The 72,089-nt window shown below is 32.0% G+C and overlaps 3 protein-coding genes across 5 annotated transcripts; 2 read left to right on the forward strand and 1 right to left on the reverse strand.

Moving 5' to 3' along the window:
- Positions 1–4,388: 4,388 nt before the first annotated feature.
- Positions 4,389–6,423, forward strand: LOC139852897 (molybdate transporter 1). 2 transcript variants are annotated; one of them, XM_071842240.1, is made up of 3 exons: positions 4,389–5,820; positions 6,079–6,149; positions 6,309–6,351. In XM_071842240.1, exons 1-3 carry the CDS (start codon positions 4,455–4,457, stop codon positions 6,309–6,311), a joined length of 1,440 nt encoding a protein of 479 aa, XP_071698341.1. In that variant the 5' UTR covers positions 4,389–4,454; the 3' UTR covers positions 6,312–6,351. The 2 variants fall into 2 exon arrangements, with proteins under 2 accessions (XP_071698341.1, XP_071698342.1); XM_071842241.1 differs by lacking the exon at positions 6,079–6,149 and having other exon boundaries at positions 6,309–6,423.
- A 14,724-nt stretch (positions 6,424–21,147) lies between these two features.
- On the forward strand, positions 21,148–24,361 carry LOC139856200 (pentatricopeptide repeat-containing protein At2g20710, mitochondrial-like). Of its 2 annotated transcripts, XM_071845453.1 has the most exons (3): positions 21,216–21,484; positions 23,108–23,156; positions 23,255–24,361. In XM_071845453.1, the coding sequence occupies exons 1-3, from the start codon at positions 21,360–21,362 to the stop codon at positions 24,254–24,256; spliced, it is 1,176 nt and encodes a 391-aa protein (XP_071701554.1). In that variant the 5' UTR covers positions 21,216–21,359; the 3' UTR covers positions 24,257–24,361. The 2 variants fall into 2 exon arrangements, with proteins under 2 accessions (XP_071701553.1, XP_071701554.1); XM_071845452.1 differs by having other exon boundaries at positions 21,148–21,484; positions 23,108–24,361.
- Positions 24,270–39,650, reverse strand: LOC139856201 (transcription activator GLK1-like). The gene is made up of 6 exons (XM_071845454.1): positions 38,991–39,650; positions 37,592–37,732; positions 25,538–25,897; positions 25,300–25,332; positions 25,074–25,211; positions 24,270–24,744 (listed from the first exon to the last, which is right to left on the reverse strand). The coding sequence occupies exons 1-6, from the start codon at positions 39,447–39,449 to the stop codon at positions 24,595–24,597; spliced, it is 1,281 nt and encodes a 426-aa protein (XP_071701555.1). The 5' UTR covers positions 39,450–39,650; the 3' UTR covers positions 24,270–24,594.
- Between the last annotated feature and the right edge of the window lie 32,439 nt (positions 39,651–72,089).

The following is a 72,089-nucleotide window of genomic DNA, read 5'->3' on the forward strand; positions in this document are numbered from 1 at the left end:
TATGTTTAACTAATCATGAGAAATTAGTGTAATTGTTGGAGACCATGCGTGACAAATATGACACGCATAAAAACAAAGGATGAGTACTCATGCTACCAACTATTATTTTACAAAAATCCATATTAAGAGATATGGATAAGTGTGTATTATCTAAGTGGTTTATATTATGTAAGGTTATTAGGGTAAAGTGTGGTGAGGTTATATCATAATGAAATGTTAAAACTGTTTGAACATTTGATACAAATGAAATATGTATGAAATGCGGAATATCCACTTACTTGTTATCAAGATTTGGCTCGGAAAGAACCACAAGTAATTTTAGTAATTATGTTTATTGGTTAATTTGATAATTGATTAGTTTTTCGGGGCTGTTTCGAAGCATTTGTCCATCTATCATTATGCGTTGGGATTACTGTATTGCTGTTACCCTATACGTAACAGCAATATTTTATCGTTTTTCTGAGTTCCGTTAACTTAAAAAGTTTTCTAGGCGATTAACTTTAATCGTGTCATTTCTAGTTTAATGTGTCAACCGAATTAAATTCACTAATTAATATAACATATTAATTCAAGTAATCCACTAAGGATCAAGTATGCATTTAATTACTTTAAATACAAAAAAGTTTCACGTAGCCACGGTTAACTATTCTGAAAAAAAATTTGGCGTATGAAAATTGTATGATTTAACTAACGATCGTCAAGTATTTAACGGAAGTTTTAACGGAAAAATTCGGGTGGTTACAGCCGCCTAGCGCATAAGCCCTGGCCGGAGAGCGCCGCATTTAGCATAAATTTCGGAGCACATGTAACAGAACGTATCATCATTCGACACGTGTCCCCAAATAAATCTGGTAGATCTGACACTATAAATAGACCCCTTGGGTCGTCATTTTACATAAGTTCAGACATTCTGACAACTTTGAGAGCTGAGACTTCACTTCTCTCTTTCTCTCTCTAATTTCTCTCACTAGAAGTCATCGGGCTAGCACTTATACGCTCTGCGGACGACAGATTGATTAAGCCACCCCACAAGTTCTTACACTTGTGTACCGGGTCTGCAGGGATTATTTCCCGAGGGTAAAAATCAATCGGCAACACTCCGCCCTCCTAAAAACTAGATCACTTCTAGTCTCTTGTTGACATACTAAGCCTTACCTCATAAGAAAATAGGTGTTAACAAAGTTCATGTTTGTTTCATACTTAAGAAGATTCTAGCCAAAGCTTGGATCTTAAGACAATAAACCTTAAGTTTCCAAAACATGAACACAAGTAAGATCTTAAAGCTTATGAACTTTAGATCTTTATAATACTTCAAGTGTAGAACCATAAGCTAACAAGCTTAGATTCTTGTTCTTGACTTCTCATCAAACTAAGGATGGAAGAAACAAGATTCATGAAGATACAAACTATAAAGTTTGATCTTGAACAACAACAACAAACTAGCAAATTGATGATGAACTTGGTGATTTTTAAAGGAAAAAGAAGAAAGAAAAAATAAAGTTATTACTTACAATTTAGAGAGAAAAAGAAAGAGTGAAAGTAGTGTAAGAATGATGTGTGAAAAATGAAGTGTAAACTAGCAAATAAGTAGCAAAAAAAGAAAAGAAATGGAGCTCACTCCCCTAGCCCCTAATGCCGACGGTTTGGAGCTCTAAAAAGGGGTGGTCAACTTGCTCTTTCATGTGTGGGACGATGGTGCATGCTAGGAAGAGGTATAAAGCCAAATACATGGGAAAGTGATCATGTATGCTTGAAATATTTTTGTCTCCAACACTTAACTTAATTAACATTGTTTAAGCTTAATGTATCACTAGCATAATGTTAGGCTCATTAATAGTCCATTAAGCGGTGTAGGGCGGGCTTTGATAGTCCAAGTCCAATAACAAAAGCCCATGTATAAGTATGCAACAACTTAGTAACAAACCCAAGTAATTAACTACTTACATTAGTTAATTAGAAATAATTAATAACAATTAATTATGAACGTAAATAATATTCGAAATATTATTCATGAAAAGCACGTGTCGAAAAGACGAGTCGGGACATGGAAAGTCAAATACGGTAACAAGTAAAATGTATAAGAATACATTTATTAACACGCAAGTATTAATAATAAATATTAATAATATAAGTCGAAAAATCCAGGGTCGTTACAATATTTAATAAGAGGAATATGTTAACACATAAGACCTACTAGGGGTGTTCATCGATTCGATTTTTGGTTTTTCCGTTTATTGAGTTCGGTTTTTTCGATTTTGAAACTTATAAAATCAAAAATCGAAAACCAAACCGAAACCAAAAGTAAATATCAAAACCGAAACCAAAATCGAACCGAAAATGGAATTTGAGTTCGGTTTGGTTTCGGTTAAAACCGAAAATCATTAAAAATAAAAATCCTAACCAGCATAATTACTTACATTTAAATTAGGAATAACGGTTGTGGAATTAATTTAAGTATACAGGGTATATAACATGTTTATTGTAAAATAAAAATAAAATAATACATCAAATATAATATAAATATAAATATGTTTTAATATGTTATTAATTTGAATTCGGTTTTTAATTCGATTTTCGGTTACCCGAATTTAAAATTTTCAAAACCGAAAATCAAATCGAAAAACGAATTACGAATTTGGTTTCGGCTTCGATCGATCCGAAAACCGTTTAAAAAAACTCGATTTGATTTATTTTGGTTTGGATTTAATTCGATATTCGGGTTGAAACCAAATAGTGCACACCCCTAAAACCTACATCGCAATGAGATATATGCCTTACTTATATCATACGAGAGAGTTAATTACGTCTTTTTTCTTTACATGGCCTCTCGTTAAACAAAAAGTCATATTCTTATTCTTATAACCATGTTTTCCAGATAAAAATTTGGTTCACATTTGTTCAAAACTTGATAGAAATGCACCACGTATCGTTTTTTTCCACTTGTTAATCATCACAAATTTTATTCTTATCATAACTTAAATTTAACCAACTTAAATCTAACCAACTTAAATAAAGAGGTCAAATATAAGCAAATAGCTAATTTTTTTCTTAAATAAATGCCGTTAACTAGCATTTTCATTCTTTAAATTAGGTTAATATATATGTGACGTATTTTATTCATATTCTTATTTATATTCTTAAACACATTGAACAACGTATGCATTACACAGTCAAAATCAAGGTCATATCTGTTAACATCGTGCATCATATCATTTTTTCGCATTTTTTTCGTTCCTTAAATCTTAAACGATCGAATGCAATGACGATCGCTAACTCAAAGATCCCTTTTGTGCGATTTATTTTTTCTCTTTACATAATGATAATGACCTATCGTTATTCTAAAGGTATATTCCTAGATTTCCGTGTAGCTAGCCTTGTATTTAGTTTCTTATGTACGTAATCATTGGAAGGTTGTTACAAATCATCACATTTAAACCCACATGTGCAAAAGTTTGTACTCCGATCGTGTAAAATCTTCTATTTATTAGCTAAGAAAAACCCATAAGTTTAAAACATAGACAACTAGGATTTTGAATTATAAATAAGTGGTCACTTGCCTATTTTGTCAAATAACGATTAACTTCAAAATGTAACTTTTTATGATAAGTTAAACAAATATAATATGGATTTTCTAGACATAACTCTAAGAGTTGTACTTGAGAAAACATTTTATGTATGAAAAGGATAGTACATAATGGTAGATATGTATAAAAGATGAATGTTCTATATCCTCAACATAGACCTCAAGGGTTTTTTAGAAAATACTTATTTATTAAGACCACTTCCAACGATACGCCCTCAGGCTCGCCCTCAAGGGCACCATTGACCTTCATGGTGCATAGCCTCGTCCTCAAAAACACAATTTATGCTCGTGCTCAAACTTTTCCTCAGATAGCATAAATGAGGGCGGATGTCTTTGTGTATGTGTGTATGTACCCATGTGAAAAGAGATTGGAGAGCCAATTGATCTAACCCGGCGCGATGGAGACAAAATTTGGTGGCGCTAGGATGTTCATCACGCGAAAGAAAAATAGTGTTACGAAGCATTCGACAAATCAAATTTCAGGAAACAAAATATTGACCAATCAAATAAAAAAAAAAAATGTGACCTACATCCCATAACACTGTATCATCACTACAACATTTCTTCACATTCCACTGTCACGTTAACACTATACCAAAAAAAAAAACAAAAAAAAAAAAAATTCCCCAAGAGTATCACACCATTAAAAATGTTTTAATACTTTTGTTTTTTAAAGAGTTGACTAAAGATGCCTGACGTGACATTATACCCTACTACTAGTATTAAATTCGCGTAACACTGCAGCATTCTCTCTATAAAAAGGACATATTCTGATCTATCTATATATCTATCTATATATATTTAACAAAAAAACCATTATTCATCACTTATACTCCAACTTGAATACTATCGCATACCACCATTTGTTCCCATGGAGTCCAATGACCACCACCAATCCCCACCACAAACCACCCCAACAACATCACTAGCCAAAAACTTCAAAAACAATCTAGTTTTCCGGTCAAAATGGGCAGAGCTAAATGGTGCAATGGGCGACTTAGGCACATACATACCCATAGTCCTAGCATTAACACTTGCTAGCCACCTTAATCTGGGTACAACACTGATCTTCACCGGTGTCTACAACTTTGTAACCGGAGCGTTTTACGGTGTCCCCATGCCGGTCCAACCCATGAAATCGATTGCAGCCGCGGCTTTATCCGACCCGGATTTTGGGATTCCAGAGGTTATGGCTGCTGGTATTTGTACGGGTGCGATTTTATTTATATTGGGTGTGACTGGACTTATGCGGTTAGCTTATAGACTAATTCCGTTGCCAATTGTTAGGGGAATTCAGTTAGCACAGGGTTTGAATTTTGCTATGACTGCGGTTAAGTATATACGAAAAGTTCAAGACTTTTCGAAATCGAAGTCTAAAGGGAATCGAGATTGGTTAGGTCTTGATGGATTGGTTTTAGCAATTGTTTGTGTTTGTTTTATTGCAGTTGTTAATGGTGCAGGGGAAGAACACAAAGATGAAGATGAAGATGATGAAGAAAATCAGAATAAAAATAAAAATGGAAGTAAATGGAGATCAATTTTAGCAGTTTTGCCCTCTGCTTTTATTGTGTTCTTGATAGGGGTAATTTTGGCAATTGCAAGAGAACCTAAAGTGGTTAAAGGGTTTAAATTTGGGCCTTCTGAAATACAAATATATTTTTTTTTTGAAAAGCAAGGTAAATTTATACAAATTATAAAGATCACCAAAAGTGCTTGGAGAAAAGGATTTGTCAAGGGTACAATTCCGCAATTGCCCTTGTCGATTCTCAACTCGGTTATCGCGGTGTGCAAATTATCAACTGATCTTTTTCCAGAGAAAACAGTTACGGCTACGTCGCTTTCTATGACGGTCGGGTTAATGAACATAGTCGGGTGTTGGTTCGGTGCAATGCCGTGTTGTCATGGGGCGGGTGGGTTAGCTGGTCAATACAAGTTTGGCGGGCGAAGTGGTGCGTGTGTAGCCTTACTTGGTGTAACCAAGTTGGTTTTGGGCTTGTTGTTAGGTAGCTCTATTGTTAAGATTCTAACTGCGTTTCCGGTTGGGGTTTTAGGATGTTTGTTGTTGTATGCGGGTATTGAGTTAGCCATGTGTGCTAGGGACATGACGTCGAAAGAAGATTCTTTTGTCGTGCTTGTTTGCACTGCGGTTTCATTAGTTGGATCGAGTGCCGCGTTAGGATTTGTGGCGGGCGTTGTGATGCATCTAATACTCAGGCTTAGAAGATTGGTTAGTTATGGTAAACCTCAATCTTTTCAATCTTTTTGGATGAATAATCCATAGAATAGAAATTATCATCATTTTATATGACATAAAAGGTTGGCTAACATGTAAGTCAATTATCATTGGATTCATGTTAACTCTTCCTAAGTTTATCTTTTTAGTAGATATCTTCTACTCTTGTTTGTTTTTTATTTATTTCTTGAAGTTTTAAGTGGTCGAATTGTGTATTGAATAAAAAATTGTATGTATGACTGTTTGTATGTAATGCAAAAAGACTTTATTTTTTTATGGGTTCGAGTCCGAGGAGATAATATGCATATATTTCGTGGAAAAAGTTATGTCCAGGTTTGTGAGTTTGCCTTTTTAAAGAAAGAATTTGTTGTAAATATTCAATTGAATGTTGTACAGCTTCTGTTGTTGTCTACTGAATAAAAACTTGTTTGTATGAGTGTTTTTATGTACTCTATCAATTAAGAACTGTATTATGTTCAAATTTATGTGTAGTGACCTTGGAGAAGTCTGTTGGCTGCAAAGACTTAAATTTGACTCATAAATGATGAACTAGATAGTTTACATAGAATTTGTAAACTAGTAACATGAATAATATGGAATATCATGACATCAATAAAATTTATAAAGCTGGGATGAAAAGGTAAAAAGACTTGTATTGCGGCCGAGAAGCTTGGACCCGTTTGATCGCTTTTATTTGGTTTGTTTTGGGTCGTTGAATGTGTTGCTTTGTTTAGTTTCGTGTGGTTTGGCTTTTGTGGTTTTGGTTTTGTTGTTCAATTTGTAGGCTTTGTTTCTTGTGTGGTGGTTAGGCTACGCTCGCTTTTAGATAGTTGTTAGGTTCGTAGTGGTGCACTTCCTAGTTTCGATTTGCGAGGTTTGTCGGTCTGTAATTCCTGTTTAGGTCCGTTTTGATAAAAGTTCCTCGTGTTATATAGTGCCGTTTTTTTCCTTTTGAAAAAAAATAAAAAATTGAAAGTTATCTGATATGAGTCACTAGTAACTTTAGATAAATAAATCATAATAATTTATAAATAAAATTAATATGAAATATTATATTATGTCAACTAGTAACTTTGGATAATAAACCAATTATAGTACCAATAATTTCAGTATTCTTGCATATACAATAGAAAGTTGTCTGATATGGGTTTACTAGTTTGGTTGTTGATCAACCACTGTTTAACATGAAGTTCATCGATGACCCTAAGAAGAACTCTCCCAACTGATCCGCCCTGGAATCCGCGCTGCCTGCCGCCCTCGAGGGTGCCGATGGCACTGCCGCGCCCTTTCGGCCACCCTTGAGCCGTCCTGCATTTTCGCCCTGCACTTTGTGATGTTGAAGCATGTTGGAGGCCGGATGTCATGCAATGTATTTAATAAAAAAAAAAATGTGCAATTGCCTTTTTATACTTGTACTACACTGGGTCCAATTTTTATGCGGAAGTATATGTCATGGTTGATAGTGTTTAGTCATGTTCTGGTGAGACGCTAATATGGCAGCTAGTCCTGGTGAAGAAGTTTGTCATGGTTGGGAGCACTCGAAGTAACACCAAAAATTAACATACTCAAATCTGGTATTCACCTGAAAATCCTTGGATATATGCATTGGATCCTTGGTCTTATTTGAAACCGAAAACAGTAAGCAAATGTTGTAATACTCAAATCAAATCAGGTATTCAATCAACCCCAAGAGGTGGGGACTTCGGAATCAGACCTAAGTTTAATTCCCATAAGGTGTTCCATCAAATATCTTTGCATATATGCATTGGATCCTACTCGTTCATTTAAGACCGAAAACAGTTTAATGTAGTCGTGACATGTATATATTTCTATATCTACTAACAACTCAATAATATATTTTGATGCAAATAAAAAAACATTATTATGTTAAGAGAATAAAAGAAGAAAGGTCATGTAAAACATGGATTCAGCTAAAGACTTCAGAGGCAACAGAGTGAGCCCAAAACCGTAACAAACCCTTCACTTCAACGCCGTTTTTGCAACTCATTATCGTCAATGCAACATTCTCATCTTCACTGTGATTACTTCCTTTAAATTCTTCAGTATCGAAAACATGAACATGTGTAGGATTGCTTGTGAATATCTCATGCTGAAACCAATACGAATCGAAGAGTTTGGTGACTTGTTCTGCTTCTGTCTCCATTGTTGCTCTGTGTTCTTGAGGTTAAAACAAAGAGATTGACCGGAGAAATATGTAAAGTAGAAGAAGAATTATTGTGGTTTTTATCGGTGGAATATGGTGCGTGGTGTACGGTTTGACTTTCATGTGAATTATATAGTACTCCAGTTTTACGATGTATCGATTGGTGGTAACGTGTTGGAAGCTTCATAGATTATGTACGCGTATTTGTTTTTATTTATTTTAGTGTTATCTACCTTCTTATCTGTCAGTTTACTGTCTATAGAACTACTAGTACATTTTTATTTTGTCACGCAAATTATTATTATTATATTATTTTTGAAAGCTCAATTAGCGGTGCTTTGATTGGAATAAACTAAAGTTAATTTTATTACTCCGTATTAAGGTATGCCTAACTTATGCTTAAGGGCACAAGCTTGTGCCATAATCCCATATATTTACTATGCAATTCGTACAAGATGCGCTTAGAACACTGAGAGTGGCTTGTTGGCGCTTTTTGTGTAGAACGTCAAAATCACTACGTTTCACCACTCCCACTCGAAGTTATAGATGGCATTCAAGCTTTGGCGTCAGTGTTCGGATGTTGATTTTTTATTTTATTTTTTCTTCTCCTTTCTTTTACTCAATTTTATTTTTGTAAGTGTTTGTGGATATTTTGTATGTATTTGAGTGGGTTTATGTGTGTTTTTGGAGGTTTTGAAAGATGAAAAGGAAAATAGGTATGACTATTTGTAGTGGTGGCGACAATATAATGGAGTTTTTTTAGGAGAATGGTAGTGACGTGACAAAGATGATGGTAAAAATGGAAGTAGTGGGGAAATAGTGATTGGAAGATGTTGTTCTATACGTTAAATTATGATTGAAAGTCGTATGTAATAAAAGAAGTAAAGAGATATGAATAAATGTATAAAATTTCACAACATGGCAACATGCTCATGCTCTCTTCCGGGCTAGGCACAATACGCCTCGTTAATGGTGTGATGATTGCATTACTCCGACACATCATCTCCCACAAGGCATGTTGCAATCAGCCTAACGGGTTTGGAAGAGAGACAGACACCTCTGTTTTTTTCTTTTTCCTTTATTAGGGTATTTAAATTAAATTTAAATGGATGGATTTTAATTTGGGCTAAAAAATTTATAAAAGTTAGTACTCTAGTAGATAAACCCAAGGTTGTAAAAGTCGCGAGTCGGGGACGCATCGGTCGAGACCTAAAAAGGACGCGTCGGCCGAGTTGGGGACGCATCGGGGACGCATCGGTCGTTGACCAACGTTGACTTTATTAATAATTTCTTAAATATATATTTATATATGTATAAAATAGTTGATTATGTACCATAAATTTCTTAAATAAGAACTTGAATTTAAATACAATCAAACTTCAAACTCAATTAATGTTACCGAGTACATAATCAGTAAGAACACGGAGAAAATAGCTGAAAGGACCCGTTCATATACATTATAAACGATTCACAATAGTTGATTACATTGCGAGGTATTTGACCTCTATATGATACATTTTACAAACATTGCATTCGTTTTTAAAAGACAATCTTTCTTTACATCAAAAATTGACAGGCATGCATACCATTTCATAATATCCACTATCCAACTATAAATTGATTTAATAATAATCTTTGATGAACTCAATGACTCGAATGCAACGTTCTTCGAAATATGCTATGAAAGACTCCAAGTAATATCTTTAAAATGAGCAAATGCACAGCGGAAGATTTCTTTAACACCTGAGAATAAACATGCTTTAAAGTGTCAACCAAAAGGTTGGTGAGTTCATTAGTTTATCATAATCATTTATTTCCATCATTTTAATAGACCACAAGAATTTCATTTCCAGTTCTCATAAATATACGTCCCATGCATAGAGACAAAAAATAATCATTCATATGGTGAACACCTGGTAACTGACATTAACTAGATACATATAAGAATATCCCATATCATTCCGGGATCCTCCTTCGGACATGATATAAATTTCGAAGTACTAAAGCATCCGGTACTTTGGATGGGGTTTGTTAGGCCCAATAGATCTATCTTTAGGATTCGCGTCAATTAGGGTGTCTGTTCCCTAATTCTTAGATTACCAGACTTTAATAAAAAGGGGCATATTCGATTTCGATAATTCAACCATAGAATGTAGTTTCAATTACTTGTGTCTATTTCGTCAAACATTTATAAAAGCGCATGTATTCTCAGTCCCAAAAATATAAAGGGTAAAAAGGCAAATGAAACTCACCATACTGTATTTCGTAGTAAAAATACATATAACGTCATTGAACAAGTGCAAGGTTGGCCTCGGATTCACGAACCTAAATTAATTATATATATTTATGTGTTGGTCAATATTTGTCTAACAAATTAGGTCAAGTCATAGTGTACCACAATCCTAATGCTCGAGACTAATATGCAAAAGTCAATAAAAGTAAATTTGACTCAAAATAATTTCCAAAAAATCTATACATGATTAATATATAGTTTAAATATCGTCATTTTATATTTTTAAATATTTTTAAAAGATTTATTAGAGTAAATAATATAATTTATTTATTAATAAATAAAATTTTATATTATATTTATATAATAAAATATACTTTTATATATATTAAGTAATAAAATTTATAGGGTTTATTTAATATTATAAAGATAATATGATAGGTATTATTAAAGTAAGTTATTACACGTAGTAAAATATGTTTGTATCAAATATTTATTTGATAAAATAATATCTATAATGATAGTAAGTAAAAGTTGTATTATTTTGTAATAATAATAATTATTATAAAAATATCAATATTTATAATTACTAAGATGATATTATGATAAAACGATAATTCTAATTATGATAACTTTAATATTTACGATAATTTTTAATATTATCTTTAAAATAATAATTCTATTTAAAATAATAATAATAATAATAATAATATTTTATAGTAACAATGACATTTCTATTAAAATGATAATTTTTGTTAAAATGATAGTTTTAATACTAACGATAATTTTAATAATAATAGTAATGATAAAAATAATAAGAACGATAATTTTATCTAAATCAATATCTTATAATATTTTAATTTCATCATGATACTCTTACCCATTATTTCCTAATCGTTTCGTTTAATAGCTTTTAATCGTCTTTTATATCGTGTTTGTAATAATGATAATAATAGTAATCAAAATAATTAGGTGTTGCAAATATTTGTTTTAATTACACTAATATTAATAATGATAGTTACTATAACATTATTAACGATAATACTAATAATTATCTTAATGATAATATAGTAATAATAATAATAACAATAACAATAACCATTTTTAAATAATGATATATATATTAATAATGATAATAATAATAATAATACCAATAATAATAATAATAATAATAATAATAATAATTGGATAATAATAATAATACTAATTATAACTTTAACGATAATAACGATAGTAATAAAAAAAATAACAATTTTTAATGATAAATCCTTTTATTGATAAAGATAATAATAATAATAATAATAAGATAAAACTAGAACGACGATAATAACGACGATAATAATAATCATTTTTAATAATAATACAAAAATTCGATGGACTATAACTTCAAATCCGTTCATCGAAATCATTCGATATCTAAATGAAAAGTTCTTAATTTTTCGCTAGCTTTCCAACGACATGCATATCTTATACCTTATCTCAGTCGCATATATAACTAATTCAGGATTCAACATAACCTAACTAAAGGCAATATCAAAAGTACAAACATGCATAATCCTATATACTCGAGCACTAGTCAGGGATACACTATTAGTGTGTAAAAGTTAAATTATGAGTACTCACGTATCAATATTGAGATTCAATATTGCAGGAAAGGTACGTAGACGCAACGGAGATGATAAACACTATATTGACCTCACGAGCATACCCATGAACCATACCCAATCACCTCCATAGCTATAACCCATAATTTCCTTAATCCAACCGAAAAACAATTTCGAAATCACTCGGACAGCACTCTAACGTAATATTTTATGTATACTAATAATATCTTGAAATAATACGGAGTAAATATATATATATATATGTAAATCGATTGAGAGAGTTTAGAGAAAAATATTTTCAAGTTTCTATGAAATAATGAAACCTATGGAATTCTATTTATAATAGATTTTTGAATTATTAAAGTGAATTATTAAAGTATGAATTATTAAAGTGAATTATTAAAGTATGAATTATTAAAGTGAATTATTAAAGTATGAATTATTAAAGTGAATTATTAAAGTTATAAGTAAAGTAAAAATAAAGTAAAGGTAAAGTTTAAGTATAGTAAAAGTATAAAACTATGTACGTATAATATGCGTATAAATATATATAAAATTAATTTAAATCGTTATATATATTTAATAAAATAAAATATAAATATCGTTATCTTTATCATACTGGTTAAGTAATGAGTTGTCAAAAGTGGTTCTAGATATTTATAAAAGTTATATACGTTTTAATAATAAAGTTCTTTTTAAACTGAAAACGTTTTTGTACGTTTGAAACTAAATCAAATAAATATAATAATTTTGTTTTCCAAAACCAAATATATTTTTAAGAATCATTTTGTTTAAAGGTTAAAATAATGGAAATCGTTATATCATAAAATGTTTTAGAAAAGTAGAATCATATATATTCATAATAGGTTTCAAGTTTTTAAATTACAGTTTGTTGGTGAAGCATGGGATAAAGTTCAAAGGTTAAATAAACGTATGAAATCATCTTAATGAAAAATGTCGAGTTACATAACTTGTCGATATCCAACATCTAAGTTATTTACACTTCACGTTCTTACTTATAAATCACTTTACCATTTTCCGAATGTTGTCAAAAAGAATAGATTTCTTAAATTACAGTGGACCTCATAACATAGACCCGTAATCATATCATAATGTATCTGATAAATCAATCATTTGATATTATCTTCTAATTCCATCAACAAACATATTGAAACAAATACGTTCATGTAAAGTATTATACGTTTAATACTTTATTAATATTCTCAAGTTATAATATATATACATATATATACATATTTATTTATATATAACGGTTCGTGAATCGTCGGAATTTGGTCGAGGTTATAATGAATGTATGAACACAATTTAAAATTCTTGAGATTTAACTTAACAAACTTTGCTTATCGTGTCGGAATAATATAAAGATAAAGTTTAAATTTGGCTGGAAATTTCCGGGTTGTCACAGTACCTACCCGTTAAAGAAATTTCGTCCCGAAATTTGAGTGAAAAGGTCACGAATGATAATAAGTATGTTTTCATGATGCATACAGGCTGAAAATTAGAGTTTTATCATCAGCGAATAATTTGGATAAACAATCCATTTATATGAAGAGTACGAATGAAGCTAACATAGAAGAGTGAAATGAGTAAGTGTAGATTCATCTTTTCATTTGACGTAGATATGATTGATTTCCAGATTTCAAGGGATTTGAAGAAAATCTTTGTAATAAGATTTGATTCTCCGGTAACAAAAGGAATTAGGATCCGCTTTAAATGCGATCGTCCATTTTAATTCTTCTGTCAGAGATTTTCTTATAAATTCACCTCCTTCGTTTTCTTACAACTCACACCTTCTGTTGATGCATTTTACGCAAGTCCCTAGACATCTACCCACGTCCATTGCAGGTACAACAGTTTACAGGCTACCATGATCGTTCGTTATTATCCTATCCGTGTTTGTATGTGGTTACAGCAACTGCAGGAACGAGATTTAGATGTTTGACTATGTTAGACTTAGTCAGACGTCCGAGTGAAGCCTCACTCGTACGGCTGACAGGCTCATACGCACGGTTGATGCTGAGCTAAGTCACAATTACAACCTAAATGAGAAGACACGAGTGAGTGATCACCCGTATGGCTGATGAAGCCAACTCGTATGTGTGATGGCTGAATCGTACGGGTGAGTTAACAGCAGGGGTATATAAAGTCTTATGTTCTTCATTTTAGGTTAAGCCTCTCATTTGTTACACACACTCAGTTCTGGTGAGCTCCTCCGATTCTCTCTCAACCCAAATCACCCAGGTGGTGAATAATAGCTCTAGGTGTTGATCTAATCACACTTGATTTAGTTGTGGTATGACTAAATTAATCCCAAAAAGCTTAACCTATTCACTAGAGGGTTTGATTTACTTATTCCGTCATTGTGTGTGTTAAATATGTTGATTTCTAAGTTCCTAGTCATGTTTCATCACCTTCTATTCTTTCCCCCTCAACTCATATTTTAAAGTATTCATCAATATGCTCCATCCAGTTCTGATTCTCGATATACTTATAACTTTCATATCAGTCATTCTTCTTTTTCATCTACCGCCGGAAGAATCTATTTACTTCTACTATACTCTTGGGTTTATAGTGTTTCTAATTCTCCCGTGTCTTTATATTGCTATATGCATCGATATATATGGTTTATAATTTTTGGTTTGTCGTTGGGCTTTATATCTTCCCTTATATTTCAAAGTCTCTGTTTCTATCTTCTATAATCATTGTCATCCACAGTTAATGCTCTCTTTTATTTGCTGCAATTTATACCCCAATTTCTATTTCGGAGTTTTGTCCTTTCGTTTCTTCTTCTTGCGATTAAGCACCGCTTGTAATGGTCCAGAATTCACAGATATGAATTTCGGAATGAACATTGTTAATGTTCTAGGAAGGAAATTGTGATGGCACGATCTTGACTTGTCAAATTACTAGAATACCTTGGAAAAGGCCGAATCATCAAGAAATATTTTCTTAATATTTTAGAGGTTAAATAGAATACAAGAGTCGTATAACATGGCACATGATGATGTTATGATCTGTGAATCATCACGTTCCATTTAGAAACTCAGCATGAATTACTGTAATATAATCACGTTGATCAAGTGTCATTATATTATACTAACTCATGCTTCAGTTTCCAACACTACTTCAAAAACATTCATATTTTAAACTCAAAGGTTTACAGAGTATAGGAACTAAACAGTTTCCTTTTTGATGTAATACAGATAGCGCAAAGAGATAAATGATTCCAGATAAGAATAGTTATGGAAATATCTTCAGAAATATGGAGGATATTTATAATGAAAGATACGATGATATCTTAGAATTTCTAATATCAGAGGATGATGAAGAATATTGTCTGTAAGGGTTTAGTGTCAGGAGCAAGGTATTCGTTAATGACTTCAGCAAACACTGAATCATTTGGATTCTTTGAAGGCAGGTTCAGTCTTTGTGATTTGTCCACAGCCTCCTTCATACTTTGCTCAATCCGTTTTCCAGTTCCAAAACTTCTCTATTTCTGAGCTTTGTTAGTACACTAATCTTTATCATCAAACTTTTTACTACTAAGGTCGTTTACAGTTTTTGTTGCTTCATCAGCATTTCGAGAACTAGTTCGCGGTTCAGAGTGTTTTTCAGAAACTTCACATTCGAAGTATGTAAGCCTTGGAAATAGACGTTATGTATAACTGTTGGCGTCAACATGCTGTGAGATTTCAAAATACTGATTGCTAATTCCCAATGATTCGTATGACAATTCTCGTTACAAGAGGCAGATGAGTAAATGATGAGGTTTCGATAAATATAAAGATTCTTCGGAATGCCCAAGATCAGTGAAGTTGTTGGTAAGTTTATTGCTAATGTGGTGGAATATGAAAGGTTCTCCGGTAACAAAAGGGTAATCACATATATCAAAATTATGATAAGGCTACTCCGAATGAAAAAATCAAGTTGTCTTGCTGGAGCTGTGATATAATTTGCTACTTTGCAAAGGAATTGCAAGGTTATTTTGGCTAATAAATGCCAAAAGATCTGACACAGATATGTGTTGAATTATGACTTTGGTTTCGAGAGCTTTTTAAGTACATAACTGTGGGTAATATGTGGTTGGATCATCATCTCGATTGCTCATTATTTGAAGTGTCTTCAGAGATTTTCGAAGGGTTTGAACACAGATTGTAATCGTTTGTATACATTTGATGTTCTAACACACTTTTAAAGTCAAAGTATAGCTTTGAAAGACGTAGGAATCTAAAAGTGATGGTACCGGTTATATCTCGAATTGAATTCTGAGATTTTAAAATCAGAATATGTAATTGGGTTTGAATGAGTATGGTTGTTTTGATTTCTATGAAAGAATGTATATTATTGTGAAAGTAGGAAGTATAATTGATAATTTGCTTAATCTGATTCGAAGAATGTAACATATTAATTGTGAATTTATATATCTCTCTCGGGTATTACCTACCCGTTAAAAAATTTTCACAATTAATATTTTGTACATAAGAATTTTATTACAGTCTTTATGAAAATATATATGTATATATTCTCCTCAGATGTAACATAGATTTTAATGAGTTAATACTAAATTAAACTCATTCGATTTACGGTTGGAACTAGAATTGAATAATTCCTTGAAGGCTTTAGAGGTTACATAAGTATTTCTTCAATAATATTGAAATTATGAATCAATACTTCGTTATTTGTTGAGATGTGATGTTGGTTTTCGTTAAATTCTTGTGAACTTCGCAAAGTACGAATGATGTTATCTGAAAAGTTTCGGTTACATCAATGATGAAGTGTAAATCAAATATATACTTGATTTATTAGGAATTGAAACTTGTTGAATTGAGACAGAGATTGTAGTTAACGATGGTTAAGTTGCGGGCGAGGGACGTACATTATTGCATATTTGTAATATGAATTAACCGAGTAGTTAAGATTCACACACAATAGCTTAGCACGGAAAGATTTATTTTTTATTTCAATATATATATATATATATATATATATATATATATATATATATATATATATATATATATAATATATATATAATTTCTTCAGAGGGAATGAGTTAATTCTTCATAACTTGTTGATACAATATACACGTTATTGATTCGTAATGATGTCCACAGTGAATCTTGAACTGACGGAGTTTGTGATGTTATAGGTGTTGTTGATTCTGATGTTGAATTATTAAAGTGAATTATTAAAGTATGAATTATTAAAGTGAATTATTAAAGTATGAATTATTAAAGTGAATTATTAAAGTATGAATTATTAAAGTGAATTATTAAAGTTAAAGTAAAGTAAAAATAAAGTAAAGGTAAAGTTTAAGTATAGTAAAAGTATAAAACTATGTACGTATAATACGCGTATAAATATATATAATATTAATTTAAATCGTTATATATATTTAATAAAATAAAATATAAATATCGTTATCTTTATCATACTGGTTAAGTAATGAGTTGTCAAAAGTGGTTCTAGATATTTATAAAAGTTATATACGTTTTAATAATAAAGTTCTTTTTAAACTGAAAACGTTTTTGTACGTTTGAAACTAAATCAAATAAATATAATAATTTTGTTTTTCAAAACCAAATATATTTTTAAGAATCATTTTGTTTAAAGGTTAAAATAATAGAAATCGTTATATCATAAAATGTTTTAGAAAAGTAGAATCATATATATTCATAATAGGTTTCAAGTTTTTAAATTACAGTTTGTTGGTGAAGCATGGGATAAAGTTCAAAGGTTAAATAAACGTATGAAATCATCTTAATGAAAAATGTCGAGTTACATAACTTGTCGATATCCAACATCTAAGTTATTTACACTTCACGTTCTTACTTATAAATCACTTTACCATTTTCCGAATGTTGTCAAAAAGAATAGATTTCTTAAATCACAGTGGACCTCATAACATAGACCCGTAATCATATCATAATGTATCTGATAAATCAATCATTTGATATTATCTTCTAATTCCATCGATAAACATATTGAAACAAATACGTTCATGTAAAGTATTATACGTTTAATACTTTATTAATATTCTCAAGTTATAATATATATACATATTTATTTATATATAACGGTTCGCGAATCGTCGGAATTTGGTCGAGGTTATAATGAATGTATGAACACAATTTAAAATTCTTGAGATTTAACTTAACAAACTTTGCTTATCGTGTCGGAATAATATAAAGATAAAGTTTAAATTTGGCTGGAAATTTCCGGGTTGTCACAATAGCGGCCCAAAAAATGAAAACAAACACTAATTTTAAAACATATCACATCTTGACGAAAATTTGACAGATTTTGACCGTTTTTGACCAACTTTGACCGTTTTTGACAGACTTTGACCGAACTTTTAGCTTTGACCGTCTTTTGAGTCGTTTTCAGAAAAACGAGACGGAGAACTCAAAAAAACGACGCATCGGTCGACGCGTCGGCCAAGTCGGCCGACTTTTACAACACTGGATAAACCCAATAAGTCTAAATCTAAAACTAAATAAACCAACAAAGAAAATGAACCAGATACAGCTTTTAAATTTGATTTATGTATTATTTTATATTAATAATAATTAAATTTAATTAGATTTAAACTAAATTAAATATTAAATTCAAAATAATATTTACACTGAGGCACTCCTCAACTTTTTCTGCTTTTAGGGTCTGTTCCATAATTTTTCATTAAAAGAAATGAATAGAAATGAAATGAAAGTAAATGAAAGTAAATGAAAGGTCCAGCAAGTGTTCTTTTAGTTTACGGGATTTTTGTGACGATGATGAAGAGGGGGGCGCGATTCAAAATTCTTTTAAAAATGCTCAAGTGGACGGGTCTTGCAAGTGGTCTTACGTGGACTCGGGTTCGGGACGTTCGTTAGAAAAGGGGGGTTTTTTCGAGGAGTTTAGAATTCGCAGTTGTAGTCCTCCTCCGACGGGTACCAATATAGGTGAGGGGACCGGCAACGATGCGACTTTTTCGTTCAAGGCTAATACGGGCAATGGCGTCGACAACATCACCGGTGATAAGGTCCTCGGTTAGTGTGTTTTGGATTGTTTTGTTTGTCAGTTGTTAGCTTCGACGTTAGTCTGAATTCTATATTCGTGGTTTTTTTTTCTTTCTTCTAGTTAGTTTGTCGTAGCGGAGCTCGGGTTTATTTTTCTTTAGCTTGGTTAGTTTTTTGTTTTCGAGCTCTGTCCGCGTTCGTTTCTTGTGTCTTGGTTTTCTTTTTCTCATTCCAAGAAAAAGTTTGTTATAAATTCGTCTTAAGTATCGAAAACATGAACATGTGTAGGATTGCTTGTGAATATCTCATGCTGAAACCAATACGAATCGAAGAGTTTGGTGACTTGTTCTGCTTCTGTCTCCATTGTTGCTCTGTGTTCTTGAGGTTAAAACAAAGAGATTGATCGGAGAAATATGTAAAGTAGAAGAAGAATTATTGTGGTTTTTATCGGTGGAATATGGTGCGTGGTGTACGGTTTGACTTTCATGTGAATTATATAGTACTCCAGTATTACGATGTATCGATTGGTGGTAACGTGTTGGAAGCTTCATAGATTATGTACGCGTATTTGTTTTTATTTATTTTAGTGTTATCTAACTACCTTCTTATCTGTCAGTTTACTGTCTATAGAACTACTAGTACATTTTTATTTTGTCACGCAAATTATTATTATTTTTGAAAGCTCAATTCGCGGTGCTTTAATTGGAATAAGCTAAAGTTAATTTTATTACTCCGTATTAAGGTATGCCTAACTTATGCTTAAGGGCACAAGCTTGTGCCATAATCCCATATATTTACTATGCAATTCGTACAAGATGCGCTTAGAACACTGAGAGTGGCTTGTTGGCGCTTTTTGTGTAGAACGTCAGAATCACTACGTTTCACCACTCCCACTCGAAGTTATAGATGGCATTCAAGCTTTGACGTCAGTATTTGGATGTTGATTTTTTATTTTTTCTTCTCCTTTCTTTTACTCGATTTTATTTTTGTAAGTGTTTGTGGATATTTTGTATGTATGTGAGTGGGTTTATGTGTGTTTTTGGAGGTTTTGAAAGATGAAAAGGAAAGTAGGTATGACTATTTGTAGTGGTGGCGACAATGTAATGGAGTTTTTTTAGGAGAATGGTAGTGACGTGACAAAGATGATGGTAAAAATGGAAATAGTGGGGAAAGAGTGATGGGAAGATGTTGTTCTATGCGTTAAATTATGATTGAAAGTCGTATGTAATAAAAGAAGTAAAAAGATATGAATAAATATATAAAATTTCACAACATGGCAACATGCTCATGCTCTCTTTCGGGCTAGGCACAATACGCCTCGCTAATGGTGTGATGATTGCATTACTCCGACACATCATCTCCCACAAGGAAGGTTGCAATCAGCCTAACAGGTTTGGAAGAGAGACAGACACCTCTGTTTTTCCTTTTACCTTTATTAGGGTATTTAAATTAAATTTAAATGGATGGATTTTAATTTGGGCTAAAAAATTTATAAAAGGTAGTACTCTAGTAGATAAACCCAATAAGTCTAAATCTAAAACTAAATAAACCACCAAAGAAAATGAACCAAATACAACTTTTTATTTGATTTATGTATTATTTTATATTAATAATAATTAAATTTAATTAGATTTAAACTAAATTAAATATTAAATTCAAAATAATATTTACACTGAGGCACTCCTCAACTTTTTTTGCTTTTAAGGTCTGTTCCATAATTTTTCATTAAAAGAAATGAATTGAAATGAAAGTAAATGAAAGGTCCAGCAAGTGTTCTTTTAGTTTACGGGATTTTTGTGACGATGATGAAGAGATGGGTGCGATTCAAAATTCTTTTAAAAATGCTCAAGTGGACGGGTCTTGCATGTGGTCTTACGTGGGCTCGGGTTCGGGACGTTCGTTAGAAAAGGGGTTTTTTCGAGGAGTTTAAAATTCGCGGTTTTAGTCCTCCTCCGACGGGTACCAATATAGGTGAGGGGACCGGCAACGATGCGACTTTTTCGTTCAAGGCTAATACGGGCAATGGCGTCGACAACATCACCGGTGATAAGGTCCTCGGTTAGTGTGTTTTGGATTGTTCTGTTTGTCAGTTGTTAGATTCGATGTTAGTCTGAATTCTATATTCGTGGTTTTTTTTTTTTCCTAGTTAGTTTGTCGTAGTGGAGCTCGGGTTTATTTTTCTTTAGCTTGGTTAGTTTTTTGGGAAAAAAAAAAGGGTCCAGTAATTAAAAAAATTTCAGCTTCTCTCTCTTTCTCTCCAAAATAAAATTCTGGAACATTGCTTAAAGGTCCAGCAAAACTTTTACAAACAATTTCTAGTAGTACTAAGGGTAAATCAACCTCAACTATCAACTACACAAACAACAACACAGTCCAGCATTCATTCAATGATGATGAAATCATCAATTTTATCTAGGGTTTTTAGGGTTTTACGTTACTCAACGGAAACTCAAACCCCTAAAAACAACGTCGCCGCTACTACTGATAAAACCAAAACCACTCTGTTTCACAGACTAGTTGCTTTTCATGAACCCTCAGTTGTTCCAGTTCTTGACCAGTGGGTTGATCAAGGAAGACCAATTGATCAACAAGATCTTTACAGAATCATCAAACAGTTTCGTAAATTTGGTCGTTATAAACACGCCCTTCAGGTTCCATTCTCTCCTCAAATTACTCAAAATAATAATGCTTAGAACTTAGTTGCTAGTAGCTGCTTTTGTATGATCATATTTATGTAGTTAAACATTACCAATACATTGTGAAATGACCATTTAAGTACAGAACGTAGCACAATTAATGAAAAGTTGTGAACTTTATGGGGAATTTAAACCTATTCCACTAGTTCAATCAATTAGAAGGACTAAGGGGAGTATTTGGCTTAGCATTTTTAGGGGCTTAATAGCTTGTTGCATTATCTTGTAGCAATTAAGCTTCTTGAAGGTATATGGATGAGCTTTGGTGAGAGGGCTTATCAAAATTGGGGGGGTAATATGCTAAAAATCCTAAGCCTTGGATGACACAAAAGCTAAAAACTTTAAGATTAGCCAAACACCTCTTATATCACTTAGATTCAAACTGACTCCAAAAAAATATATTAAAGAATAAAGATGAGTTATGGAAACCAATTGTGGTAGTCCACGTATGCATCCATGTCATCGCCACAGTGTACATGGCTGTCCACGTTATTACTTGACCTATGCTTTTGATAGGTTGTTTCCTAAAATCTGACCTTCTAGTTAGTCATCTGTGTTTGTGCAAAGTTGGATTTTGTAATCCTTTTCAGGTGCCAGAAACTATAAGGTGCTCTAAGTTACAAAAAAGTTTCTTGAATTTATTAAGAATCTGATGGGTGTTTTTACCTCTAGAGCATCAGTAAAAGTTTTGGAAACGTGTTGATAGGTTTTTACTTCTCAGTGAGTCAGTGTGAAAAACAACGTAGTACATTGGAGTTTTTATTAGTGTAGTTATTAACTAAAGTGACATTTAATATGGTAAGTTTGTTACTAGAAAAGTCACGTTTAGATATGTTCTTTTTCAGGCTAATACGCCTAAACTTTTTGCATGTAAACACATTCTATTTCCCCTTATAGTCAAATATGGTATTCTATGTTACATTTTTGTTGCTATTTTCTCTGTACTGTTTCAGGATTGCTCTGTTTGTTCACATCTTATGTGCTCTTGGTATATAGTTCGTGTTATTATGATATAACCAACTTATTAATCGGTCCGAGATCATCGGTCTTGTCTATTGATATGACATTGGGGCATTGCATTCAATTTTCTTAGGAAATGGTATCAGTTTGTCTACTTTGAATTACTTATGGTGTCTGTATTAAGTTTACTTAATGTGATATAGACCGAGTTCTTCAAGTTTGAGCTGACTTGGTATATAGAATGAAGGTGTGCTGTTAGCCTTTTAGTACAGTAATGATATATTGTTTGGTAATTGTATTAACTTACAACATAATATTGCTGGTTCTATTTGGAATATACGATGCTAATATAAGATACATATTGCTAACTGTATATGATTTATTTGTATTCTAGACCAGTACAGTAAATTAACACAGTTTACTATAAAATCCATGTAATATTAACATAAAGGTTATATTGTCGTATTTATATTCAAAAGCTACACCATACATTTGCGCAGGTGGCATGTTATCTCAATTTAGATTGTCGATTTGCTCTAATTTCTCATGCATACTTGCAAACACCTATCAGATTAGTATTTGTTTTGGTTAGCTGACCCTTATTTCTCACTTACATTACAGATATCTGAATGGATGGATGAAAAACCGTATCTTGACGTTTCACCTAAAGGTGCGTCTATTAAGCTGGATTTGATAAATAAAGTTTACGGTCTAACGCAAGCAGAGGATTACTTCAACAATATCCCGGATACTTCACGGGTTTGGCAGGTTTATGGGGCCCTTTTAAACTGCTACGCCGGTGCAAAACTAGTCGATAAAGCCGAAGCCACCATGCAAAAAATGAGGGAGTTAGGTTATTCTCACTCTCTAACTTACAACGTTATGATGGGTTTGTATTCCGCTACCGAAAACTTCGATAAACTCGATTGTTTAATGGAAGAAATGGAACAAAAGGGCATTCATATCGACAAATTCACGTATTGTATTAGATTAGCTGCGTATGCAAAAACTTCAGAAATACAAAAAATGGAGACACTATTATTGAAAATGGAAGCTGACCCAGAAGTACAAATGGAATGGCATGCGTACACAACTGTAGCCAACGGGTATTTAAAAGTATGTGAAAAGAAAAAGGCGTTGACTTGTTTGAAAAAATCCGAATACCTTATAAAACCGAGTCAAAGGAAGTCAGCTTACGAGAATCTACTCACGCTTTACGCTAGTGCAGGACGAAAAGATGACGTGCTTCGCGTATGGGATCTTTATAAGAATCTTGGAAGGTTATACAATCATGGGTATATCTGTTTAATGAGCTCACTTGCGAAATTAGATTGTATTGATGATGTTGAGAAAATATATAAAGAGTGGGAAGAGCAACATAAGTTTTTCGATCTTCAAGTTCCAAATATTCTTATTACAATCTACTGCAAAAAGGGACTTCTCGAAAAGGCGGAAACGGTAATAAAAAAGGTTACGGATAATGGAAACAAGCCTAATGCATCTATGTGGTCTCGTATGGCGTTAGGTTACGTTAAAATTAATGACATGGACAAAGCGGTGGAGACGTTGAAAAAATCTATTTCGAGTAGTTTTCAAGGGTGGATTGTGGATACATCCGTTTTGTCTTCTTGTTTAGATTATTTGAATTCGAAGGGGAGTTTAGATGAAGCCGAGGAAATAATCAAATCACTCAAGATAAATGGCCACTTATCTGAATCGGTTTATAAGAACGTAGTGAAAAAGTTGTCGAAGGAACCTGTTACTATCTGATATCACAAGGTATATTATCAGATAGTTTTATTTGATTGTAACATTTCATTATTGAATAGCGTCCCATACTACCATATTCACATAAGAACATATAAAACATTATTGGTTTATGTCGTTTGTTTCGCTTATGGATCAACAGTTTTGTACACTCAAAGAACAAGAACTAATCTTTAAAGTCAAAACTCATGATTTTTTGACACATGAACAAAAAACTAGAACTCGCACATTAGGTGTCGAACATCTAAGTGCATGAAACGTCGTCGAATTGGAGGGTTCCGTGTTGGATTGAAAATTTCCGAGCAGCAACCGCATAAGAAATTGATCGAATTAATAAGGTTTTAGATGCAAGTGGGTGGTATTTTTTGAATCCCCTGTTTTTGTAATTCCACCATTACACTATTAAGTGCAGGTGGTTTCAGTCCAAGTGGAAGAGGCTGCCATGGCTTTGATAATATATCCCCAATTGCTGCATCTATGCTCTCCTTGGACTGTTACACAAGTTAAATCGAAAAAATGATTAGTAAATTGTTTTTTCATAGATTTATAAAAAATCTAAGAAAAAGAAATATACGTGTGACCTATGTATCGGTGTGAAAGTGCAGGGTCAAACTTGGCTAAAACTCAGGATTACTCAGAAAATTGGTCAAAACTCGGAAACTAGGTCAAAGTCAAACTTGGTCAACATCATCTGAGTACTCCTTTAGTGGCCGATTCTCCATAAAAAGTCCCGACCGAGTACTCTCCGAGTTGCAATTTTTGCAGCCTTATGAAAGTATTTAGTGTACTATCGTGCTATTATGTTATATTTGGTACTTACTGGATGTAGGTCGATCAGTGGTTGTGGGCCCGATTGTTTGTTCGCAGAGGCGGTGGCACCTATGCCGGATTCTGTCTTATACATGGCATGTGGTGCTGGAGGAATACCTGGTACCGGTACATGCAGAGTTGGAAACCTCTGTTCATACATAAAACAGAAAACATTGTTAGACAATTTTCGGGATTTATTAACGTTTCAAGTTACGAATAATTAATCATAAGCTTACCGTTTGTGGCAAAATTTGTGGGAAGTATTGTGGCTGCACAAAAGCAAACACCTATTGTTAGATTAACAGACATAACGGCCTTTGACCTAGCAGTATCTAGGTAACTCGCATAACCTTAAAAGTTGTGAGTTCAAGTCCCGTGCTGGACTATTTGTAATTGAGTGTGTGTTTGCCGTTCTTAAAAATAAAAAATAAAAATAAATGTCATAAAAAGACGGATGTAGAAAGAAGAACGCACTCTTTGGTGATGAGGGTGCCATGTTGGTGAAGGAGATGGTGATGGGTGCCAAACATGTGGCGATTGTGGTGACGTTGGTGACGGTGAGTGGGCCATATGTTTGGGCCAAACGGGCATTAAAGGTCGCTCCATTGAGGGGTGACCCCATACATGTAACGGTCTATAATGTGGAACCTGTGTCTTTGGAGGGAAGCCCATGGTTGGTGGTGGTGCAACCCATTGTCCCATGTGCCTTTTGCCACTTCTGCCGTTACCTCCACCTCCTATTGCCGTGGTGCCACTGTACATTTGACGTCTTTGACTCCAACTTTCCTCTTCCGCTTCCCTTGCGAGCAGATGTTTTCGATGCGACCTGTATTTCTGAAACAAGTTACATGTCTCCAAATTAGTTGTGATGTTTCAAGATCTAAGTTTATATGTTATTCAGAAAGTACTACAGTACTACTTATTGATGCATATAAAATGTCATTCATGCACATAACTTGCTAGCTGCTTCAAACTATTTCTCAGAAGTTACAGAAACATTAAAGATCATCACCAGCATCAGATCAGATTTCAAAGAATATTAATGCATGAAATAGATACGCATGTATTAGATTTACAGTTTGATTGGCTCAAGGTGGTTTGGAATAAAAAAAGTGCCTTCAAAAATGGCCATTTTCATTGGTTAGCGCTTCAAGAGGGCGTCCCGGTAAAGGAAGTTTTACATTTTAGACATTGTCTTCGTGGTGGTATGGATGACAAGTGTGGTTGGTGTATTATTCATGTTGAATCAATTGACCATCTTATACTTCATTGTACATGGTCTCGTAACGTTTGGGCGGGTCTTTTATTTGGTGGAGTGTGGCGTGGGTTATGCATTTGTCTATCGTTAAACTCTCTCTTGTTCGCTTTCACGGTTTGGGTCTAAAAGATAAAAATCTTGGAGACTTATTGGCCCGGCAGCATATTAGTTTTTTTTTTTTTTTTTGGCTCGCTAGAAACAACTTGTTATTTAATGGTGTTAATAAAAATGAAGCGAGTGTGGTTGAAGTTGTTTAATTTAAGGTATTTCAATTGTTGGTTAATGCAATCAAAGTCAAGAGTTTTCAATTTATATTTGGAAGGTTCAACCCCATGGGCTTTAGTATGATGTAGTTAATTCAAAGGTGCTCAAAGGTGATCAAGATGCTAGATGTGAAGTCTCCTGAATATGGCTTCTTTTTGTCTTTTTGTTTTAATTTAGCATTATAAATTATAATGTTTTTAGTGTTCTGTACATGAGCCCAATTATGGGTGTCTTTATGAGTGGGTTTTAAGCCCATAACAATGTTGTACTTCTATAATATGTTCCAAGTTTTTTGCCAAAAAAAAAATAAAAAATAAAAAATTATCACGTGTTTAATTTCAAAGTGTTGGTATATTACCGTGATTTAAAGGTAAAAAATTAATGATACTAAGACTAGTACCAATGGTTACTTCTTTCATGTCGTCATTTTTTATAAGATAAAGACACTATAGGCATTTGATAGTCTTTTTCATCCTTTTCTAGATAAAATTAAATCTCAGTCATTTTACAAACCAAAGAAGACGGTAACTTATGAGTTTAGTGAGCCCTTAATGTTTTAGAATCTGTCCATATCCACTCATTTACTATTATTTAATATTTTTATTCTTTTTTTAAGTGTGATCTTTTATTTAAATAATGATAAGTGGATCCAATTCTTTTAGAGAAGTGTATTATTGTTGGTAGTAGTCAGTTCAATTTTTTTAAGAAAGTGTTGAAGTGATGTTGATGTGTCACTTAATGTTTTTAAAGAAACATGTCATGGTTGAGAGTGGTATAAGAGATCTAACAATTTGATGTGCAATGGTTGAGAGTGGTATAAGAGGCAAACAAACAAAACAATGAATGCTGCATCACTGTCGTTGTTTCTTTGTGATCAACAGAGTTTGTCTTTTTAGGGTACAAACTACTTAGATATTACTCCCTCCGTCCCACTTAAAGTGTTCATATTTTCATTTTGAGACGTCCCATTGTAATTGTCCACTTTGTATTTCAACCAATTAAAAGAGGTTATTCTGGAGAGAAAATTTCTGATTGGTGGAGTATAAAGTTGGTGGAATTTTTTAAAATTGTGTGCAAAAAGTAAGTAGACACTTATGGGACGGATGGAGTAAAACCTTGCAAAATTATATTATTCATATGTATTTATTTTTATTATTTTGGTGGAGAAGATAAGAATATGCATGTGAAGATATTTGACCTTATTCGTTTTTTGGAATAGTGTGCTGTTTGATTTTTGAACTCAGATTATGAAGTTTTTGACCAATTAAGCATTTATTTGTCGATGACGAAATAATACATTTTAAAAGGGAATATGCTCGAATCGTATTTATCCATCAGTCTTGAATCTTACATATGTATCATTGGTAGCACGCATAGAACTTAAATATAATATAAAACAGGGTTTATGACATTAAGTTTGAATTAAAATCATCACTAACACTCGAAAGTGGTTTGGGCTAGAGATGTATAGGAATTGAGCTACTCGCAAGCTATTCGAGCTCGATTTGTTCTCAAACCAGCTTGAGTCCGAGCTTAAGCATATTTTGAACCTCCCTTGGCGAACGAGCTCAAGCTTGAGCTTTTTACATTGAACTTGAACAAACTCGGGAGTCTAAATGAACTTTCATTTATTGATATTAATTGTTATTTATATTAAAAATAATACATAATTATATCATATTTGGAGTAACATATAAGTATATATCTATATAATAGTAACTATCATGTACATAAATAAGTCGAACTGTAATCAAGCTCGAGCTCACTGAATTTCATAGGAGCCGAGCTCGAGTTCAACTTGGCTCGTTTACACTCCTAGTTGGGGCCCTAAGATCCTGCTACGAAATCTCAAGTTCTAATCCTCAAGTTCTAATCTTGTTTTGGGGCCAGGAAAAAAATTGAAAATCGTTACGAATTATTCTGGTTAGATAGCATACACCTGATGGAATTTGACAAACCTTTTGAGAAACATGTTCTACATTTTAACAAGTTCATAAACCCATTTTATGAAGATAAAGTTAGCGGAAGCATGCAAGTATCATGTTATATATCAACCATTTTAAAAGACAAATTCCATAAATATATCAAGTCTTGAAATAATATGCTTACATACAACAAGTGGGTTTAGTAATTTACCTCCTCAAGCTAGTTGAGGGTTACAACAATATGATGAAGAAGATGAGGATGAATGGAGCTCCAAATGTATGAAACCTCAAGTTGTTATACCCCAAGCTTATCACCAACACCTTGTGCTTTGGTTAGGGTTTGTTAACACTTGAATATGGCTTGCAAAAATCAAATTAAGAACACCTCTACCCCCTTGAAACCCCACGGTTTTTACAGCTCAAAGAGAGCAGATTTTTGCAGTTTTTTTTGTGCTATTTTGATGTGTATGCATGTGTGTTTTGGTCTACTACAAGTCTTGGTACTTATGCCTCTTGATACTTGAAGTAACCATACACATGGCAAGTCAAAGTGCATGCTCCAATGCCACTTACTTGTAGGCTTTTAAATAAGTTTTATAAAATTAAATTTTATAAAACCTTCCATTTTATTTATACATATACATTTTATTATATAAAACCCATTTATATAAAATGTAACATAAATAAATTAATTATTTAACCTATAAATAATTAATTCCATATTATATAAATTATTCCATAATTTATATATATATGTACACATCAAGTAATATTTCAGAAAACCATTTTTCTTAAAGTTCAAGTGTTGCGTATTTAATCAATGATCCAATCGTTAAGATCAAATACGAATAAGGTGTCGGTAAGCTTGTTATTGGGTATGACCCGACTTGGATCAAAACATATTAGCCACATTAATTTAATATGTCTCTCGGGCATACGAAATACCTTCAATCTCCCACTTGCACGAGAAACATAAGAAATTAATGCAAGTGATGGATACCACCTAACGACCGTCCATCACCCCCAATATGTTATGACTTTGTGCCATTCAATAACATCATCCCTTTTGAGTTCACATCTCGAATATGAATAGGTGAATCTTTTCATTACATCCTTTCGTCCTAGATGTCATGTTAATTCCAAGAGATACAGAGTGATCACTCTCTTTTAGATTTAACTTTATCAGGCCTTAGACATCTGACTCTCAACGAATAAGAGGGACAAATTCCATCTTGACTACATACGTCCTAAATATACACCTTGCATTATACCTGAGCTCTTCCTTATGAACTACCATATTTCAGACTAGCGAAGGAAAGAATCAAGGCACAATACTTGGTAAATATCCGAACCCAATATGTATCTCAGGTCAGAGGATACAATGATATTCGCCTTTAATCAAGACTACATGTGATCGACCACAAAGGCTCTATTTAGTAAGTCTTGAGAGCGGGTCTTCCAATATTTGTGTCCCACAAATATCTATGAACCTTGGTTGCAACCTTGCCCCACATTCATCCCGTGAATGTATACCAATCCAAGTTCATAATAGTCTAAACCTCACACTTGTTCCCACGAATGTGATCGACTACGGAATTTTAGAATAATTACTTATTCATGGATAAAATATGCAAAATAGGAACATAACTCAAGATAAATTAATGCCATAATTGTATAAATGAGTTTGAACTACTTCGTTCCGTTACAATACTTAAAACAGATCATAACCAATCACTAGAATATCGAAGCCCTAATGCACAAACATGTCCAGCATGTTTTGATCCATGTAAGAGCTTCGTGAGAGGATCCGCTATATTAAGATCTGTGTGAACTTTGCGAATACATATCTTTCCCTTTTCAACTTCATCCCTTATGTAGTTGAATCTCCGCTCAATGTGACGGGTCTTTTGATGAGCACGAGGTTCCTTGATTTGAGCAATCGCACCCTCGTTGTCACAAAAGATCTCAAGAGGGTCCTGAATGGAAGGGACTACTCCTAAGTCGTCGATGAATTTCTTCATCCATGCAGCTTCCTGAGCTGCCAATGATGCGGCGATGTACTCCGACTCTGTAGTGGATAGAGTAACAACATCCTGTTTTGAACTCTTCCAAGAGACCGCACCTCCATTTAATGTGAAGACATAACCGGATTGTGATCGAGAATCATCACGATCAGTTTGGAAACTCGCGTCCACGTAACCTTTTACAGCGAGTTCCTCCTCACCAGACCCATATATCAGAAACATATCCTTAGTCCTCCTAAGGTATTTCAATATACTTTTAACAACAATCCAATGACTGTTTCCTGGGTTATTCTGGTATCTACTTGTCAGGCTAAGAGCGCATGACACATCCGGTCTAGTGCATATCATTGCATACATGATTGACCCAATGGTAGAAGCATATGGGACTTTCTTCATTCTCTCCTGTTCATCTTTCGTGGTGGGGCACTGAGATGAACTGAGAAGTGTTCCCTTTTGAATAGGTACCAAACCTTTCTTAGAGTTCTCCATCTTGAACCTTTTCAAGATTTTTTCAATGTATGCACTTTGATTTAAACCTATCAGTTTCTTGAATCTATCCCTGTAGATCCCAATCCCCAAAACGTATTGTGCTTCTCCAAGATCCTTAATGGAGAAGCATTTGCTTAACCAAGTTTTAACACCTTGCATTGCCGGAATATCATTTCCAAATAACAATATATCATCCACATATAGTACAAGGAACATGATAGTGCTCCCACTAGCTTTCTTGTATACACAAGCTTCATCACCATTTTTAATGAAGCCAAATTTCTTGGCCTCCTCATTAAAACGATGATTCCACATTCTAGATGCTTGTTTCAATCCGTAGATTGACTTCTTTAACTTGCATACCTTTTTAGGATATTTCGGATCAACAAAACCCTCAGGCTGAACCATATAGACATCTTCCTCAAGATGTCCGTTTAGGAAAGCGGTCTTGACATCCATCTGCCATATTTCATAATCATAATGAGCAGCAATGGCAAGTAATATCCTAATAGACTTTAGCATCGCCACAGGCGAAAAAGTTTCATCATAGTCAACCCCTTGAGTTTGAGTGAAACCTTTTGCTACAAGTCTAGCTTTATATGTATCCAAGTTCCCATGTATGTCTGTTTTCATTTTGAACAGCCATTTACAATCAACTAGCCTAGAGCCAGGAGGTTGTGCAACAAGTTCCCAAACTTGGTTGTCATACATGGATTGCATCTCAGCGTTCATGGCTTCCTGCCATTTATCTTTATCAATCCTTGATAAAGCATCTTGGTAGTTTATTGGTTCATCCAAATCAACCACATAGCAACCATCTATGAGAAACCCATATCTCTCAGGAGGATTACTAATCCTACCAGATCTGCGAACGTCTTGTGTATTTTGATCATCCATCTGATCACTCTCAACATTTTCATGTTGAGTGCTAGTGTCAGCCAATTGTGTATCATCTACTTGATCTTGAACCTCTTCAAGATCTATCTTCCTTTCACTTTTGTCTTCCATTAGGAACTTAGTTTCAAGGAATTCAGCCTTTCGAGCAACAAATACATTCTGCTCGGAAGGATCATAGAAATAGTATCCCATATCATCCTTGGGATATCCTATGAAGATACACTTCGTGGATCGAGCATTCAACTTATTAGGGACGTAACGCTTAGGATAAGCTTCACATCCCCATACTTTCAAGTATGAAAGAGAAGGAGGTTTTCCAAACCACATCTCATGAGGAGTTCGTTCCACTTTCTTGGTTGGGGCTATATTTAAAATACGAGCCGCGGAGCTTAGACAATAACCCCAAAATGATAGAGGTAACGAGCTTCTTGCCATCATAGATCGAACCATATCCATTAGGGTTCGGTTCCTCCTTTCGGAAACTCCATTAAGTTGGGGTGTTCCGGGTGGAGTAAGTTGTGAGATAATCCCACAACTCCTAAGATGATCTTGGAAGGCATCGCTTAGGTATTCACCTCCTCTATCGGTACGAAGTACCTTAATTGTCCTATTGAGTTGATTTTGTACTTCGTTTTGATATTCTTTGAATGCTTCAAACGTTTCGTCCTTGTGTCTTAACAAGTAGACATATCCGAAACGACTGAAGTCATCAATGAAAGTAACGAAGTATCTTTCACCATTCCTAGTTATGGGCTTAAAGGGTCCACATACATCCGAATGTATTAATCCCAATAAGTCTTTAGCCCTTTCATAGGTCCCTTGGAAAGGTGCTTTTGTCATTTTGCCTTGTAAACAATATTCACATACATCAAATGAGTCTAGTTCATTTGATTTCAAAAGTCCATTCTTTTGAAGTGTATGCATTCGGTTCTTGTTTATATGGCCAAGGCGACAATGCCATAAATAGGAATCACTCAAATCCCTTTTGAGTTTCTTGGTGCTTGTATGGTATATAGAGCTCGATGATGCGTCATCATGAACCAATTCTTAAATTCCATTTGAAGGCGAAGCCTTGAAATAGAATACATTGTCTTTAGAAACATGAATATCATCATCAATAAAATTAACAACGTAACCACATTGTTTTAAGCGAGAAATAGAAATAATGTTTCTACACAAATCCGGAGCATACAAAACATTTTCTAAAATAAGTTCCAATCCGCTTGGAAGCTTCAAAATAAAATCTCCTTGAGCTTTAACATGCACCTTTGCACCATTGCCCATATAGAGACTTGATGTTCCCGCCTTATGATCACTTCTTTTGAACCCCTGCAAAGAATTGCAAATATGAGTTCCACATCCCGTGTCTAATACCCATGTATTAGAAGAAGTAATACTAAGCTCTATATATACCATATATATATTACCTGAGGTTTGCCCTGCATCCCTCTTGTCCTTCAACTCCTTAAGATAGACCGGACAGTTTCGTTTCCAATGACCCATCTCACCGCAACCGAAACATGGGTCTTCTTTGGGGTTTGCCTTCTCGACTACCTTTTGCTTCTTAGCCTTGTTGATGGTTGGGGTAACCATCTTCCCTTTCCCTTTGCCTTGATGGGCGGGTCCTTTTCTCTTGGCCACCTTTGGCTTAGAGGTGTTACCTTTTGACCCACCTTGATCGATTGCTAACACGGGTAAAGCCCTTTTACCCATGCTAGTTTCCGTCGTTCTAAGCATACCGTGAAGCTCACCTATGCTCTTATCCATCCCATTCATATTGTAATTAATTACAAATTGATCAAACCTTTTTGATAGGGAGTTAAGGATAAGATCGGTGGCTAACTCATTAGATATGTTTAGGTTAAGGCGGTTAGCACGATCGATAAGGCTTTTCATCTTAAGTACATAAGATGAAACCGATTGGGTATCGTCCATACGACAAGCATGTAGCGCCCGAACCGTTTCAAAACGCTCGACACGCGCTTGTTGGAGGAACATCTCCTTCAATTGCGTTATCATGTCGTATGCACTATGATGCTCGAAATCCTTTTGGAGTTCGGGTATCATAGTCCCAAGCATTAAGCATGAGACTTGAAGGGAGTCGTGGCAATACTTATCGTAAGAGACCATTGCCTCCATATCATTCTCATCCGGTTGATCGGGAATGGGGTCCTCAAGTACATACGCTTTATCCTCTTGTTTGAGGACAATCCGAAGATTGCGGAACCAATCCATAAAGTTGGTATGATTGAGTTTGTCTTTCTCGAGGAGAGACCGTAACGATAGGTTGTTCATGTTAAGTGGTGCGTTTTGCATGTTGTTGTTGTTATTAGCGGCCATCTACGAAATTCAACAAAGTCCTTTTAAGTATCGATTTTAAATTTAATAAACAATACCCTTTTAATTTGTTTTATTAAATATTAGAATCCAATGGTAAATCAAATTTCGGTTAGGTGACCTTTATCCCGTCATTTGATTTAGCTAGGTAGTCATAATGACAATTGCAATCCTTTTGCAACTTCTAAGTTATGGGATCGTGCAATCCTTTTGCATGGCATATTAATCCCATCAACGCCTATTTGTTCCTCATGCTTCGGTGATCCTAAGTTCATGATTCCCAAATCAAGTCGTCCTACTTGTGTAAACATGTAGACTTAACATACAAGTGGTTAGGTGACCTTTATCCCACATGTATGCGAAGTGTACCTTATTCATATTAGTTCACTCATGACGGTTAGGTGGCCTTTATCCCATCAAGAGATTCCTAATATGTCTAAGTGTTTCCACAAAAGGATGGCGTTTAACTTGTTTACCTTGTTTTAGTTAAAGGGATTTTATGTTTTCTACATTCTAGTTTTAGAAAACAAAATGCTATACACCAACATGCATTTGGTGTGTAGTGTTTTATGAAAAACCTATTTTCATGTCATATTAGTAAAGCCAATTACTTTGATATAAACCATTTTATATGCATTGTTATTTATGTCCTTAATAACCATTTATTAGTGTCCTTTTGTTGTTTTAATTATAACCAATTATAATGTCATTTTGCAAGTTGTAAATGTGTGATAAATTGTAGCAACCAAACATACAAACACAATAAACATGCAAAACAACCAAGTTCACAATCAAGCCAATTTGGTAGACATTTGTTTAGCCAAAACAAATGTCACCTTCTATGGGTTATGACAAAGTAGGAGATTTATAATCTCCCACTTAATCTTGCATCCAAATGCTTCCAACTTGTGTTCATCTTCATCATCTTCATTCTTCATTCTCTTTACAAAAAATATATCCTAATACATTTTTTTCTAGAAAATGAAATTACAACCTAATCTATTTTACATACCAAATATAAAATAAATTACAAATGAATGAATATTACAAATTATTACAAACCAAATGAATGATTAATATTACAAACCATAAGAATGAATAAATCAACCACAACATACAACCATTCAAACACAAGGTCTAGGCTTGATTGTGAACCACATTAAACAACAAAATTTGACCAAAAATAAGTTCCAAACCCACTTTGGAACTCCCTAAAATTCGGCCAAAATAAGAACCCACCCAAAATCCAAAAATTTTTACATTCTAGTTTCATGCATGTTACTAGATTGTAAGATTAGTGGATTTAAAAGTCATAAACAAGAAGCATATTTCAAAGACCTTGGCTCTAGATACCATTGATGGAATTTGACAAACCTTTTGAGAAACATGTTCTACATTTTAACAAGTTCATAAACCCATTTTATGAAGATAAAGTTAGCGGAAGCATGCAAGTATCATGTTATATATCAACCATTTTAAAAGACAAATTCCATAAATATATCAAGTCTTGAAATAATATGCTTACATACAACAAGTGGGTTTAGTAATTTACCTCCTCAAGCTAGTTGAGGGTTACAACAATATGATGAAGAAGATGAGGATGAATGGAGCTCCAAATGTATGAAACCTCAAGTTGTTATACCCCAAGCTTATCACCAACACCTTGTGCTTTGGTTAGGGTTTGTTAACACTTGAATATGGCTTGCAAAAATCAAATTAAGAACACCTCTACCCCCTTGAAACCCCACGGTTTTTACAGCTCAAAGAGAGCAGATTTTTGCAGTTTTTTTTGTGCTATTTTGATGTGTATGCATGTGTGTTTTGGTCTACTACAAGTCTTGGTACTTATGCCTCTTGATACTTGAAGTAACCATACACATGGCAAGTCAAAGTGCATGCTCCAATGCCACTTACTTGTAGGCTTTTAAATAAGTTTTATAAAATTAAATTTTATAAAACCTTCCATTTTATTTATACATATACATTTTATTATATAAAACCCATTTATATAAAATGTAACATAAATAAATTAATTATTTAACCTATAAATAATTAATTCCATATTATATAAATTATTCCATAATTTATATATATATGTACACATCAAGTAATATTTCAGAAAACCATTTTTCTTAAAGTTCAAGTGTTGCGTATTTAATCAATGATCCAATCGTTAAGATCAAATACGAATAAGGTGTCGGTAAGCTTGTTATTGGGTATGACCCGACTTGGATCAAAACATATTAGCCACATTAATTTAATATGTCTCTCGGGCATACGAAATACCTTCAACACCAACATTCGAACAGAGAAAACCTCATCACATCTCAAATTTCATAATGAAGTTCAAATAATTAATCAGGATGTCAATATTAATTAGTATTTTTTCATATTATTATATTTTGTATAAATTTTAATTTATACCATGTAAGAAAATAATATTATAAATTATAAAATATTGTATTATGTTATACTCCTAATTATTTTGTATAATTTTTATTTTATTTTATTTTATTTTATTTTTACATTTTTAAATTTTTCCCTTTTCATTTGCTTCCTAAAACCTTTTTAATTTTTTCTTTTCATATTTATTTCAACTTTGTTATAAACTTTAAGAGAATATAATTTTTTTTTTTACTTTTCATTTAATAAAAATTTGTACCAAATCATATTTGAATTATAATTATATGTGCATGAAACGAAATCATTTATCAAAACAACGTGTGAGGCATCTCTTATAGTCATTAATTTGTCAGTCCATATTAGATATATAAAATTAAGCCATCATAAACATTATAAATTTTTATTCGTATAAAAACATAATACACCTAAATAGTTATCATTATGAATAACACTTACTTAAGATATAATATATATCGAAGTATCATCTGATCAACTATAAAAAATCCAGATCAACACACCGTATATGAAACAACTACTCCGTATATGATATATCGTTACGATAAGAAAACCGCAACAACGTGCGGGCTAAATACCATTGCTCGAAGACTAATTACATCAATAATATTTCACATAATACAACAAAGGTTAATTTTGTATACTCTATAATTTCACAACAAATAGAAATAAGTAGGTTTTTTGTCATAAAAGTGTACATACTAACTTTAATTCCCTAAACTAGAATTATCAGAAGAAGGAAACTAATGATCATATATATTTTACCTTGATCAAAACATATATCAAGCTTGAAAATTAGGAAGATTTTTAGTTAGAAGTGTGACAAAACAATAGCTAAAAGGTTTCCAAATTATTATATATGTAAATGTAAATGTAATGTAACTATATTGAGTATATATAATATACATAAATATACCTGAAGATGGCTAGCAATGTTATGGCGAGTAAGACAACCAATACCCATAATTTCAAGAATTCTTGAAGTTACTGCCTTATCTACCCCCAGTTGCTCTACTGCTTGCACGAATCTCCGATGCAACTCCGGCGTCCAATCAACCTAATCGACCCGAAATATCAAATCAAATCTTTGATTAAAGTTTATTTAGTATAGTCGGCACCTGATATTGGATCGGTATACATACTATATATATATATATATATATATATATATATATATATATATATATATATATATATATATATATATATATATTCTTGTATATATGCATCCTAGCTAATAAAAGAAATATAAGTAAATTATAAATAAATTATCAATATTATTATAAGGTCAATATAAGTAAATTATCAATATTATTATATGAACTTTTTATTCAAACTATTATGAGAGAACGAACATTTTTACTCATGACTTAATGTAGTATCCCGGGATAACTTAACGTAGTATCCGCGATAATTTTCAACCATCCTTGGTCACCCTAAAATATTATCTTAATTATATTAATGGATAATTTGATGCTAAATGACCAAAGAATGAAAGTTTAGCATTTGTATGATTAAAGTAATATTCTTGATTTTTCAGAAGGTTCGGTACTGTACTTTTTGGGATCTGTCAACAGAATTGTTCTAATCTTATCTATAACAGCAAAGGCTGCAGAAATATGTTTTTTTCAGACTATACCCGTGAACACAAGTAAGCAACCCGTGAACTAACACTTAACATCTTAGAATACAAGCATATATTAACATTATCCTTTTTGTTGATGGGGGATGATTCTCACACACTGTTTTTTGATCCTCACACACCCTTTTACCCTATTATTAGGGAGGAGTTCAAGTAAATTGGTGTGTGAGGATCAAAAAACAGTGTGTGAGAATCATCCCCTTTGTTGATACCCAATAGGAACACTAGAAATCTGACATCATGCACTGGATTTCAAGAATACATATACTAAAATTATAAACATAGTAACTTTCTTTTAATAGCTTTAAACTTACCTAGGTGATACTATAATATTTCGGGTTCTTGACAACATTTAAATTTATAAGCTTGAATCCTTATTAAAAAAAAAAAAAAAAAAAAAAAAACTTTATATATTGGTCCAACTAATAAAAACACTAGCTAACCCTACCCCAATCCATGCAAGGCGAGGTATGTGAAAGATAAGATGAAGACATTCATACAGCCTCTACTCGAAGGTAGAGAGATCGACTACTTCTAGAAAGTCTAAGATGAAGACATTCATACATTCAAACTAATTATTAAAAAAAGAGATGAATTCCTAGTTCTAGTTTTTTATAAATAAGATGGTAACCCTAGATAATTGTTTTATTAAAGAAACCCTAAATGTGTGTACCTTAACTTTTCTCTTGCCTTGTAATGAACTCTTAGATTTACCAGAAGGCGATTTCGATCTACTGATTTCTTTTCGTTTACGATTTGGATTTGGATTCGTTGTAGCTTCACTTCTTCCATCTCTTTTGCTTACAACTTCTAATACTTTTTTTGACATTAATTCCTCAACTTTGTGATCACCCGAAAAAGATGTCACACTACTATTATTAATCTCAGATGAGTCTTCTCCACCACTAAGAGAAAATTCTCCTGCAAGGTCCATTTCCAAATCTGCCAACATATCTTGATCATCCATCCCCACAAATAAATCATCAAAATCAATACTTTCCAAAAAATTATTATCCGAAATGTCCGGGAATTCATCGCCCATCGAAAACGTAACCATTTCACATCCTTGATGATCTCTTCCATCTCTTGATCCGGTGTTATTGTTTTCTAGAGGTGAGACAACAGCTAACATTACCACAACTTAATTAACAATAAAGAGCTCTAGATGAGACCTTTTATAACGATTAATTAATATATATAAGTTGTGTAGTAATGATTATTTGCATGAAAAAGGAATGAATATAATTTGAAATTTGAATAAAGAAAGAATTGAAGTGATTGATAAATAATGGGGATTGGTATGAAAGTGCTGAGTTATTGCACTATGAGAGATTGGATCTCAACCACAATAATTTTTGAGTTGAGTCAGGTCTTGTTTGCTTGTATTTATGCAAATCTATTTGGAAGTCCCCGCAGCTTTGGCTCAGTGGACATGTGGTGGTGCCTAGCACCCCCGCCGGGCTAGAGGTCTCAGGTTCGAGCCTCGTCACCTACAAAGGATATTATTTGAAAGAAATTCCTTGAGGGTGGCCCAAAGGGAAGGTTTTACCGACCCGCTCCGGGACTAAGGTCCGGCCCGCCTGCCCCGTATGGGATGGTTTAAGGGTCGGATCCCCTGAGTGTGGTTCGGGTTTCCTGCCCGAACGCGTGTGTGTGTGCAAATGATGACTAGGCTTCGGTCCGGACTGATGCAAGCTTGCCGTTCAAAAAAAAAAAAAATCTATTTGGAACTTATTCTATTACTAATATATATATATATATATATATATATATATATATATATATATATATATATATATATATATATATATATATATAAACACACACATATAGTGAGGATCCAGAGAGAACTCATAATTTAAACTCAATAGACAAAATTGCTGAAATAGTCCCTGTGGTTCGTACCAAAATGCTGGTTTAGTCCTTGTGCTTTTTTTTTGATGGATTTGGTCCCGGTGGTTGGTAAAAGTTGCTGATTTAGTCCCTCTGACCGACGGCCATCAAAAAATGCCGTTAACTCTGGTCATGTGCCAGACATGTGAGGGTATTTTCGTCAGTTTCTTTCCTTTATTTACAATATTGCTGAAATGGTCCCTGTGGTTTGTAACAAAGTTGCTGAATTGGTCCCCGTGTTTTGTAATAAAATTGTTGAAATCTTTATCCCCAAATTTTTTTTCTTCCTCACCTTCATCTTTATCCTTAATAATTATGAACAAACCCTAATTTTTTTCATCTTATTCAAACACTTTAAATAACATGGTAAAATCAAACCCACCAAAACATTGAATCAATAAATATACAAACTATAAACTCTAAATTATACTCAAATCCACCATTTTCACATTCAATTGCAAATTACTGAGTTGATACCTTCAATCGAAAACCGCCGGCACCAACAAATCTGGAAAATAACCAACAGATCTGGAAAATTAAAACTCTCAAGAACACCAAATTCATTTCCATTAAACATTACAAGAACTTATTAAAATCAAATAATCAAATCCTAATCAACATCAAACATAAATTAATTAAATTCACTTCCACCACCGCCCTCCTTTTCCTCTCATCTTCATCCTTAGCTCATTAATATGCAAATCCTATTCAAGGAAGTTGCTCTATACAAAACGAAAAGCTAACACAAATTAAAATAATATTTTGCAACTATGAGTAATATACATCTACATGTACATAACTAATATACATCTACATGTACATAACAGTACCACGTGATACTTACAAATCAAGTAGAAACAGAAGACTAGTAGCAGCAGAAAGAGAGTTGGATATTGAATTGCCCAATTGTCAAAAGCAAACTTCCCAACCGTCACCATCTCCGGCGAACGTTCATTTTCTCCGACGAGAGCTGCAACAATCGAGTTTCAAATTTGTAGATCTAATCGGTTTGTAGATGTTATCGCTTTTCAGATTTGTAGCAACAATCGATCTTTGATTTCAGATCTGATGCCCGATTGCAGATCTTAATTGAAAATGGGTTTGAAATTAAATGGGTTTTGTTATAAAAGTAATAATTGGATGATAATTTTATTATTATTATAGATATTGCATAGTATATTTTTTTGAGTATAAATAGGTGTGTTGAGTTAGAGTTTATGGGATGTATTTTTTGGTTAACAAAAACACTCTCTCTCTCTAGATTCCAAATGCCACCAAACTCTCATTGTACATTTTTCCACCAAACTCTCATTGTACATTTTTCTATAAATAAAAAACCAATTACTCATACCTTTTGTTCAACCTTTGTTTTCTCCGTTTTACAGTATCTCTATCTCTATATACCTTCTACAGTCAAGAACCACTAAAGGTAGTTATAAGCCTACTGAATCATAACACGTTATCAGCACGAAAAGCTTAGTGTAATTAAAAGATATCTCAAACGATCACGAATCACTAATCAAGGTATGAAATTATTAATAATTTTCAGACTCGAATATATCAAATTTTGGACTACTAACATTTATATTTATGTTATTTAAGTTATATATGGTCGGTTATACCACCTGAATTATATTTCTGTAATCTAACTTTTACTAACTTCACTAACATTTATATTTATGTTATTTAAGTTATATATGGTCGGTTATACCACCTGAATTATATTTCTGTAATCTAACTTTTACTAACTTCACTAACATTTATATTTATGTTATTTAAGTTATATATGGTCGGTTATACCACCTGAATTATATTTCTGTAATCTAACTTTTACTAATTTCACTAACATTTATATTTATGTTATTTAAGTTATATATGGTCGGTTATACCACCTGAATTATATTTCTGTAATCTAACTTTTACTAACTTCACTAACATTTATATTTATGTTATTTAAGTTATATATGGTCGGTTATACCACCTGAATTATATTTCTGTAATCTAACTTTTACTAACTTCACTAACATTTATATTTATGTTAATAAGACCTCATGATTGTACGCAACACGTCATTTGACAACACGGTACTTTATGTACGCAACACTTCATTTGACAACACGGTACCATGGGTCGAGATTAATTCCGATCAATACGAATACGACGAGGTCTTTATATGTTATCTAACATTTATGATTACTTATGCAATTAATCATTATTTATTTCATGCATACTAATGTTTATTCTTAAATTTATAATTTTAAAAGTTAAAATAAAAAAAATAGTTTGTATTTTTATTAAAAGTAAATCTTAAAAGTTAAAATAAGAAAAAGTAGTTTGTACTTTTATTAAAAGTAAATCTTAAAAGTTAAAATACAAAAAGTAGTTTGTATTTTTATTAAAAGTAAATCTTAAAAGTTAAAATAAGAAAAAGTAGTTTGTATTTTTATTAAAAGTATAAATCTTAAAAATTAAAATAAGAAAAAGTAGTTTGTATTTTTATTAAAAGTAAATCTTAAAAGATAAAATAAGAAAAAGTAGTTTGTATTTTTATTAAAAGTAAATCTTAAAAGTTAAAATAAGAAAAAAAAATCTTGTCCTTTATATTACTCATACGCGTTTTGATATAGTGACTTTATTCGTTAACGTCAACTAATGACGTTACAACGGTCATATATACATAACGGTTGTTAACGTCAACTGACGACGTTACAACAACTATATTTTTCAAATATAAAATAAACATCTCCGTTTTCACATTTTCACAAATCAATCTTTATTTTTCAGATTACTACTCTCAAAAGGTTTTTGTAAAAATGATTCACACAAGGATGATTTTTCCTATTGTATTGGTCATATTAACTATCATCATTGTTGCTAATATACCACCGGGTGAACCTATATTCTATCCTGCCCTTGTGGTTTTATTATTTGTAATCATACCATTATTCTGTTGTTTGCTACTTATGAATTTAAAATGATTCTAATTTCATTTTATTATTTGTCTATGAATAGAAGTTGATTATGATTATAATTTATGTTATTCATCTTTTTGATAATAGAAAATGTCAAATTTGAAAAGGCTTAAATTTGCTCATTTAGAACAAGTGGGAACAACTACTTAACATGGGTTATGAATGTAGAAAAACATTTCGAATCAAACGGTATTTTAGAAACCCTGAATGAAAATAACAATTATTCCGAACAAGAGAAAGCAATAGTAAGTATTTTTCTTAGCAAACATATTGACGAGTCCTTAGAATCTACATATTATATGATCGAAAATCCAAGTGTATTATGGAAAATACTCAAAGATAGATACGTTAATAATTATCAAAAAAAAAAAAAAAAAATAATAATAATAATAACGGTGATCCATGAAAGAATAAAATTAAAGATATTAGTAGACGCTCTTATAAGAATTCCGGAGATTCTTATTAATGATCTGGTAACATGGATCATCAGTCTAGTATTTCTTGAATACATGAACATCTTGTTTAGCTCTACAAATAAGTCCCAAAAGAAAAGAAAACGAGAGTGAATCTGTTGACAAATCTTGATTAAATTAACCCTGAGCTACCTTGAGACTTGAATGGTTTGAATTTTCTAAGATGCCTAGTTTTTTTTTTATGTATCACTCATAAATAAATGGTTTTAGACCATAACGCATATGTTTTATTAAGTGTTATCTTTTATGTACTTCAGATTATAACTTGTTTGCAGGTAATATAATTTGATTATCTTGCTGAAATATAACTCATTATTTGCTTATCTTATTTGAAGTTTTAGTATGAATCCTGCAGAAATACAACATCAATTAAATGGTAAAGACCTATGTATTGCAGATAGTAGTAACATACACACTATGATCAAATCTAAGAAATATTTCATTGATTTAAATCAAATGAAGGAATTATAAATACTATACCAGCTCTTGCAAACTTGATATAAGAAACGAAAAAGGCAAAATTTCATATTACCAAATGGTACGAATTTTTTTGGTAAACAATGTCTTGTTTTCTCCCAAATCAAAGAGAAATTTGTTAAGTTTCTCTGATATATATCATAGTGGATATGAATATCAGTCAATGATAATCGAAAATGAGAAATATCTATGTAGCACCGAAAAGCGCATAGGATTAAAAGCGCATATGATAAAAAACGCATATGATGAAAAGCGCATCGCATATAATTAAAAGCGCATATAATGAAAAGTGCATATGACGAAAAGCGCAGCACATATGATTAAAAGCGCATATGGTGAAAATGATATATGATGAAAAGCACATATGGTGATTAATGAAAATCACATATGGTGATTAATGAAAAGCACATATAGTGATTAACGAAAAACACATATGGTGATTAATGAAAATCACATATGGTGATTAATGAAAAGCACATTGAGAAAGAATCACCAATATTCCTTGAAAGAATTCAAGGGAATATATATGACCAATTCATCCATCATGTGGACCATTTTGATATTTCATGATTCTAATAGACGCATCTAGCGGATGGTCTCATATTTGTATGTTATCAAGCCGTAATATGGCATTTGCAAAGTTTCTTGCACAAATTATTAAATTGAGAACACATTATTCTGATTACACCATTAAAAGGATGAGACTTGATAATGCTGGTGAGTTAACATCTCAAGCATTTAATGATCATTATATATCTACAGGGATTGTTGTTGAACATCCAGTTGCTCATGTGCATACACAAAATTGGTTTAGCTGAATCAATAGATAAACGCTTACAGCTAATAACTAGACAATTGATAATGAGTACAAATCTCTCAATATTTATATGTGGACATGTAAATTTACATGCTGCGACATTAATTCGCATTATACCATGTGGAAGTCGTAAATATTTTCACTTACTACTTGATTTTGGCCAAGAGCCAAATATTTTCTACCTTAAAACATTGGTTGTGCAGTGTATGTTCCAATTGTATCACCACAACACAATAAAATGGTTCTTCAAAGAAAGATGATAATATATTTTGGATATAAAACATCTTCAATCATAAGATATATTGAACCCATGATGGGTGATGTTTTTACAGCACGTTTTGCTGATTGTCATTTTGATAAAACATTGTTCCCTAGATTAGGGGGAGAAATAAAAATAAAAAATAAAATGATGCTTCATGATGTGAACATCAATTAAGGTATATTGAACTCGCACAAAAGAATGTGAAACGAAAGTTCAAAAATAATGCATATGCAAGAACTTGCAAATTAATTACTTTATGCATTTACAGATATAAAAAAGTGACTAAATCATATATACCAGCGATAAATGCTCCAGCTCGAACTGAAATTCCAAAAGCTGGCAATAATGTCACTGTTGAGTCTTTGCCACGCATCAAACGTGGAAGATCAATTGGTTCCGAAGATAAAAATCCTCGAAGAGAAAATCAGCTGATAATGAGGTAAGAGAAAGTGTTCAAGAAGAACCACAAATCAATATTCCTTCTGCAGAGGATATTGATAAATGTAAATACATAAATTGCAATAAATTATGCAATATTATGGAACCGAAATGAAATGAAAAATCTTGATGAGATATTTTCATATAATGTTACAATGACATCATGAATAAAGATGATGATCTGGAACCAAAATCTGTCATTGAATATCAAAATAGACATGATTGAGCTCAACAGAAAGGAGCAATACGAGCTGAAATAGAATCACTCAATAAAAGAAAAGTTTTCGGATCAATCGTTATCACTTTTAAAGATGTGAAACGTATGGGATATAAATGAATTTTTATCCGAAAAAGAAATGTGCAAATGAAGATACAAGGCAAAACTAGACTTGTAACTCAAGGTTTCCCACAAAGACCAGAAATGAATTATGAGGAAAACTTATCTTTATGTAATGGATACAATTACTTATTAGATACTTAATCAACCTGGTAGTTACTTAAATGCATCTCATGGATGTTGTTACTACTTATCTATATGGATCACTTGATAGTGATATATATGAATATACCTGAAGGGTTTAAGGTATCAGAAACATCTAACGCAAAACCTAAAGAAATGTATTCCATTGAATCACAAAGATTTTTATATGGGTTGATACAATAGTATAACGGATTAAATGACTACTTGATAAAAAAAAAGGGTATAAATATAAACTTATTTTGCACGTATGTTTTATAAAAACAATGTTCGGATATGAGATCGTAGTTGTTTATGTCAATGTTCTTAACATCATATGAACAAATAAAGAGATCTATGAAATCATTCAACTTCTAAAGAATTATTTTGAAATGAAAGATCTTGAAAAAACCAAGTATTACCTTGGATTGCAAATTGAGCATATGCCTAATGGTTTACTTGTACATCAAACAACTTATACCGAAAAGATTTTAAAACATTTTTTTTTAAAGACAAACTCATTGTTGTTAGATCACTCAATATTGACACTGATCTATTTCATCCCTGCGAAGATCATGAAAATTTTAACAGATCGGAAGTTCTATATTTTAGTGCAATTGAGGTTCTTATGTATCTTATAGATTATACAAGATCTGACATTTCTTTTGCAGTTAATTTGTTGACAAGGTTCAGCTCAGCCCCTATCAAAAGACATTGGAATGGGATCAAACACATATTTCGATACCTTCGAGGAACTACTGATTTAGGATTATTTTATTCTAACGAATCAAAACAAGATTTGGTTGGTTATGCAGATGCAGGTTATTTATCTGATCCACATAAAGCTAAATCTCAAAATGGATATGTATTCCTAAATGGAGGTACCGCAATATCATGGCGTTCTCAAAAACAAACACTTGTTGCAACATCATCAAATCATGCCGAAGTAATTGCATTACATGAAGCCAGTCGGGAATGTTTTTGGTTGAGATCAATGACACAACTCATTACTGATTCTTGTGGACTAGAACGCAATAAAAGTTCAACAACTATCTATGAAGATAATGTAGCTTGCATAACACAGATGAAAGAAGGGTATATCAAAAGTGACCGAACAAAACACATACCCCCTAGATTCTTCTCATACACTCAAAATCTCATTAAGGACAACCAGATTGAAATGAGATATGTTCAGTCCAAGCAAAAACTCTGCTGACCTTTTCACCAAAGCACTTCCAACTGCTATTTTCAGAACACACGTTCATAATATTGGCATGAGGCATGTTCAGAAGATGTAACAACTCAGGCGTTGCCTACTTGAGGGGGGAGTCAACTCTATGCTGCACTCTTTTTCCCTTAGCTAAAGTTTTATCCCAAAGGGTTTTCTTTAGCAAGGTTTTTAACGAGGCAGTACTAGTTATTCACTAATAAAATTATCATCCAAGGGGGAGTGTTATAAAAGTAATAATTGGATGATAATTTTATTATTATTATAGATATTGCATAGTATATTTTTTTGAGTATAAATAGGTGTGTTGAGTTAGAGTTTATGGGATGTATTTTTTGGTTAACAAAAACACTCTCTCTCTCTAGATTCCAAATGCCACCAAACTCTCATTGTACATTTTTCTATAAATAAAAAACTAATTACTCATACCTTTTGTTCAACCTTTGTTTTCTCCGTTTTACAGTATCTCTATCTCTATATACCTTCTACAGTACTGAATTATAACAGGTTTATTATTAATTTGATTTCATTTTAGAAGAAAAAAAGTTTAACAGGTTCTCTATGTATTTGTGTGTGAATATGTCGATTATAAAGGGGTTCCAATGAAGAATAAAATGTCAAATACTAACAGTCTTTTTATTAGTGATTTTGATGAATTTGGTGGCGTTTAATTTATATTTGTGTTTATAGGAACAATATTACAGAGTATTATTTATATATATTTATGAATATAGCTGAAATGTACAGATCATGAATTTGTGTTAATTAGGGAATTTGTGATTTGGTACAAATCACAGGGACCAATTCAGCAACTTTGTTACAAACCACAGGGACCATTTCAGCAATATTGTAAATAAAGGAAAGAAACTAACGAAAATACCCTCACATGTCTGGCACATGACCAGAGTTAACGGCATTTTTTGACGGCCGTCGGTCAGAGGGACTAAATCAGCAACTTTTACCAACCACCGGGACCAAATCCATCAAAAAAAAAAGCACAGGGACTAAACCAGCGTTTTGGTACAAACCACAGGGACTATTTCAGCAATTTTGTCAACTCAATATATGTACAGATTGGGCTCAATCTATGGATTCTATGGGTTCTATGAACTCTTCCACCCTTAGTTCTCACTGAATCTCCTCACTATATATATATATATATATATATATATATATATATATATATATATATATATATATATATATATATATATATATATATATATATATATATATATATATATATATATATATATATATAGTATATCTTTGGCTAGACGGGAGTGTAATGACGTAAAATCTTATAAGTATCGACGGAACTTGAAATTTTGTATTATTAAAAATTTCTTATATGTTTTAAGGTTGTTAACGAACTGAATTTTAACGAGCTACTCAAGTTCAAGCTCGTTTAAAACAAGTTCAAGTTTGATAAATTTCGAATATGAGTCGAACTCGAACAAAATTTAATTGTTCGATTATTTTACAAGTCGAGCTATAAAAATAAATTTCGAAAGAGTCGGGCTCATATTTTAATTAATCCCCAGTCATCGTCATATAAAAGGGAGATGAAATTCATTAGAAGTCGGCTCAACGAATTCTAAGTATTTTTTAATCATCGAATAATAAATCTTGACTTAAACTTTTCTTCATTACAAGTCCAGTTATGACACTGTTAATGTCAAAATAAAGAAATTGACTCGAGTTTTAAATAATTATATATAGACTAAACATTCTTACTCTCCTTATCGTATTGTGAGAGAGTTAAAAGTCAAATACAGGACTGCATGTTCCTGGTCTAAAAGGGGAGGGGAATTCTATAAGCCGTATAATCAATGTTAATAAGGGGAGAGGAGAATTCTATAAGCCATATATAAGCCATATATATTTTAGAACTTTATTACTATTTAATTGTATATAAAGTCTAATATGATTAATCCTCGATTAATGTTCAAATTTTCGATTACTCCCTCTAAAGTTCTGACTGATTACTTTTTGGTTGATAATCGTGGGACCGCAACATACATTAATTATTATGCTTGTGTTATTTTCATCCATCTTTTCCAGTCTACCAATTTTATAATTTAGATAAAGGTCCCCTCTTTACAATATCAAATCCTACACTTGCAATAATTCACCCCTTGCTTTAAAACAATAAATAATAATTAATTTTTTCCTATATATGTTGACTTTATCAATTAATTAAATATTTGTAATTGATGTATTTCAACTAGTTTAGTGCACCATATATATATATATATATATATATATATATATATATATATATATATATATATATATATATATATATATATATATATATATATATATATATATATATATATATAATCAAGAGGGAAGAACTTTTGTGGGGGGAAGGAATTTTTTTTCGTTTTTTCGATTTTTTTTTCAAGCAATAAGTTTAGGTGAAAACATGAACATTTAAAAAAGACACTTTGTGATGAATGTTATTATTTTAGCGGTAAAACGCTCGAAGAAAAAAATGAAAACATTCAATGCATTGAATGTTTTGATTTTGATTTTATTTGCATCGTTTTGTTTTCATCTTATGTGAAGTGTGTTTTTCGAAATTTAGCCCGATTTAGAGTTTAGAGTTTAGGGTTTAGGGTACCCTTTTACTCTAAACCGTTCGTGTTAAAATATTTAATCTAAACCCTAATTTCTAAACCCTAAACCCTAATTGCTAAACTCAAAAACCTAATTTCTAAACCCTAATAGCTAAACCCTATTTTTTAACCTCCTAATTTCTAAACCATAATTTCTAACCCGTAATTTCTAACCCCTTAAAAAAAATTCTGAATCAAAACATTCAATGCATTGAATGTTTTTATTTTTTTTCTTAGAGCATTTTACCGCCAAAATAATAACATTCATAACAAAGTATATTTTTTAAATGTTCATATTTTCATGTGATCTTGATGTCTGAAAAAAATTCGAAAAAAACGAAAAAAATTACTTCCCCCCAAAAAAGTGTTTCCTTCTTGATTAAATCTCTATATCTATACATATAGATAAACCAAAATTTTTTTGTCGATTATAGTTGAAAGTTATTTATGGATGTTTATATATATATATATATATATATATATATATATATATATATATATATATATATATATATATATATATATATATATATGTATATATATTGATATGACTTCCTTTTTTATATATATTTTTCTTCAAATTTATAATTCACCCCCTCACATTTGGTATCTAATTATAATTTTATCAAGGGTATAAAACACAATTTCAGGGGTATAAAGGATAATTTCACTATTTAATATAAACTCACTAAACAAAAGCCACCAAATTTTTTGATGAGATTTATCTTTTTGTTCGCCACGAGTTAGGTACCACCGCCATCACCGTTCAACTCGAAATAATTTTACTAACTAAACGCAATAAATTTCATTCGACACGGAGCTTCGATGCACTACCAACGGAGCATTTTTTTAGCAATAAATATGAAAGTTATTTGAATTTACATTTTAAGTCCTTAAATTATTTATAAACACACAAATATAACTATTCTAATATTAATTATACATGACGACTCCTCTAAGTAGCATTATTTTGCTAAAATATCTAATTATTTTTCTAAAATTAAACTCGCGGGTTACATTTCCATGATAAATTTTCAATCTACTCATTTTTTTCTCTAAATATCACGCACTATATAATTTATATATAATTAAAAAGATATTAATAGTGAGAAATAGACATTAAGTTATTAACACCACCCAAAATCACTTTTAAAATTTGTCAACATCACGGGCTCTTAAACTCAAAAGAACTTTTAAAATTTGTTAACATCACGGGCTCCTAAACTCAATAGAACTTTATTTGTCAACACCACGAGCTCTTAAATCAAAAGAACTTTTAAAATTTGTCAATACCACGGGCTCTTAAACTTAAAAGAACTTCTAAAATTTGTCAACACCACGAGCTCTTAAACTTAAAAGAATTTTTAAAATTTGTCAACACCAGATGTGATGACCCGGAAATTTCTGACCAAATTTAAACTTAATCTTTGTATGATTAATATTTCCGACACGATAAGCAAAGTCTGTAAAACTGAATCTCAAAATTTTTGAACTATTCAAATACCTTTCGGTTGTTCTCGATGATTCGCAAACAATTATATGTATATAGATACATATGTATATACTATAATTTGAAAACGTAACAATGTATTAATTGTTTAATACCGTACATTAAACTTATTGGTTTAAATATTTATTTGAATATATATGATAAGTTGGAATATTAATTGTATGAATAACTTGCGACGTATATTTAAAACGTGTTTATGAATGTTGAAAATATATATTAACTTGGTCATAAAACGATTTGTTATTATATATATATCAACAAATAGTGAGACAATGATTTATAGAAGTAAATGACCAAAACACTCGAAAGTTTAAGATACACTTTGAATGATATAGTGTATTGATAATTTAAGACTATATTTTGACAAAGGTACGAGTCACAAAACGTAAATTGCGAGTTTTCTAAGCGTACGAAAATGCGTTCGAGAAACCGGAACCTGGACATAAGTCGAGTGACAACGTACGAGTCATCGGAACAAAAATTACAAGTCAACTATGCACATGAATTTAATATAATATATAATTAATTATTTAAATTATATATATTATATATATATTATATTTAATTATGTCGACAAACAAGAAAACAAAAACATTTTGAGCTGGATCAGGTGGCCATGCGATCGCATGGAAAATACACTAAAAACCCATGCGATCGCATGGGCATCAGATTCCAAAAAGTTGCCTATAAAAGTCCAGTTTCTGCTCGAGTTCTTTTACACATTGAAAGGACCCGTTCATATACATTATAAACGATTCACAATAGTTGATTACATCGCAAGGTATTTGACCTCTATATGATACATTTTACAAACATTGCATTCGTTTTTAAAAGAGAAACTTTCTTTACAACGAAAGTTGACGGCATGCACACCATTTCATAATACATCCAACTATAATTGGCTTAATAATAATCTTGATGAACTCAATGACTCGAATGCAACGTCTTTCAAAATATGCCATGAATGACTCCAAGTAATATCCTTAAAATGAGCTAATGCACAGCGGAAGATTTCTTTAATACCTGAGAATAAACATGCTTTAAAGTGTCAACCAAAAGGTTGGTGAGTTCATAGGTTTATCATAACAATCATTTCAATATATTAATAGACCACAAGATTTCCGTTTATAAATATATGTACACTCGCAAGTGTATAAAAGTATTCTATAAGTTGTAGGCACCTGGTAACAAGCCTTAACGTTCATGTTTTACCCTCTAAAGTACACCAGATCAGGTGTGTTTAAAATAACCTCGAAGTACTAAAGCATCCCATAGTCAGGATGGGGTTTGTCAGGCCCAATAGATCTATCTTTAGGATTCGCGCCTACTGTACATAGACAAGTAGTTTAATGTTACCAAGCTAAGGGTATATTTCTGGTTTAAACCCACGTAGAATTAGTTTTAGTACTTGTGCCTATTTCGTAAAACATTTATAAAAAAACAGCGCATGTATTCTCAGTCCCAAAAATATATATAAAAGGGAGCAAATGAAACTCACAATACTGTATTTCGTAGTAAAAATACATATAACGTCATTTAACAAGTGCAAGGTTGGCCTCGGATTCACGAACGTATCAATATTGAGATTCAATATTGCAGGAAAGTACGTAGACGCAACGGAGATGATAAACACTAGATTGACCTCACGAGCATACCCATGAACCATACCCATCACCTCCATAGCTATAACCCATAATTTCCTTAGCTTCGACTCATTCAAAAAAACTATTTTGAAATCACTCGGACAGTACTCCGTCGTAATATTTTATGTATATTAATAATATCTTGAAATAATACAGAGCATATATATATATATATATATATATATATATATATATATATATATATATATATATATATAAATCGATTGAGAGAGTTTAGAGAAATATATTTTCAAGTTTCTATGAAATAATGAAACCTATTGAATTCTATTTATAATAGATTTTTAAATTATTAAAGTGAATTATTAAAGTATGAATTATTAAAGTGAATTATTAAAGTATGAATTATTAAAGTGAATTATTAAAGTATGAATTATTAAAGTGAATTATTAAAGTGAATTATTAAAGTGAATTATTAAAGTTAAAGTAAAGTAAAAGTAAAGTAAATGTAAAGTTAAAGTATAGTAAAAGTATAAAAACTATGTATGTATAATACGCGTATAAATATATATAATATTAATTTAAATCGTTATATATATTTAATGAAATAAAATATAAATATCGTTATATTTATTATACTGGTTAAGTAATGAGTTGTCAAAAGTGATTCTAGATATTTATAAAAGTTATATACGTTTTAATAATAAAGTTCTTTTTAAACTGAAAACGTCTTTGTACGTTTGAAAATAGATTAATAGAATATTATAGAAACCAATTCTCCACTAACTTTTGTCTAACTTTCGTAAATGACACTTTTTGTTGTTATTTATAAATAGCTTTACAAATTATTCTGAATATCGTTAAGAGGAATAGATTTTCTCAAATTATAGTGGACCTCTCAACAGAGACTTGTAATCATAATTCAATGTTTCTGATAATTCAATCATTTAATATATTTTTTTTAATTTCGTCGAAAATCATATTGAAACAAATACGTTCGTGTAAAGTATTATATGTTTAATACTTTATTAATATTCTCAAGTTATAATATATATATACATATACATATCTATTTATATATAACGGTTCGTGAATCGTCGAAATTTGGTCGAGGTTATAATGAATGTATGAACACAGTTTAAAATTCTTGAGATTTAACTTAACAAACTTTGCTTATCGTGTCGGAATAATATAAAGATTAAAGTTTAAATTTGGTCGAAAATTTCCGGGTCGTCACAGTACCTACCCGTTAAAGAAATTTCGTCCCCGAAATTTGATAGAGGTCGTCATGACTAACAATGAGAATGTTATTATAACGATTATAGAGTTTTATCATGTTCAAGAAGAATGGATAAAATAATTCGATTACTCGAAGCGTGTGAGTGAAGTTATCGTAAATGAATGAAATAAGATAATAGTGATTCGTCGTATCTTTTGACGTCATCACGATTGATCTCCGAAAAGAAAATCTTTGTAATCTATATTGGATTTGATTATTCGGCGATTAAGGAAATTATAATCCTTTTCGAATTAATGCGATAATCCATTTTGATTTCTCTGTCGGATATTTCACTATAAATCCACCTCATTTGTTTTCTTACAACTCACACCTTCTCAACTCATATTTTAAAGTATTTGTCAATATGCTTCATCCAGTGCTGATTCTTGATATACTCCTCACTTTCATATCTGTCGCTCTTCTTTTTCATCTGTCTCCGGAAGAATCTATTTACTTCTACTATACTCTTGATTTTATAGTGTTTTTAGTTCTCCCATGTCTTTATATTGCTATATGCATTGATATATACGGTTTGTGATTTCTGGGTTGTTGTTGGGTTTTATATCTTCCCTTATATTTCAAAGTCCTTGCTTCTTCTATAATCATTGTCATCCACAGTTAATGCTCTCTTCTATTTGCTATGATTTATACTCCCATTTCTAGTTCGGAGCTTTGTCCTTTCGTTTCTTCTTCTTGCGATTAAGCACCGCTTGTAATGGTCCAGAATTCGCAGATATAAATTTCGGAATGAACATTGTTAATGTTCTAGGAAGGAAATTGTAATGGCACGATCTTGACTTGTCAAATTACCAGAATACCTCGGAAAAGGCCGAATCATCAAGAAATATTTTCTTGATATTTAGAGATCAAAGAGAATACAAGAGTCGTGTAACATAGCACATGATGACGTTATGATCTGTGAATCATCATGTTCCATTTAGAAACTCAGCATGAATTACTGTAATATAATCACATTGATCAAGTGTCATTATATTATACTAACTCATGCTTCAGCTCCGAACACTTCTTCAAGAATATTCCTATTTTAAACTCGAATGTTTCAGAATTTAGAAACTAAAAAAGTTTCTTTTATGATATAATATAGATAGCGCGAAGAGGTAAATGATTTCAGATAAGAATAATTATAAAAATATCTTCAGAAGTATGGATGATATTTATAATGAAAGATACGATGATATCTTAGAATGTCTAATATCAGAGGATGATGAAGGATATTGTCCGCAGGGGTTTAGAGTCAGGAGCAAGGTATTCGTTAATGACTTCAGCAAGTACTGAATCATTTGGATTCTTTGAAGGCAGGTTTAGCCTTTGTGATTTGTCCACAGCCTCTTTCATACTTTGCTCAATCCGTTTTCCAGTTCTAAAGCTTCTCTTTTTCTGAGCTTTGCCAATATACTATCCTTTATCATCCAACTTTTTACTGTTATGGTCGTTTACAGTTTTTGCTGCTTCATCAGCATTTTTCAAAATTTCGAGAACTGGTTCGCAGTTTAGGGTGTTTTTCAGAAATTTCTCACTCAAAGAATGTAAGTCTTGGAGGTAGACGTTGTGTGTATATGTAATTGTTGATGTAGACATGCTGCGAGGTTTCAAAATACTGATTGCTGATTCTCAATAATTGGTATGGCAATTCTTGTTATAAGGTACGAATGAGTATATGATAGGGTTTCGATAATTATAATGATTTTTTTTTTTTGAAAGTCAAAGATCAGTGAAGTTGTTGGTAAGTTTATTGCTAATGTGGTGAATATAAACGATTCCCCGATAACGTTGGCAAAAGGGCAACGTATCTATCAAGGTTATAATAAGACTGTTTTGATTGAGAAGTCGAAGTTGACTTGCTGGAGCTGTGACAAAACTGTCTATTTTGAAACGGAATTGAAAAGTTATTTTAGCTAGTAAATGCCAAAGGGTCTAACACGGATACGTGTCGAACTATGACTTGGGTTTTGAGAGTTTTTCAGGTGTATAACTGTGGGTAACATGTGGTTGGATCATCATCTCGATTGTTCCTTAGTTGAAGTGTCTTCAGGAATTTCGAAGGGTTTGAGCACATATTGTAATCATTAATACATATGATGTTCTAACATATTTTTGAAGTCAAAGTATAGCTTTGAAAGATATAGGAATCTAAGAGTGATGATACTGGTTATATTTCGAATTGAATTATGCGATTTCAAAATCAGAATATGTAATTGAATTTGAAGGAGTATGATTGTTTTGATTTATATGAAAGAATGGATATTGTTGTGAAAGTAGGGAGTATAGTTAATGATTGCTGAATCAGTTTCAAAAAATGTAATATATTAATTGTGAATTTATATATCTCTCGGGTATTACCTACCCGTTAAAAAAAATTTCACAATTAATATTTTGTACAAAAGAAGTTTATTACAGTCTTTATGAAAATATATGTGTATATTTTCTTTAGATGTAATATAGATTTAATGAGTTAAGATTAAATTAAACTCATTTGTTTTATGGTTGGAACTAGAATTGAGTAATCCCTAAAACTTTATAAATTGCATAAGTATTTCTTCAATAATATTGAAATTATGAATCATTACTTTGTTATTTGTTGGTTTTCGTGAAATTCTTGTGAACTTCGCAAGGTACGAATGATGTTATTTGAAAAGTTTCGAGTACATCGATGATGAAAGTGTAAAATCAAACATATATTCGAATAATACACTTGATTTATTATAAATTGGAATTTTATTGAATTGAGACATAGATTGTAATTAACGATGGTTAAGTTGCGGACGAAGGACGTACATCATTGCATATTTGTAATATGAATTAACTGAGTAGTTAAGATTCACACATAATAGCTTAGTACGGGAAGATTTATTATGGTTTAAAATTTTATACATATAAAATATACATATAAATATTTCGATTGGAAATGAGTTAATACTTCATAACTCGTTGATACAATATATTTGTTGTTGATTCGTAATGATGTCCACAATGATTGTTGAACTGACAGAGTTTGTGATGTTACAGGTGCTGTTGATTCTGACGATACTGACGGCACTGACTGTGTTGATGATTCTACGGTCCTGTTGATGCTGTTGGTAAAATAATTCTAGCTTGTAAATCGTACACCATTTTCGATCAAAGTTTCTACTCTACCATCTCCGTTCACTCATCCGATTTACGGTCAGAATTAAATAATCTCTAAGATTTTGGAGATTACATAACTGCCACAGAGATATCTCTTCAATGAAGTTTATGAATTAATACTTCATCGTTTGTTGTTGTTGATATTCCTGTATATTTACAGGACGTATGACGTTGATGTTTGAGATACAGATTGTGATGTTGCGGTGTGGGATGTGGATGTTGTTATTGGTGGTGGTGATGGTACTGTTGGTGTTGCTGATGGTGGTACTGTTTATGCTGCTGGTGCTGCTGCTGGTGTTTGTAACCTTTGCACCATATTCTCCAAAGCCACTACCCGAGCGCGAAGCTCGTTGACTTCTTTTATTAGACCGGGGTGATTGTCGGTTCGAATGAGCAGATAAATAAAATCTAGAATTTGGTGTAGTATGTAATCGTGACGAGATACTCTAGAAATAAGAGAGAAAATGGTGTTTCGGATAGGTTCGCCGGTAAGTGCTTCAGGTTCTTCGCCAAGGGGGCAATGTGGTGGATGGAAGGGATCACCTTCTTCTTGTCTCCAATGATTAAGGAGGCTATGAACCCATCCCCAATTCATCCAGAATAGATGATGACAATTGGTTGATCCATTCCGGTCACACTGCTTTCGGAACTTGAGTGGGATTCCATTTCGGAATCCGAGGGACTTGAACTAATGACGAATTCCATTTCGTACGATTGAATAAAGAATTTTTCGATATGAAATGATTTTCCGGCTATCGGGTGGTATTCTAATTATATATAGCAAAAGGTTTCGTAGATTACGGAGGAATTTACGGAATATGTCAGGCAAAGTTTACAGTAACAGATATGCTAAGATATGAATTAGCAGATACGCTAAGATATGAATTTTGTCTATACACTATTCATGCAATCAATGCAATAAGATGTGTCTAGACTAAGAATGATAAGCAGGTAATTTTCGACAAAAATGATGAGCAAAACTTTTGACATGCAGACACGGTCGAAGTCCAGACTCACTAATGCATCCTAACAACTATCAGTTAGACACAATAATACAGACCTGGTTCGCTAAGACTACCGCTCTGATACCAACTGAAAGGACCCGTTCATATACATTATAAACGATTCACAATAGTTGATTACATCGCGAGGTATTTGACCTCTATATGATACATTTTACAAACATTGCATTCGTTTTTAAAAGAGAAACTTTCTTTACAACGAAAGTTGACGGCATGCACACCATTTCATAATACATCCAACTATAATTGGCTTAATAATAATCTTGATGAACTCAATGACTCGAATGCAACGTCTTTCAAAATATGCCATGAATGACTCCAAGTAATATCCTTAAAATGAGCTAATGCACAGCGGAAGATTTCTTTAATACCTGAGAATAAACATGCTTTAAAGTGTCAACCAAAAGGTTGGTGAGTTCATAGGTTTATCATAACAATCATTTCAATATATTAATAGACCACAAGATTTCCGTTTATAAATATATGTACACTCGCAAGTGTATAAAAGTATTCTATAAGTTGTAGGCACCCGGTAACAAGCCTTAACGTTCATGTTTTACCCTCTGAAGTACACCAGATCAGGTGTGTTTAAAATAACCTCGAAGTACTAAAGCATCCCATAGTCATGATGGGGTTTGTCAGGCCCAATAGATCTATCTTTAGGATTCGCGTCTACCGTACATAGACAAGTAGTTTAATGTTACCAAGCTAAGGGTATATTTCTGGTTTAAACCCACGTAGAATTAGTTTTAGTACTTGTGCCTATTTCGTAAAACATTTATAAAAAAACAGCGCATGTATTCTCAGTCCCAAAAATATATGTAAAAGGGAGCAAATGAAACTCACAATACTGTATTTCGTAGTAAAAATACATATAACGTCATTTAACAAGTGCAAGGTTGGCCTCGGATTCACGAACGTATCAATATTGAGATTCAATATTGTAGGAAAGTACGTAGACGCAACGGAGATGATAAACACTAGATTGACCTCACGAGCATACCCATGAACCATACCCATCACCTCCATAGCTATAACCCATAATTTCCTTAGCTTCGACTCATTTAAAAAAACTATTTTGAAATCACTCGGACAGTACTCCGTCGTAATATTTTATGTATATTAATAATATCTTGAAATAATACAGAGCATATATATATATATATATATATATATATATATATATATATATATATATATATATATATATATATATATATATATAAATCGATTGAGAGAGTTTAGAGAAATATATTTTCAAGTTTCTATGAAATAATGAAACCTATTGAATTCTATTTATAATAGATTTTTAAATTATTAAAGTGAATTATTAAAGTATGAATTATTAAAGTGAATTATTAAAGTATGAATTATTAAAGTGAATTATTAAAGTATGAATTATTAAAGTGAATTATTAAAGTATGAATTATTAAAGTAAATTATTAAAGTGAATTATTAAAGTGAATTATTAAAGTATGAATTATTAAAGTGAATTATTAAAGTTAAAGTAAAGTAAAAGTAAAGTAAATGTAAAGTTAAAGTATAGTAAAAGTATAAAAACTATGTATGTATAATACGCGTATAAATATATATAATATTAATTTAAATTGTTATATATATTTAATGAAATAAAATATAAATATCGTTATTTTTATTATACTGGTTAAGTAATGAGTTGTCAAAAGTGATTCTAGATATTTATAAAAGTTATATACGTTTTAATAATAAAGTTCTTTTTAAACTGAAAACGTCTTTGTACGTTTAAAAATAGATTAATAGAATATTATAGAAACCAATTCTCCACTAACTTTTGTCTAACTTTCGTAAATGACACTTTTTGTTGTTATTTATAAATAGCTTTACAAATTATTCTGAATATCGTTAAGAGGAATAGATTTTCTCAAATTATAGTGGACCTCTCAACAGAGACTTGTAATCATAATTCAATGTTTCTGATAATTCAATCATTTAATATATTTTTTTTAATTTCGTCGAAAATCATATTGAAACAAATACGTTCGTGTAAAGTATTATATGTTTAATACTTTATTAATATTCTCAAGTTATAATATATATATACATATACATATCTATTTATATATAACGGTTCGTGAATCGTCGAAATTTGGTCGAGGTTATAATGAATGTATGAACACAGTTTAAAATTCTTGAGATTTAACTAAACAAACTTTGCTTATCGTGTCGGAATAATATAAAGATTAAAGTTTAAATTTGGTCGAAAATTTCCGGGTCGTCACACACATATATTACTCTGTAAGTATTTATTTATTATAATAATAATAATAATAATAATTACTACGTATTATTATTATTATTATTATTATTATTATTATTATATTATTAAGATTATTATTATTATTAATCTTAATATTTTTAGTAATATTATACATAAAATATTACGACGAGGTCATGAGCGTGTCACTTTCAAAACAAGCTTCAAACGGGATAGAACTAAGGAAATTATGGGTTATAGCTATGGAGGTTATGGGTAATGTTCATGGGTATTGTTCGGAAGTCAAACCTAGTATTTATCATCTCTGTTGCGTCTACGTACTTTCCTGCAATATTGAATCTCAATATTGATATGTGAGCATTCATATCTTATCTTTTATGAGATATGTCTAGTGCTCGAGTATATATGTATACATGCTTGTATGCTAAATTTCGTCGTTAAACAGTTTATAATGACTCACAAATTAAATACATATATTACTGGTAAAAGGTATATGATATACATATTTTCAGAAAGCTGGCGAAAAATCAATAACTTTTCATTTAGAAATCGCGTAATTTCGATGAACGAATCAAAAGATATGGTCAACTGAATTATAATTAACGTTAATTGGAATTGCTTTTGAATCTGCAATTAATATTTAAACAACCTGTTTATGAGATTGATAAAATACTACTAGCCAAGTAAATGAGTCCTTATATAAGGCACGTCTCGTTTTGTTGAACAATTGTCAAAATTGACTTTTTGAAATGACTTTTGATAACTTTTGTATGTCGATCTCGAGCATTAGGATTGTGATACACTATAATCCCAACCTAGTTTATTAGACATGTATTGACCAACATATGTTCTCTAGGTGAGATCTACAGTTAATCTTGCATTCCGAGTTACGGTCACTTTTTTATAAATGACCTTATGTGCTGCTAAGGTGAGTTTCATTTGCTCCCTTTTTAATTGCTTTTGCAATCTATATTTTTGGGCTGAGAATACATGCACTTTATTTTAAACACAATGGACACAAGTACATACTAAATTCTATACTGAGTTTGAACCGAAAATTCCTTAGCTTTGGTAACTAGTAACTGCCGGTTATAAGAACTGATGGGCGCGTAGTATATGGATCCATAGGGCTTGATATCCCCGTCCGAGCTAGAGCGCTAGCCTTTTAACGGACGTATGCTATTTGAGAAGCGTACACGTTGGTTTGCGTGTATTATTAAGATGATTATACAAAGGGTATAAAATATATATACGTTAAGTTTAGTTACCAGGGTGCTCAATTTTGTAGAATATTTTGATAAACGTTTCTGGATGAAACAACTGAAAACTTGTGATTCACCTTTATATACAGATTATGCGCAACATTAAAACTATAAACTCACCAACCTTTGTGTTGACACTTTTAAGCATGTTTATTCTCAGGTTTCTAGAAGTCTTCCGCTGTTTGCTTATATGTGATACAAGCTATGTGCATGGAGTCATACATGCTTTATTCAAGAAAACTTTGCATTCACAAAATCATCACCGTGTATCTTATTTTGACTTCATTGTCAACGGATGTATTATGGTAAACTATTATTTATGGTGATTGTCTATATGTAGAAATCATCAAACGTTGAAAACCTTAGAAATTGATATTCATTTATTGTGTACCTTTTGAAAAGAATGCAATGTTTACAAAACGTATCATATAGAGGTCAAATACCTCGCAATGAAATCAATGAATGACGTGTTCGTCCATATGGATTTGGAGCGATTGTCACACCAGAGGCTCTTAAATAATTCTTATACTTTTTCTATTTTTTTAGTATCGCTGTTTACATACCAATATGAACTGCAAATACATTTTTTTGCATGGTTTTCTACACGCTCGTGCAACGCACGGGCTCAAAAACCTAGTATATGTATGTATATATATATATATATATATATATATATGTGTGTGTGTGTGTGTGTGTGTGTGTGTGTGTAATTGTAAACAAATTTTTAAATAATAATAATAATAACAACAAGAATAAATCTGATATGTTATCATAACATTTTAAATGATTATTTTTTATCTTTTTAATGGATCCTGATCATATATTTGAGCAGCCTATGTAACTTGGGTCTCTATGACGAAATTACATTGACGAAAGCCCTCTAAAACGTTTACATTACATGACATTATTACTTAATTAACAATTACTATATTTTTCAACTTTGAATTTGAATGTTTATTAATAAGTAATAAGTATAAGTAATAATAATAATAATAATGATAATAATAATAATAATAATAATAATAATAATAATAATAATAATAATATGATTTTGGTACCAATTCGACTTCTTTTTCGTCTTTATTGTTGCCCAAATAATTTTGACGCATAACCTATTTGATCTCGAGGATTTAGGAAGGTATGTTTTTCTTTCGTTTTGTAATCTCTTAATTCTTCTCTTAATGCTTCATACTCCATACTGTTTTATTCTCATGTTATGTACGAGAAGGGTGTGTATTTTTAATTAAATAAATGCCGTCTAACTGAATTATTATGTAATAATCGTGTATGTCAATTTATTAAACACTCAAAGATGAACCTTTATTTATATAATATAAAAAGATGTCCATGAAGGGGATGACCATTACTACGTTACGAAGAATTATTTATGTTTATCTTTATATATCAAGAATTAGGCAATTAAATAAATAGATAGATAATTAGAACAATGAGGGTATTGTCACCCAAGAGAGTGTCGTTCCCCTTGATTTGCATGTTGTTTTAGCCATTAATTTACTGTTAACTAGGGGCTACAATGTCTTTTACTTTCTTGTTGATTTGGCTCATACAACGCCCTCATTCTCAAATATTGTTTTCGTTTGTTTTAACTCCAATGCGTCTCTTTTTTATTTCATTTTTATTGTCAAGCGTGGTTGATGTGCAGCGGGGTAGTATATAAAATAGCTTATATTTTTACAGAAAATACTATTAAATATGATACAATTTTACACAAGATATTTATTTATTTATAGAATGGATATACTTAAACCTTGCTACAACACTTATAGGCAGTGTACCTAAGCGTACAGTAGTGTAGTTTTTAGTAAGTCCGGTTCGTTCCACAGGGAATCTTTTTAAACAAAGCTTAACGCTATATTAGTTTACTTTTATAGAAATACAAATATATATATAAGTAATATTATTATTATAAAGGGGGGTTTTTACCGTTTAATGACCGGTTTGTCGATTTTAAAACTTTAATCGCAGTTAAAACCTAATGTAAAATATTAAATAAATAAAAGACTTAATTTAAAGCGTAAAATAAATAACGATAATGAAATTGCAATAAATAAAAGTGCGATAAAATAAAATTGCGATAATAAAAAAAGTACGATAATTAAAAGTGCGATTAAATAACAATAAATAAAAGTGCGATAATTAGAAGTGCAATTAAATATAAAATAAAGGAAATTAAATATGAAATAAAAGAATTATGCTTATTTAAACTTCTGTAATCATGATGTTTGACGTGTTGATTTTAGTTTTATGCCCATGGGTTAATTGTCCTTTGTCCTGGATTATTTAATATGTCCGTCTGGTTTTTGTCCATAACAGTCCATCAGTCATAAATATAAAGTGCGAGTGTCCTCGTCAAATTATTCTTATACCCGAAGTTAAATATTCCAACTAATTGTGGACTTAAACTGTAACAAGATTTTAATACTTTGTTTAATAATTACACCAGGATGTCGACTGAGTGTAACCCAAGATTTTAATATTTTGTTATCAATTATACCAAGTGTCCTTGTACATAATTTCACCCCTGTTTTAATTATTCTAGTGGCTATTAATCCATTCCCGTGTCCGGTTAAATGAACGATTATTCGTACATATAAATACCCCGCCCATCGTGTCCGATTGAGTGTATATGGTAATTTATAGGGACGCCCAATTATAAATCTTTATATTAACATTAACAAACTATCATTTAGTTAAACAAATATAAACCCCATTAATAGCTCATAGTCTAATTTCCACAAGTGTCGTTCTTTTATCCAAACCCCAATTATGGTACAAAGCCCAATTACCCAATTTTAGTAATTAGCCCAACATCATGATTACTTCGTTTTAAATAAGCATAATAATAACTTAGCTACGAGACATTAATGTAAAAAGGTTGAACATAACTTACAATGATTAAAAATAGCGTAGCGTTACACGGACAGAATTTCGACTTACACCCTTACAATATTCGCTAACATACCCTTATTATTAGAATTATAATTAAAATTAAAATATAAATTATAAATATATATATATATATATATTTTACGTATGAATGAGGAGAAGAAGAAAAAGATGATGAAAAATGCTCAGAATTCGGTTGGCTTTATAGGCAGTTTCTGAAATTGGGGCTCCGCGACTCGCGGCCTTTTTGGCCTTCAAACTCCGCGAGTCGCGGAGTTTGATATTACAGCTCAGAGGAGTTTGGCTCTTTGTTTACCGACGGTTTTAAATAAATATAATATATTAAATAATTATAAGAATTATTTAAATATTATATTATATTTATGTGCATAGTTAACTTGTAATTTTTAGTCCGTTGCGTCGAGCGTTGCGAGTTGACTCTGGTCCCGGTTCCGGATTTTCGAACGTCCTTGCGTACAATTTTATATTTTGTACTTTGCGTTTTGAATCTTGTACTCTTGTAATTTCGAGACGTTTCTTATCAATAATTGGAACCTCTTTGATTGTCTTTTGTACTTTTGAGCTTTTTGGTCGTTTGCGTCTTCAATTCGTCGAATCTGTCTTTTGTCTTCACCTTTTATTATTTAAACGAATATCACTTGTAAATAGAACAATTGCAACTAAAAGCTTGTCTTTCTTGAGGAATAATGATATGAAATATATGTTCGTTTTTAGCATTTTCAAATATTCCCACACTTGAGCGTTGCTTGTCCTCAAGCAATATCGTCTTGAAATACTAGAATCACTTCTTTACTCTTCACACTTTGTACATCAGTGATTTCTATACGGTGGTATAAACAATGGTAGTAACGATATGGTTTACAGTCCCACATGACTATAAAAATTTAGATCCATTAAGGAAATTGGATCTTTATGAAAACATTTGATCTTTTGAAAATTAAATCTAGTTTTTACCCTAGATAAGTTTTCCGGAATAACCCTTTACCGGTGTTTGCAAAATATTTTTGTGGGTTTGGTGGGTTTCAGATTTGAAAATTTTAGCTCAAAACTTGCGGTTTTGTGTCACCCACTTGCTAACCTTGTATTTGGAAAGCAACACGTCCAGTTCACTTGTCCCGTATATTACCTTTCGGTAAACTACCGTCCGGTTGTAAAGGAAAGCGTTGAACAAGCAACTGTTAAGGCAATGTCCCCTAACATGCTTTTAATTATGGACTCTAACGTGTCGGACGCAATTACTATTCTTGGTAGGAGCAATAGTAAAGCTCACCCTCATGATTTTTTGTCTGGCACAAGGTCATGTCTTTGACCACTATACAACCACCGTTCTTACGGTTGACACCCGATTTGGTTCAGGTGACCTAATGAATTCCAGGTGAATTCCTAGGATTTTACGTTCAATGGTAATGAACGCATTGAAAATAGGGTTTTCAGAAAACAAATCGGTTTGTAATTTTGATCAAAATATTTTCTCGTTCAAGCTCGAGTTTAGATATCATTGAATTCCATGAGTTTGTAATTCTCAATCTTTAAAGTCAATCTCTAGGATTGAGTAATATCAGTCTTAAAAGCTGATTTTTAATCTTTAAGGAGATTATCCTTTCTGGGGATCTGATTCATTAGTCTTATCAAGCTAATTTGCATGGTGCCCCCCCATTGTACGAGATAAATCCTTCTCATGGTTAGGATAAATCTGACCACTTGGCGACCCTGTTTAATGCTGAGGTCCGTGGATTTCCTGCTGATTTTAGTGATGACTTTTCTAGATTTTTCGTCAACCTACAGCTGGTCTGGACGACAACTTCATGACCTAAATCAAGAAGCGCGTGTCTTTTTCGGAAGACTTTACTTCCTTTTAATGATGGAATTGATTCATCGTGTAGATCCATCTTTTCTTTTCTTTTATTGGGTAAAACAGTTTAGTTTAGTCCAAAGCAAAAGTATTTTCAGTTATTTGTTACAGAAATATGTGATATATGTTTTGAATAACTTGGAGAATTTTTCCACACTTGGCTTTTATTTTCCTTTTTATCGTCCTCTATCCCATTTTAAATGAATTTTAACATTTTGGTTTGTTTCTCAATTTATGTCCTTTTTGAGGTAACAATAATTTCGGTGTTAAAACCTAGTTTTATCGTTCATAAATATGTATAAACATGATTTTGAGTTCATTTAATTGAAAATTTTGAAAAATTTTACTAGATTTGGGTAGTCAGTATATAAGACTAGGGCTGTTCTTTATTATCAGAGAGCACTAGATTCTAATACAACTACTGCTTTACTAGTATTTTTAATGGTAACCAAGTGTTTAAGATAAAAAATTTAAAATCCAAAAGAATTTAACTCCTTCCCACACTTAAGATCTTGCAATGCCCTCATTTGCAAGAAATCAGTAACAATTTAAATTATTGAGGGTGATTTGTGTGAAAATGATTAAATTTTTACCAAAGTTTCCAAATATATTGGCGTTTGTTTGCTGAATGATAAATGGTGCACATCATTTGTTCATTCCGTCTTGTTGTTATTTCATATATATTTTGCATCTTATCGTCAAAATTAGTTGCTTTTGCTGAACTTAATGCCAGTCTTTAAAAATGCGTTGTTTTACCCTGTTGTGTACATAAGATAAACTGCAAACATATATACATATTTTTGAAGTTTGGTATATTACCCCACATTCAAAAATTATTAAAATCTAAGAATAAAAGTTAGACAATTATAAGAACTATTACAATATTAACAAAAGTATTAAACGTATCAATCATTACAAATTACAAAATAAAAAAAAAAATAAGTAGACTAGGGATGATATTGGTACCAATAGGGGTTCCAGGCATAACCATAGGTGCTATAGAAAGCTTCGGCAGGGTTATACGTAGGATACGGTGGCTGCATCTCTATAGACCAGGGAGGGAAGATGGGTTTCGGTGTAGGAATATAGTTTCTACCTATATGTTGGCAATGAGCTATGATTTGATTCTGATGAACTTGCCAATCTTCAAATGCTCTCTGTCTAGCATTTTCGTACTCCTGAGAAGCTATAAACCTTTGCATTTCTTGCATCTCATTCCCCCCCCCCCCTACATTACCTTGCTGTTGGTTTCTCTCAACCTGTGGATGTCTACCATGGTATGGTACTGCGGCGTTATTTCGCCTCTTCAAAACTTTCGCACCATGGTATACATTTAAACCTATAGTATCGCGGGGTTCTGGTTCTTCTACTAATAATCCCCCCCGACTTATATCCACACCGAGATATTCACCAATCAAAGTAATAAAAATACCACCTCCTATTATGCTATGCGGTCTCATCCCCCGAACCATAGTTGATAAATAATAACCCACACAATACGGTATACTTACAGCGCTTTATGGGTCTCGAATACACATATGGTAAAACAAATCCTGTTCATTTACCTTTTCCTTGTTCTTACCCCTTTGTGTAATCGAATTAGCTAAAAACCTATGAATCACTCTTAATTCGGCTCTATCTATATCCAAATAAGAGTAATTTCCCCCTTTGAAACGGTGATGGCTTGTCATTTGACTCCACACACCGTGTGTATCAAAATTTTCATCTATCTTTCTACCGTTTAGTATTAACCCTCTACAATCGGCAGATGCTAACTCCTCAGGCGTATATATACGTAAAGCCTGAGCCATGTCTAGTAAAGACATGTGGCGCATCGAACCGCCTAACAAAAATCTAATAAAAGAACGATCGGTTAAACTAGCTACCCGATCATTCAACTCTATACTACATAACAATTCTTCACACCATACTTTATGTACAGGTCTACGCATGGTGAATAAACGTACCCAGTCATTAAAAGTAGAATTACCATACCTCTGTACAAGTAATTCCCTAATTGGCTCGGCCAATTCTACAGCTTCTAAGGGTCCCCATTCTATGACCCTCGGTACCTCAACAACCTTAGAATGAAGAGTATGCAAACCCCTTTGATATTTTGGATAATCTATCCAAAGTCTGTCAAATCTCAGGTTCGGGTGCAACTCTTCCAAGTGCATATCAGAAAAGGTCAAGACTGGATGAGGTATATCCTGCTTGTAGTAGTTATCCACCTCCTGTTGTTCCGCATTCTCAGCAGGAGCATTGCGAGCTTGGGATGAAGATTCACCCCTTTCAGTCTGCAAAACACATCAAACACAATTTTTGTGCATCCAAATATGCATTAGTGTCAGCAAAATCATCAATCAAAATAATTACAATGACATGATCAATTTATATCAAACTTAAGCTCATTTTCACATTTTCATCAAATCTACACTTTTTCAAATAAGCATATACGAAAATGTTCGCCAAGTTCATAAGCATTCAACTCAAATAACATGTCAAAATAATCATTACTAGCAATTAAACAAGTTTCAAATGACATTATCTCTCAAAAATCAAGTTCATGAATTTTAGACTTGAAAAAGTCCACTTTAATTCTCAAAATCATGTTTAGGCTCAAAGTTTGGATCATTTAACTACCTAGACATGTTACACTACTTAATTTAGCAACAATTCATGTCAAAAATCTGCCATAACCTGTTTATATCAAAAAGCCCCAAATTTGCTCAAGAACACAAACCCTAGATTACTCAAAATTTGAAGTTTAAGGCTTCTAATCATGTTAAACAGCATCAATCTAGGTTGTACAAGCATAATACATAAACAATTTAAGCCTAATTACACTAAAAAGCATCAAAATCAAATTGGGGAAAAAATTGCTCAAGAACACTAATTTCGAATTAAATGGTGTTTAGGTGTAGAAATTTACCGTTTTTCTTGAGTAATTCCTTGATAGCATCCTTCTCAACATGATTTTAGTAAAAGATTTGGTGATTAACGGTTAAAAATTGTGATTTTGGGGATGTTTTTGCGTGTATTTTCGGAGTGTTTTTCGCTGTGTTTTTGTTGTGGGGAGTGAACTGATCAGTTTCAGCTCTTTATTTTTTTTTCTGATTTTCGGTCCTCCCGCGACTCGCGGTGTTTGGACCCTTCAAACTCCGCGAGTCGCGGAGTTTGCAATTTTTTTTTTTTTTTTTATAATCTTTAACTTATTAAAACAATTAAGTAATTAATTTTAAAATTTTGTTTCCCTTGTTATTTAGGACGAGGTCGTTTCGGATCGATGTCCTAGTCCGTCCCTCGAAAAAATTTTAAAATTTGTCTTTTTGTAGCGATTGTTTTAAAAGCTAAGATTTTTGGGGTTTTTTAATGTTTTTGGCATACTTTAATTCAATAAGATTAAAAATAATGATAATAAAAGTTCTCGTCCCTCCCTCGGGTAAAGTAATTTCGGTTCAAAGACCTAATCTTCAACTTACGACGAATTTTAAAAATCATATTTTTAACTTAATGAGATAAAGTAAATTTTTGTTTTTAAATTCACACAACTTAAATATAAAATTCAAAATTAATATTAAAAATTCACACCAAACTTAAAATTAAAAATGCATAAAATTAAAAATTCATATTTTAAAAATTCACACCAAACTTAATTTAAAAATTCATATTATAAATTCACACCAAACTTAATTTAAAAATTCATATTATAAATTCACACCAAACTTATATTATAGTTCAAATATTTACAATTTTAAATATATTGTTTTTATAAAGTTTACAATATTAATTTAAGATTTAAATATTAATTTTAAAAACATGGTAAAAAAAAAATCTTTTTGGCTTTTTATCCCACTTTAATCAATCAAATATTATCAAAAATATGCGCCCCTCTTGTCGGTAAAGTAATTTCGGTTCCAAAACCTAATTTAACTCATAACTAATTTTTGAAATATTTTGGGTTGATTGATTAAAGATATTTATACCTTAAGAATAAACGTTAAATTTCGCAGTGATGTAATAAATTTTTGAATGATATCAATAATTTCGGTCGCCAAACCTAATTTTATTCAATACCAATTTAATACTTTATAGCGAACAAATTAGCGTTTATTATCAAAAGGTTAAAAAATAAAAATAAAAAAAATAAAATAAAAACTGTACAGACTTACCTGTGAAATAGATTTCTTAGTTATATGATCTATCCCATTCATAAGATAGTCGGTTTAATTGGTTTTCCATGGCTACATAGGCGTAACCTCGAGCATTTTGAATGGTCCGTCTCTGCATAAAGTAACAAATTTGGTGTTTGAATAGGTTTGATTATTTGAACATTTACCTCCATGTGACCATTTTCCGCATTTGTGACATCTTTCTAGGTGTCGTGCTTTCCTTTTCGCTGCGGATTTTGATTTTCCTTTACCAAATTGTAATTTATTATCTTCGCATCTGGATTCTTTTCTAACTCCGTCCATTCTTTCTCTGATTACTGATACTAATTCACTCGGTAGTATGTCATTATTACGTTTAGTGATCAAAGCGTGTAGCATTAGACCATGGTTTAGTTCACAGGCAGTCTTCATTTTGTAAAAACCTAAAAAAATAAAAATTCAGAATGGGGGGAGAAGACTAGTTCTTTAGGGTCTGCTAGGGAAAGACCATTCGGGTTCCATTTTCGAGAACTACATGAAAACAGACAATCTAACTCTAACAGAAATACATATTATCCTTTAAAGACTTGATTCTCCCCACACTTAGTTAGCTGTGGTGTCGAAATTGTGATTAACTTCGTTGTCGACTTCCATCGGACCATGTATGTAATGTTTAACTCTGTGACCATTAACTTTAAATTCAATCCCATTTGAATTTATTAATTCTATCGTTCCGTATGGAAAAACTCTTTTGACTATGAATGGTCCAAACCATCTTGATTTCAATTTTCCAGGAAATAGCTTGAATCGTGAATTGAAAAGAAGAACTCTGTCTCCTTCTTTAAATTCTTTTGAACTTCTGATTCTTTTATCATGCCATTTCTTCGTTCTTTCTTTATAGATTAACGAATTTTCGTATGCTTCATGTCTTAATTCTTCTAATTCGTTTAGTTGACTTAATCGTAGACGTCCGGCTTCATGTAAATCAAGATTACATGTCTTCAAAGCCTAAAATGCTTTGTTTTCAATTTCTACTGGAAGATGACATGCTTTTCCATAAACAAGTCTAAAAGGTGTGGTTCCAATTGGAGTTTTGTAGGCTGTTCTAAAAGCCCAGAGTGCATC

The sequence above is a fragment of the Rutidosis leptorrhynchoides genome, chromosome 6 (genome assembly GCF_046630445.1).
Source record: "Rutidosis leptorrhynchoides isolate AG116_Rl617_1_P2 chromosome 6, CSIRO_AGI_Rlap_v1, whole genome shotgun sequence".
NCBI lineage: Eukaryota > Viridiplantae > Streptophyta > Magnoliopsida > Asterales > Asteraceae > Rutidosis > Rutidosis leptorrhynchoides.

Excerpts from the sequence above, each read along its gene's own strand:
- LOC139852897 (XM_071842240.1), top strand. The coding sequence starts at position 4,455 with ATGGAGTCCAATGACCACCACCAATCCCCACCACAAACCACCCCAACA. Across the intron at positions 5,821-6,078 it reads TAGAAGATTGGTTAGTTATG|ACTTTATTTTTTTATGGGTT; the intron begins GTAAACCTCAAT and ends TAATGCAAAAAG.
- LOC139856200 (XM_071845452.1), top strand. The coding sequence starts at position 21,221 with ATGATGATGAAATCATCAATTTTATCTAGGGTTTTTAGGGTTTTACGT. Across the intron at positions 21,485-23,107 it reads GTTATAAACACGCCCTTCAG|ATATCTGAATGGATGGATGA; the intron begins GTTCCATTCTCT and ends CTTACATTACAG.
- LOC139856201 (XM_071845454.1), bottom strand. The coding sequence starts at position 39,449 with ATGTTAGCTGTTGTCTCACCTCTAGAAAACAATAACACCGGATCAAGA. Across the intron at positions 25,898-37,591 it reads ACATTGCTAGCCATCTTCAG|AAATACAGGTCGCATCGAAA; the intron begins GTATATTTATGT and ends AACTTGTTTCAG. Across the intron at positions 25,333-25,537 it reads GGCACCCTCATCACCAAAGA|CCACAATACTTCCCACAAAT; the intron begins GTGCGTTCTTCT and ends GCTTTTGTGCAG.